Below are 72,089 nucleotides of genomic sequence, written 5' to 3' on the forward strand. Positions count from 1 at the left end.
AAGGTTATAACATTACAATATAGGACATTCATAAGATATGGTCCTCTGAAAAGCCTTTAGCACTGAGGAATTAAAGCTGAATGATGTTTCATGCTGCTGAGTTTCCATTATTTAATAAAAGGGAGGGTCCATTGCCGCAGGTCAATGGGCTGAGGAGGCCCAGTAGGATTGAGGCAAATCAGTCAAATGTGAAGGATTCATGACGTGCACTTTGCTGGCATTCTTCCAAGGAATACGAATTAGTCCAGTAGGATTGCAATTATATAAACTCTGTACCTGGGAGAAAAAAAAACGTAACACATATCTACCGGAACATGTGCAGGGAGCGGCGAGTGACATACATGCTCTCAACACTAATGTTTGCAAACATCAGTGGTCGAAGTGAGCGGGAGTGGTCCGGAGCGGTGCTCCTATACTTTTTTAAATTACCTTGTACAGCGTTCTGGAATGGTTTTGTTTTAAAATAAAAGTGTAGGAAGAAGTTGAAACCTTCACTTTCAGTGCACTGCCCTAAACATTACCTTAAACAGCAGGTGCAAGTGTTTGGGGGGTGTATTGTGTGTGTGAGGGGTTGTGGCAATGGGGTTTGTGGGCAGCAGGGGCAAGCTCGCAGGGAACATAGCTGCACTACTTCTTTTCGTACACTTCGACCACTGGCAAACATGCTGGCCAGCATGTGTGCTGCAGCACACCCCCCTGGAAATGTGCAGGCCACCTTTACGAGTAAGGTGACCTGCACATTTCTCAAAGCAATGGAAATACAAACACGCATCCTCTGTACATTTCTTTTATGTGCATTACATTGTGCGATTTGGAACTGTATATTTATAAAGATCACAACCATTGTCAGATGGTTTGTGTTAATATGACAGTGGTTCTTTTTTAAGCGTTTGTGCGTCCCCGTGCGAGGGGGGACCACCTTATTATTCGTTTTCTTTCACAATTGGAAAAGGCAACAGAAACACACAAATCGTGCACTCGCATGGGCTGTTGGCACTAATAGTGATTTTGTGGTGGTGTTACTTGATCTGGCGTCTACATCCACAGATGCCATTTTAGTAAATGGGCGTCTTTTCCATCTCCCAAGTTATTGTTGGGAAATGTATGGAGGTAGCTATCTAAATAGTTCCTTTTAAAATGCTATTTGATTCTTCATTGGATCTGACGTGAAAAGATGCCGGAGATGATCAAATAAAATTCCACTAGAGGGCAGCATATAACAATACTTACTGATTTCCTTAACCTTGTAGCTAGAGAATGTGCACAATTTAAATCCAATATTCTCATAGACACTCGCACACTATAAACATCCGTTTTCGCCTCGGGGTCAAAGCAAACGAGTGTCTTTGGGAATGTTTACTGAAAGACACACCATTTCCCCTGAAATCATCCTTCAAGGCTCTAATATTAAAAAGCAACAACACACGTGATTTTCAGGATTAATTTTAAGTGATTCCAGCTGTATATTTAGGGAAGTAAGTTTCCAAGTTAAATATGTTTAATCAAAGAGCAAATCAACGCTCCCTCAGTTACCTCCGTGGACCGTAACCAGGTAGCGGCATCCCCCTTACCCGCGGGGCAGTTTCTAGACAATATGGTGCCTTGTGTTTGCTTTTTACTCCCATGACGTAAACTTTGCACCTGCTGTGCAAGCACGCCCAATATGATGGTCAAGGTGTTCCCCTCTTGCCCCAGGTGCAAACATTGCAGAAGGTGGAGACTCCATTGCTACATGTCCAAAGACCTGGGGGCTGGAGTGACAAAAGCAATTGTGTATAGGGAGACGCACTAAATCACCAAGAACTGCAGTATATCCTTCACGACATCGTTCTGTTGGGATATGAGTGAGCCAGGGGAAAATTAAGCCTGTGTTGAGGATACTGTAGTCCGTTAAGCGCTGTAAGAGCGATGCTGTTTGTGTAGTTTATGTAGTTATTTATTTATTTAGTGTTCGTTTGTTAGGCACTTATACAGTAAGTCAATTCTGTTTCAAAGCGCCCACGGGGCAAAATGGAGGGCACGTGGGATTGAAACATTAAATACAGTGGGGGGAAAAAGTACGAACCTACTATGGCCTGTGTGTATTCAGAACATGCAAGTGAAGCAAGGAAGAGGTTGAGTGGGGCAGGTGCTGGGGTGTCCCTGCTCGTGGGTGAGCAACAGATGAAGGGAATGGTATGCTAAGTGCTAAATGGCCTGGAGCCGCCTTGGGTGGAAAAAGTGTGAGCCTGCAGGATGAAGGCTGGTGGGTGCCGAGCCAAGTGCTGAAAGGTAGACAGAAGCTGGGGCGATTGGGTGTGGAAGGTCAAGGACCCTGAGGATGCATAAGGGCCCTGGACACCAATCACAGCAACTTTGAGTTTAGCAGAAGAGGGAAGAAGGGAAGGATGAGGTAACGAGGAAAGTCTTGAGGAGCTTCCGGAATTTGACAAATTCCTGCTCAAGACGCAGAGGAAGGGGGAGGCTGTTCCAAATAAGAGAGCATGCTGAGGAAAGAGATCAGCCTCCTGCCCTCTGTTTAGTGAAACACTTTACACACAAAGAGTTGGATCCAGAGGAACATAGAGGTCTATAAGCAGATTATCTAGTAAGCGAGAGTTGCAGAAAGTGTGGTTCTCGGCCCCAGACAGCCTTGTGGATGATAGGGATTTGAATTTAATCTGTGCCGCAGCCGGGAGCCAGTGAAGACTTTTTAGAGCAGGAGATGCTGTACCTGGGTTTAAGGTCAAGGATAATCTCACTGCCCTATTCTGGATTAGCTGGAGGAGTGGAAGAGTGGAAGAAGGTAGATTCAGGAGAAGGCTATTGCAATAGTCAAGCCTAGAGAGAACCAGGGCTCCGGTGACATTGAGCTTCTGAGGTGAAAGTGAGAAACAGGAAAATTCGGTTGAGAAGATAGAGCTGAAAGTGGGACTTGTTGGCAATGTCCTGAATGTGAGGAAGGAAGGAGAGAGAGGAGTCCAAGATGACTCCAAGGTTTCTGGCTTCAGATGAAGGAGAAGGGGGAGAGCCCATAGAGGATAGTAAGAGTAAAGGGAAAAAAGAGGGAACAGGGCTCCCAATAGGAAGGATCTCAGTCTTACTGGCATTGAAGCAAAGGTAGTTGGAAGTGCACCAGGACTGGATGGCAGCTAGGCAGTCAGGGATGATGGAAGGTACAAGAGAGTCAGCAGGGAGTCTGAAAAAGAGGTGTGTGCCGTCTGCATAACACTGGAAGTTGGGGAGAAGGAGGAGATGAGGAGTGGCAGCCGGTGCAGGATGGCACATTGTGGGCTTGAGCATGTCCAGATATTTTTCAGGTGTTAAGTTACCAGATGCTTGTTGGCATAGATGAATTTAGTGTACTGTACAACGTGGGGGTGGGAGTTTGAGGGGGTGAACTGTTTGGACCAGAGAAGGAGCCGCGTGGATGGCCATGAGGGGTATATGACTAAAGCTTGCTTCAATTTATTTGGCTTCTGCTTCATATAACACTGTGATGCCTAAATGTGGGAGGAGTGTGGGGGGACATTACTATGGCCAGGTCGAAGCAGACCTCTATTGTATGCCTCAATGTGTGCCACTGATCTACTTCTAGTAATAATGTGGCTGGCTGGTGGGGTGTATGACCCTGCCTAAATTCCACTGAGCATGTCAGCATAGTGTGTGAGCTCAAATCTTCCGAGGTTGGTTGGAGGTGTGGGAGGGGGTACCCCCGAAGAACATTTTGGAAAGTAGGCTCAAATGGTGCATTAAATCGCACAATTTCCTGGAAATTGCAAACAAAATCCATATGATTATGACAGTATTTAAGGGCTGACACAACCCACTTAAGGAAAATGATTCTGGAATTTCAGGGGAGAAGGGAGAGTAGCCTGCACATATCTAATGACCACCACAGAGTCATTATTGAGTACCATTAAAATGGGTAATACTATTACTAGCGCTCTCAAGTTTCCCACGATCATGCACAAGAAGGCTATCTGGTCCTGTTTTGCACCTCAGATTCTGGTACTTATAGTTTTCTTTTCAATTTGAAATGTAGGAAAACAACATGTTTTTGAATTCCGAGCAAAGTCAGGACTGGAAGGTCTTCCTACGGCTGGCCACGGGAAACTTGAGAGCTCAATGTAAAGTTACACAGTTTGCTAAACTGCAAAAGGACAGGCTGAGTTAATGCTGCCAGGAGCCAATCATGTGACCTGCAGGTGGAACGCACATCACAGCAGTAAGGTCGTAACTCAGTCAACTCTCCGACCATTAAAATATTTTTTAAGCTGGTATTGGTGAGACTGTACCTGAGATATGCTCAAAGAAAGATAATAGACAAACAAAGCGCCCTTGTAAGGGATAATTGCCTGGTCTGCTATATATTTTGGCAAGAGGGAGTAGGAGCCTCATTGTTTCCCCTGTAGTTTCAAAATGAAAGTGTAAAGTCACATTGTTACATATAAATGTTGACAGAAGGCCCAATTCAAACACACTAGTTACATGAATTTCCATGACCATATTATTGCTGCATAACTAATATTTCGGCATCATTTTCAAAACTCACTTATCACAGCTAGTACAGAGCTCTCAACTTTCCCATGGCCATGTCTGAAAAGGACAGCCAGTCCTGTTTTGTTTGGAATTCTGGAACTTATAGTTTTCCTTAATTTGAAATGGGAGAAAACACTGCAGCTTTTGGCTTCATGACAGCAAGAACACACCATTAGCCAACTTCCCGCTTCTGAGTCCGCTCCCTCGTCCATTTAGCACATCTCCATCAATTTCCTTGCTCCACCCCCTCTTACTGTGCTCCTTAACTCCCATCCTTCTAGTTATCCTAAACTGTCAAACGCTCTGAGCGGATGTTCCTTGGCAACCTTAACGTCATCAATATGACGTTAGAAGGATCAGCAGGATCCAAAGAATGTTTTCTAAGAAGAGGAGCTACAGCATCAACTGTAAAGGAAGAAGAACAATAACAAGAAGATGAAGAAGGTTTAAATAGAGACTTTATAGCAAAGGCAGGGAGGATGGGTTAAATAAGAGGGCCAGGAAGCGGGTTGGAATGGGCAGCAGTAGGATGAGACCAAGGGTTAGAAGAAGCAACCTCATTCTCAGAGATAGGGCTAAAAGAAAAAAGGAAGACAATCAGACACGGAAGCAGTGATAGACTTAGGGAAATCCACACACTAAGCAGAAGGAACCTGGAGGGTTATAGAAAGTCTGTTATTTTAGTAAGAACAAAATTAGCAAAGTCATTAGAGGTAGCCAGGTAGGAGAAGAGAAGACCTGCGAGTCAGGATCAGGAGCGACGAGAAGTTTGCTTAAGGTAGAATGAAGACATTTAAGGATAATTACTCTGGGACCGAATACGCGCTTGGAGATATATAGCCATAGCTTGTTTAGGAAGAAGGGAGAATGAGCGAGACAGCACTGAAATGATTGATAATTTGCAGTGCTTCTAGATTTCAACCATGCCGCAACGGTCACCCCACACATTTAGGCAGCCGTGAAGCAACGTGGAACCGTGAACACAGCCACACAACCGTGAGCTCGAAGAATTCTAAGATGGCCGCTGAGGACACACACATATTTGAAGCGGTTGATCTGGCAGGTGGGAATAATAGAGGCACATTAGGATTTACCCAATATGAGAAGAGTAACTATAACCACATAAGGAGAATCGGAGAATTTAAGGAAAGGGGTACATTCAGAAAACCCAAGACAAATTGCCTGACAGACCGATCAATCCCAGGCTGGCTTACAAATACACCCACAGTCCCGGGTGTAGACCTAGAGCCTGAGAAGGTGAGTAAGGTGCACAAGCTGGGAGGATGCCGGCATGCTACTTTTTTCTCCATGGAAAAAGGGGGAGAACAATACATGGGTCGAATAGCCTCGCTGCTGCCAGTTATCCATCAGAAACTCTGCCAGACCTTTGTCAAAGTCCATATTACTGGACCCAGTGGTGTGCAGAGAGCACTGGCAGGAGGGTAATAATATTTGCCTCTTGATAAGGACCCTAATTGAGGGATGGGAAATACTCTGTGAATCTAGAGGAACCAAGTGTGTGGCGTGTGTGTGTGTGTGTATGTATGTGTTGGAAGGAAAGGAAGCCACCAGCCCAAAGACGAGGTGAAGGAATGAGTACCTTGGTCTAGGTAAAAAACAAGTGCTGAGTTTGTGTTTATTTTTACACTTACACTAGGGCTTAGGTTTGTGGATTGTATGTTAGCCAGGATTTGCAACATTACTTTAATAAGCTTACGTTTGGCAGGCTAAATGACCTAATAAGAGTAGATTGGACTTCTCTGATGGACATGACGTTTGGACTTTGATTTTTTGGTTAAGGTGTCCTTGGAAGTGCAGGGACTTACAGTTGAGGCTGGTATGCTTACTAAAAGTGGCAGTGCTTTCCCATTCTGGACACTGCGCTGCAGAGTTATTCCTTTTGTTTGCAGATTATCACCCTAATTACCCTAGACCTCTTGACAATCTGAACCATGACTTAGTGATCATTAATAAAACACTTTGAATCACAAATGCATTGTAGCTTGTATCATTGCTCGACCTGTCTAAAATAATCAAATTAGAGGTGAAAAGATGTCACATGGCTCAAAGACAAGGTGAAACATTGAAGTATGTTAGTTCATTGTATGTTCCTCGCTTCTGTATCTCTTGTGTTGAGTACATATGTAGCTCGTTACACATATAAAGGAAATTCAATTAATTAAGAAAGGGTACCGTTCATAGAAAACAATATCACCTTTACATGCATGTTCAGCAAGATATTATGAAAAAAGTGTCCCCAATGTTACAATGATAACATGCTTAAGTGTATGAAAGGCAAGATGCATTATTCCCAGTTTTATTACTAAACCCCATCCTTGTAAATAGAAACATAACATTATTTAAGGTGCTACGTCTAGTCTTCTATGACACATTTACCTGATTTAAGGCAGTTAATAGAGTCTATTCATAACACTCATTCCAATAAGTGGCAACCATCAAGTTTCATAGTAACAAGGAGTACAGACGTTGCATTCAGAAACATGCTCTTCTTTTAGAATAGTTCACAGCTTGTTTATGGAGTAAAATGTGGTACAAGCGGATAAACACAATGGGCCTCATTACAAGGTTGGCGGTCCGCTAATAATGATACTGGTAAGGCATTACCGGCATCGTTTACGGGACCGGCCCATCATGACCTGCAATGCCGGTCCTACCTGCATCAACAAGGACCCACTGTGACCGTGCACCACTGTATCGGCATGCCGTAAGGAAGAGGACATCATGAGTCGCATGGACATGCACATACCGGCATCCAGATGCCGGTAAGAAGGGCCACCATGATGCCGTCAATACCGGCATCACAGATCACTGGTTAATAGGAAACTGCTGTGTTCCCAACTGCCACAGGTACACACAATCAGCACAGGTGGAGGGAATGGAGCCAGGCCCTGTATAAAAGGAGCACACCCACATACCACACCCCTTCCAAGACCAAAATGATACCACTTGCACTCACCATACTGGAGCTGGAGGACATGCCTGCACTGCTATTCCTTGAGCAGGCAGTACACCAGGGATTACAGAGGAGATGCAGGAGGAGAAGGAGGGTGAGACTGGCCCAGCAAATCCCACCAGTGCAGGCAGTGGTTCCCTGCAGCCAGCCACCAATCCCACTTATAAGGGCCAATCCATTAAACTTAGCCCCAGCACAGATCCACACCCTGTACCGCCTGGACAGGGACACCATCACCACCATAGTGGAACTAATACATGAAGACTTGGTCAGCCTGATCAACACCCGCACTGCCATCCCCCCTCTGCTGAAGGTGGCATCTGTGCTCAACTTCCTGGCCACATGCACCTACCAGCACACAGTGGGCCATCTGCATTGCATCTCGCAACCATGTTTCTCTGGTGTGCTAAACCAAGTGCTGGATGCACTCCTAAAGCACGTGGAGTTGGTAGTCTCACATGCTGTGGAGGTGCTGTACCGCAATCGGAAGCTATTCCACTCCATCAATGTGCAGATGGCATGTGATGCCAGCAAGATAATAACACATTGCTGTGCCAGATACCCAGGATCCACGCATGATGCTATGGTGCTGCAGAACTCCTCGCTACCACGCTACATGGAAGGAGACATTGTACGACGTAGCTGGCTGCTGGGTGAGTCTGCCCTCTGGGCCATGGGAGAGTGTTTGGGGGGGTGTACATGCATACGCAAGCAGTCTGCCCTCTGGGCCATGGGAGTGCCCTCAATGGGGTGTTTGGACACTTTCCATGCTGTCAAAGACCGTGCCTATAATCAACCAAATAAGATGCATGACACATACAATGGAGGCTGATGCACTCTGGCCGCACACCAATGTGTAAATGTCACACCCACAATCAGCGCACACCCTTGAACATGTCCGCCGGACATCTCCTAACCATGCCTTCAGCACCACAACGCACCATCACATGTCCACTAAGCTGAAAACAAATGACCGCATTGAAGCACCTTGTAGCACAAGCATCCATGAGTGCGCAGTATCAATTCCACCTCAGGTAAATCCGCTGTCACTGCCCTCCCCGACAGCAACACTGCATAACACCATGGAAACATGTACAGATGAATACAAATGGTAGCACACATGCGACAAGGATGCATCAAATTGAATCCATCAAGTAGTGAGCAGCACCTACATGGATGCGATAGGCATGGGAATTGCCCACAGCACACTAGTACCAGCATGCAAGTCGACACCCTGCTTCATCTAAGGTACTCTACCCAACACTGGCGGACACTACCAACATTCACATTGTGCCATTTAATGTGACGAGTGTGTAGACGTCGAGGGTCACGTGCATGGTGTCTACAATAAACCATATGCATCATAGTCTGAACAAGCAATATCATGTAGTCCAGCAGCCTAATGCATCAAACATTGCCCAACATGCATTTGGAGTCACCCCCTGCTACACAGCCCTCACACGTGTGTACACCATGGACCTTGTCACTCCATCTGGGTGGCTGGTGGTTCCAATGTCAAGGCCCCTAAGTCGTGTACATCACCCAAGACCAGCACCATGGGTTGACAAGTAGTGCACAGGGCAGATAGTTGTGCAGATGTGAAGTCAATAGCTGCCATCGATGAAATACTGCATGTGAGCATGAACAATGTACAGGCCGGGCACAAATGGAAATAGAGTAGTACCCTTACACATACCTTCTTCTGCTCCCATGCAGGTGATGCTGGCTATCCCCTGAAGGCGTGGCTCCTCACCCCTGTCAGGAATCCGCAGAACAGGCATGAAGAGGACTTCAATAGTGCCCATACACGCACACGTGTGGTCATTGAGCAGCCCTTTGGCCTGTTGAAGGCACGGTTCCGCTGCCTCAGCAGGTTGGGTGGTGCCCTCATTTACGGGCCTGAGAAGGTGGGCATGTGCATCCGGCGGAACATACCTCTGCCACCTGACATTGACTAGCCACCACCAGGTGAAGTTGAAGAAGAGGAAGGAGTAGATGTTGGACATCGGCCAAGTTGCAATACACTTAAGGGACGTGTTGTGCGCCAATCGGCCAATCATTCTGATGCACTGGGATGCAGAGGGTGCTATGTATGTGGGACTCTGGGCACTGGGTGTGGGTGGGGGGATATGGTCACTGTGCACTGTAATGCAATACATTGACACACACAGAAGAAGCAATATCCACTCATTTGAGGTTTATTTACACAACAGGTGTATTGAACTGGTGGTTTTTACAATGTGAATGAACCCTCCACCCCCCCCACACACCCTCCCCCTCTCCTAACACCCCCCACACCACCACACACCCCCATCTCCCCTCCAACCTCCCCCTCCCCCAACACCCTCCACACACCCCCTCCCCCCTACAATCTCCCCCTCCCCTCAACACCCCCACACACCCCATCCCACCTCCAACCTCCCCCCAACACCCCCACACACCTCCTCCCCCTTCCACCCTCCCCCACCCCCCAATACCCCTTCACACCCCGAGCACCCTCCCCCTACCCCCCAACACCCCAAGACATCAATGGCACAACAGGTGTCCGGATGCACTGCAAGTCAACATTTGCAGGGTGCCCCTGCTACTGCTGACATCCCTTCGGAGGAGGGGGTTGAATCTCAGAGCGCTGCATGCTGTGCAGGGACCTGCGCACAGGGCTGGTCTGAGTGGAACTGGCAGGTGTGGTAGATGCTGAAGATGTTGATGGTTGTGGCTCGGAAGCCACTGTTTGCTGCTACTCCATAGTGTTGGCAATCCTGGTGAGGATCTGGCCCACAGCAGCGAATCCATCATGGATGCGCTTAGAGTTCCGGTTGATGGCCTTGATGACGGCTGTAGTGTTCTCACGCATTGCACGGCGTATTGCCTCACCTTCTGCGAGGTATTGTTTGACATATCCGTGCATCTCCTCCTGCCGGCCCTCCAACCTGGAAGACGTCCCTTGAGGTCCCGTATTGCAGTAGTGGAGGTGGATGGTAGGTGTGATGGTGTGTCTGTAGCCAATACAGGGCTGTCCTCTATTGGAGACCACTGTCCATGTCTGCCCTGTTCTACAGGATCCTGGTGAGGGGTGCCCTGTGGGGTGACCTGGGGGCTTGGGGTTTGACCAACATCCTCTGAGTAGAAGCCTCCTGCATTAGTGTCGTCATCATGGCCCTCTTCCTCATCGCCACTATGAGGTGCTGATGCAGCTGTCTCTCCTATCAAACTTGTGGTGGTGGACTGTGAGCCATCATGCTCAGTTTCCACATATGTGGCCTCACACTGTGTGGATTGTGTCTCCAGGGGTGCAGTGGCAGGTGTCGGCTGGTCCTGTTTAGGTGGCTGCGGGGCTGGTTGGGCACTGGCGGCTGACTTGCGTGGCACTTGGACCATCCTTGTTCCCCTCAAAGTGGATGGCCTGTGCCATCGTCCTGGCCCCTGGGCCTTTTGGCAGGTGTCGTGGCATGTGCACTTGCATCGCGTTCATCGCTGTCTGCATCCGTTCCTGTCGGGACAGAGAGAGGCAGGGCATCAGTGATGGTGGTGCTTACATCATGCATGCATTGGTCTTTGTGCAATTGGTGCCATGTGGATCTCTGCATGCTTGCTGTTGCGGCGGACTGGGTGTGTGCAAGGTTTGGGGGGGGTATTGCCATCCCTCAGGTGTTCACATGTTCACCATGTTGTCTGCTGTGGGGCCTACAGGTGTGTTGTGTCTTGCGTGCTGTGTGATACGTGCAGTTCATCTGTGTATCGCCCATGTATTGGCTCGCATCACAGTCACATTTGTTGGTCAACTGTGATCATTGGTTGTCAGGTGTTTGTAGGGACACTCACCTTCATCTGCCGATGATGGAACTCCGAACTCCGCTCTACCGACTCCTTCGATGGACTCGACATCTATTAATGTGCTGCAGGTCTCTTCCCACCTTGCCAATTTAATGGGTGAGTGGGTACCGCCGCCTGTTGCCTGCCCCTGGCTGCGATTGGCCGACAGGATATTCCTTACTCTTAGCCGCAGGCCATCCCACCGCTTTTTGCGTCCCTCACGGTGCGTGCAGTGGTGCCAACCGCACTCACTTTCCTTGCTACTTCCTCCCAGATCTCTTTCTTCCTGAGCTGTGCTGGTCGCCTCAGGTCAGCACAGAAGACCACGTCTGCATGCTCCACTAGCGTACCTGCTAACATGTTGAGCTCCTCGTTCTTGAATCTGGGTTTGCGAAAGCGAGCAGCACCTTTCTGGGTTGCTTTCGACATCTTCTCCAAGGATGTTAGGGGTTTAGCCTGAACAGGTCCAGTCTGTGGAGGATGGCAATGGATTGTGTTTTTAAAGATGGCCGCTGGTGCATTTCCAGTTCCGGTGCAATGACATTACTTCTGGGGCTGGTAATAACAGACCCGTTTATACCACTGTGTTAATACTGGTACCGCTATTTGGGGGATGCCAATGGCGGAGGAGTTATCTGCGCATTTCATGATGCCGCTATCTGGGGGTTTGAGGGTTGTTACCGGCATGCCGGTATGGGCGTTACCAGCATGCAGGTATGCACATACTCGTGATCAGCCGCTTTTTGCGGGATCAAGGCTACACGGACATGTTGTTACCGGCATGCCGGTAAAGACAGATTTTTTGCGCCAATCTCGTAATGGGGCCCAATATGTTAAGCATGATAAACATTAAAAAACAGTGCTTACTGTAATGTCACAGCCAAACCACCTACAACATGTTTTCTTCAACAAAAATTTTAAAAAAACATCTTGTTAACAACCAATGGATGCCTTTTCAAAAATGTCTCCCATTAAACTTATATGACTTGCTTTTTTGTATTGTCTTAAGAAAGTGAGAGTGCGTGTAATTGGATTAACTCAGATTTTAGTAAAAGTCTGAAAAATATGCTCAATCGTATGGTGGTAACATTTGCTAGTACTACTTTCATTGGACATGTTGTAAAAATGATTATGCAAAACTCTTTGCAATGCAAACAATATCAATAATTATAATTACAATTTTTACATGCTCAAATATGTTGCAGGACAACTTTGATACAAAAGATTAATAACACAGTAAAGCTATCATTATTAAAAACAATCTAGTCATAACTGCCTTTTCCTGTAACAAGTAAAAAAGTATGAACATTGACTAACTTCTTAACATATCCACCACTGTCAAGGAAGTATCAAAACATTTATTACTTCTTGTGAGGAATTGAATCTGCATGGAGGGCGTGCGCTTGCCTGGGCTTTTTGAAATGATTAATTACATGAAATAATGGTAGCCCAACCTCAGGAAAATGTGTGGGGCTAATCCACACACATTTTCATATGCTCACAATGCATCAAACACATAGTCCCATGTACCCTGGGTGGACACAGCCTACATGCACAGTCCGCCCTGACATATTTAGTTGGAAGGTGACAGCCAAGAGTACACTATGTCATCTCCAGGAATGGGGCAGACCAACCTGGCATGACTAGCCTGAATAACTAACAAAGGCTCCGTGAATCTGCCCTGCTCTTTTGTGAGGCCCTGCAGCTGGTGGCAGCGATTAACATATCAATAGAGGGTACTTCAAACAGGCCCACGTGGTGCCTGGCTGCAGAGTTTAGCAAAGGATACAGGAAACCCAACAAACTTTAATATGTAACTGTGTCAACCTGAAGGCAGGTCCTGCCCTCAGTATCAATGACAGTGAGCTGCTACATCTGGGACTGCTGTTTGCAGTAAGCCTCCCCACTAGGGGGACCCCATTCATAAGGTATGAGAATGAGGTTTGCAGGAGCCAGAGAATCTGGTCTCGTCGTGGCTTCAAGGGAGTCCTGCCACTTTAACAGGGACCACATAGAGAGAACCATTAACCATAGAGACTCTTTGAGCAACAGCAGACAGGAAAATGGGTGGGACTTAGAATCGCAAAGGGAGTGTGGCCGAAGATATTTCTGCTGAGGGAAGGTTTCTGCTATTTTAGTTCTGGGGCACACCTTGTTCCCGTTTTCACCCCCTTACCTTTCCTGTTGCAAAGCACTCTGCTTTTGACCTCACACATGCAGGAGATTAGTAGGGACCCCAGGATTGGTTCATTAAGGTAGGCTTAGCCTACACCAATCACTGTGGTCCACTTGGCTTTAAAAAAAGGCTGAGCCGCTCTTTGACAGATCATCTGAAGACTTTGAAAGAAGCAGCAAGAAGAACTCATCCTTGGACTCTGGCTGAAGGTACTGACTACCTTACATCATACTCCTATTAAGGAAGGCGAGGATGTCCAAAGAGGGAAGCAAGATCCCTCCCCCCAAAACATCTCCCAGGGAACAGATGGAGATATAGAACTCAAAGGACCCTCCAGCTGCTCCAGACCTACTGGTGCCAAGCTAGCACACAGCATGTCCTGCTAGGCTCTGCAGCAAGCTTCCTGGAAAGGAAGTGCCAGAAGGCCTCTGAACCTACAACCAAGGGCAAGACAGCTGCCCTTAACTCACTCCACAGCTGTGGGCCGTCTGCTTAAAGGATGACACAAGCCCATTGAAGAAGCTGGGAGATGTGCCTCAATGAGCATCTACCAACGCACACCTTAAAGGACGTTTTGGAGCCAGTTGTGTTCCTCGAGCTGCCACTGACTGCAACGCTGACCGTTGCCAAGCTGCAGTCACCTAACGACATCTGAGACATCTCGACCAGTGCTTCAGACCTGCTGAACAGCACTGAGACAACAATTGCTGACCCTCAGCCACTGTGTAGGCCAGCCTGCAGCCCTTCGTCCAGCCTTGCTCACCAAACTGTTGACTCCCATCTCAAACTCTGCCACAGAAGCCTGCAAAGCGCACTCAAGCTGACTCAACCCTGTCAAGCACCAAGAACACCTACAGCACAAAGTACATTGTGGTAATGCCCTCTGGTCCTTCCCAGAAGACCTCTAGAGACATATTAAGACCCATGTTCCCCTTTGTACTGAAGCCAAGCAAACATAAACTGTTATGGTTTTTAACCATCCCGACTACCCTCCTGTCAGTATCCAGAGTGCCTCCCTTTTTCCTTCTTTGAAACTGTCTGTCCTCTGCATTCCTTTATAGGGTGGGTTGTATTTCAAGATCTTGCTAGAACATTCTGTTGTGATGTAAATAAAGTAGATATTTGCATACAACCTTGTCTGGACAGTCCCTTTTATCATTGGGTAATGACTGTATTTTTGCTTTTTGCAACTTACCAATGATCTACAACCTTTTGTAGGTAAGTCTCCCGTTCCATCCATGTTACCGAAATTGGACAAGGAGATTTATAATTTGCTGGTTATTCCAAACTATTCAGATCTCTTCTGGTGTATTAGAGGTGTGGAGCTAATTGAAGTTTAGAAACAGATATTCAACCCTGGACCACTGGAACCCCGGAAGTTGATTTGTCACATTGGTGGGAGATTGTCAGATCTAGTTGGAGCCTTGCACACAGCTTAGTCACCCGACAATAAAAGTACTGCAAGCATAGTGAATGCTGGACTCATGGAGGAGGCCATCATTAGTGTGGGCCTCCTAGAGGAGGACTTCCTACTAGGCCAAGGAGTGACTTCATGTGGATTGGTTATACTGAGTAGGAACAGTATCGGGTCTCCAGAAGAGATCCCAGTTCCCAATAATACCCAATTGTTCTTAGAACAGCTGCATATCAATGGAAACAAAACTCCTGCGGTCAGAGACACCACGGCTACCATCACTGCTGTCACCCAGCAGTGGGTACAGCCAGGCCAGTATATTGAAGGGCCTGATTGTAGCGTCAGTGGGTTTGATGGAAAGACTAAGTGCCCCTTGGCGATAGTAGAGTTCAGCTGGTGAGGTGAAACGACCCAGCACCGCGTAGCGTGAAAGACTCAATCCCTGTCCCATGTCTGTTGGCCAATGGTCTTCCAGATCATAGGCCAAAGTGCCCACTTGATTGAAGGGTCTCAGTGCCTTAGGACCTGGAGTGATTCCAGAGGGCTTATTGTAGGGACAAGCATGGCCGGTTGCCCCTAGACCAGTCCCACACACTGATGAGTTGCATACTTCTGCAGAAGAGGGGCTAGTAGCTACTGAGGACCCTACTTTGGTAGCAGGGGGCTCAGTGACTTCAATATTGCCTGGCACAGGAACCTGAGGTGGAGGACCAGGTGAGTTCAGATCTGAAGGGCCTGCCCAAGCTGGATGAGTTTGCATCAGCTGGGGGCTCAGATCAGACTGACTTCTTCAAAGAGTATCCCACTCTGGTGGGCCTGGAGAAGCAGGCAGAGAGGCAGGCTAAGGGTGAAGCCCCTGGACTGTTCAAAGGGTACTGGGAGGATGGATTCCTGCACAGTGAGCCAGAAGACTCTCAGGGTGAGGACACCAGAAGGTTGGTGATTCCCCAATGCCACAGAAAGTTCCTTTTGGATTTGGCTCACCAATTTCCTTTAGCAGGTCACTCACTTGTGACAAAGACATCAAACCGATTGCGCACTTGTGCTGGCCGCAGTTTGGCATAAAGGTTAAGGAATTTGTCCGATCCTGCCCAACTTGTCAAGCTTCTGGCAAGTCAGGCGGTGACACAAAGGACTCCTTAATTCCACTACTCATGGTTGGGTGGCCTTTGGTTAGTATCGAGGCAGCAGCGAGAGAGGGAGAGTTTGAGAGATTGCCAGAGACAGTGATGTTGAAGCACAGGAGAAAGTAGTCAGAGAAAGAGAGGGAGGGCTCATTGGAAAGGACAGAGGAAGGTGAGGGAGGATGATCAGTCCAGAGGGTTGCCTCAGTTGTGTGTCAGGTGTGGTGAAAAGCCGGATAATGGATGGAGAGAATGAAGTTAAGTTCAAGGCAATTGGTATTTTTGATTTTAGCAAAGTTGAAGATATCTATGAGGGCAATGGGGTCTCAGTGGGCAAAGTGTCAAGAAGTGGGGACAGGTAAGGGGAGAAGGAGTTGAGGAGACCAAGAGGCCAATAGAGTAGGAGAACAGTCAAAGAAATGCGAGCGAGAAGTTGAATGACAGTGTGCTTCATGGAGCGAGCGATGAAGTCAAATAGTCGGATGGGGAAAACAGGCTAACCTTACTGTTCATTAGGATCTCCCCTCCAGCTCTCTTAGTTAATTGAGGAGAATATGAATAAGTGGGATATTGTCTGTGGAGAGCATTAAGCATGGTTGTGTCATGGGCACTGATCCGTTTCAGACACCATCATGACAGTGAGCTGGGATGTTAGAAGTCAAAATGGTCAGCAATTAGGACAGTTTTATTTGAAGAGTCTTTGAACATTTCATGAGTTTAAAATGAGTGAGAGTAATGGGGGAAGACTGAAGAGGGATCTAATAGAATTGTACCAAGATTGAGACAAGGATTTCAGATGAGGCTGGAGGGTGTGGGGCAGCCATGGTGCAGGCTTTGAGTGCTGTGAAGAACATCGATGATGCAGATACAAGGAGGAGGGGATATGTCATTATGTGCCCTATGTATAAGGTAGGGAGAGGGTTCTGAGGCAGAGTGTAAGGATTTACAGCAGCATGACATAGGCTAGGGAAGAACAGACGCAATCAGATAGTGCAGAGCACCTAAGTGTAGTAATCAGGCTAAGATGATGTCAAGATTCACATTGTGAATGGCACCAAATTCCCTGTTGGATGAAGTTGTTAAGGGTCTGGGGACAAAAAATACTTGTGTTCAGTCTGTGGCCAGGTGATCAATAGCCAGTAGCAGCTATGAGTGTCATAAAATAGGCCAGTAGTTACAACCAAACGTATATTTACGCTGGTAGCAACCAACCGTGTAAAACAATAGGCCAGTAGTGACCAGAAAAGGCAATTAAATATTAGCTGGCACGAGCTAACATTGTACTACAAGGTACCAGTAGTGATCAGAAAAATAAATATTAGTCAGAGATAGTTACCTATTATACTGAGAGCCACGAATCATTGGTATTGGTTTGTTGGGAGGCTGAGCAACCAAAGAGGGAGTGTGTGTGTAGGTCACAGGACTGCACAGGGTGGCTCGAAAATCAACTCTCCATCTGCTTTCCTCAAAAGGCTTGAAGGTTTTGAGGCCTGTGGGGGAGGAGCCTGATAGTCATGGTAGCCCATGACTGGGTTGTGGGAAACTGGAACTGCTGACGTTTGGTTGTATCTTTATCAGTTCTGTGACCAGCACTGTGGCAACGTCTCCGGTGTCTTTGCCCGGGTCCCAAGGAATGCACAGGAGATGGTCCAACATATACAGCAAATATAAATGGAGTGCATTGAGCAGCTATATAGCAAAAGAGACACTTTTCATGCTACTGGAAATATGTCCACAGAACCCAGGAAATCCGCTTTCAATCACTACACCGCTAGCCACTTTGTCAGCTGTTCATTTTCAGCAGAGTCATCTGTGATTCATTGTGACTCAGACTTGGACCGAGAAAAACAGAGTGGAATTTACAATACATCTGAGGCCATTAGCACCTCAAATTAAAGACAATAATTCCAGGGAAGGGGGTTGACTGATGACATCAATGGATTTGTTTATTATAACAGAAGTGCAAGAACAACATATAACATGTCTGTGACAGGACCTAGAAAAGCTACAGTTCTTGCTCTATGGTGGAGGATTCCCAGGCAAAGCAAGCTACAGATCAAACCTTCCAAACCATGTTGACTTAATCTGGAGGGATGAGATATGCAACTATGAAACAAATGGTATCCCAGATTTGAAAGCAAACTCTCACTCGGGTACTCCTAGGCCATGCACAACTCCATCATCTACCCTCCAGTTCCTTTCCCTTCATGCAAAACCTTATGTGCATATCCATGTCTACCCAATCAAGCCAATGTGAAGACTTATCAGCAATCAATTCACCAAAATGTCTACTCACTTGACCATCAAACTCCATTTGTAGTCAATCTTTGTAACCAGTGAAAATAGAGGTGGGAGGATATCCTCCAAGAAACACATATCCACCAAAGCCACCTAAAGAACAACCACATGAAGACATACACAGAAATGAAATTGCAGATGCCAAATCTAATATACAACAACACCTCAAATTTGATTGATGATAATGACAAATTATCATATACAATGGTGCAAAAAGCAATTGGAAAGAAAAGTGGGAGGACATTTTGGCATGCATGTCTAACTTGGCTCTGAAGTAAATTAGGCCCAGGGCTAGTAAGGGCTAAGGAATTGAAACTAGTCAGGAAAGGTTGCATCTAAGTATTGGACGGCAAGGGACTGGAAGAAGGCTATTGGGGAAACATGTAAAGGGGACATGGCAGAAGGCCGGGGCCAATGATCATGGCCGAACAGTAGTGTTTTAAAATCAACAGTGGGCATGGCCTAAGGTAAAAAAAACGATGGTATAGCAAAACCTTTTCAATTCTCTGAAAAAAAACATAGTTACGATGCAGTTAAGTTGTGCAGATTTAATGCAACAAAACCATTGACATTCAGCAGATGTGGGAAGTCATGACCAGCTTAACTTGGCATGTTCCCGTTGCAAAGCCCACAAACACATACATATTATTAGAGAAAGGATTCACAAATACATTATGGGGGACAAAGCATTACGGGGGACATCAATGGGAGCTTGATTTAAGCTGGTCATGACTTCCCCATCCGCTAAATGTCAATGGTTTTGTTGCGTTACATCTCTGCAACGTAAACGCACCATAACAAAGGTTTTTTTCAGTGAATATATATATATATATATAGTTGGGCTTACATTTTTGCCCCTCTTCTTCCTAAAGAATAGACTTTGATAAGTACATGCGCAAAATACGCTTGAAGAAATTCTTTGCCATCAATCCACTGAAGCCAAAGCAAGATGAATCTCTGAGTGGCTATGCTCCAGTAACGATAGAGGACACACACATACTACATGATCTCATCCACCTCGAATCGGATTGGCAAGACAATGAAGACATAAGTGACCCACAATGGGACCTTATGAACATACAAACTGATTGGCCCAGCAAAAGTAAACTCAAACTCAAGTCACGGTTCAATCCCATGTTCAATCCATGAGGGAATATTGAGGCCTTTCAAGATCTGGTTATTTGTGATCTGAAGAAATTCAGAAAAACGAAAATTGACACCGAAGACAATCTCACCCGCCGAGAGCAGGAGACCCTGTCCAACATATGTACATTGGATGACTATGTTATTAAACCATCGGATAAGGGAACCAACATAGTCATAATGAACCGGCAAGATTACATTAATGAAGCCAATAGACAACTTAAGGATATTGAATGCTACAAGCTATTGGCCACAGATCCCACAGCAGAGATGAATGATGCATAAACATTGGCACATATTAAAACAAGATGAACATCTAGGAAGCATTCTGGGAAACAATATCAATATCACCTTTAGACACTCTACCTCACTCCGGGTGTAACGCTCACCTTGTTTCCACGGGGATGCCCCTCGACTGGCCGGAACGCTTTCTGGGACACCGCGCCTTCACTGAAGTTCTTGCTGTCGAGGATCAGTTCTAGAAGACAGGAGGTGAAGTTTAGCTGCTATTCCTTCTCTTGCGACCCACCTCCCGGGTTCCCCTTGCGGTTCCCCTGGGGACATCTCTCACCTTGATTTCTATAAATATGCGCTCTCCATCCTGCCGCGCTGGGCAGGGGCACGTTGTCAATGGCACCGTTCCGCCGAGTTTCTTCACTGGCATGGGCCGGAGTCTAGACCGGCTGTGACTCCACTTTTCAGGTAAGTCTTTAAAATGAGAGCAATGTCTATATTGGTTAAGGCACCAAATAACCTTCTCCCCTTTTCTTGCAGATGTTGAAGGCTGAGAACGAATGCTGGAGCTGTGTTCGAGGAGGTAGGATGGATGCACCAAGCGGCGCTGCAAGCGTCCTTGCAATTGGCTAACCTGTGCTATTGATTGTCTTGCAGGTCACGAAAGAATCCAGGAAGGATGGGCCCACCGGAACCAACGCCGACGGACGATGTACTGGAGACGATGGCCTTCCAGGCGGACTGGTAAGTAGCTTACTCAATGTCTTGTTCACCCTCTGCTTTCCAAAGATGATGCCGGAGGAAGACAATGGATGTTGGACGACTTCGGTTGATGGAGGATGCCGCTGGGCAGGTAAGGATGGGGGTGGTTCTTGTTTTCTCTCGCCCATGCAGACCAGGATGCTGAGCAGGACCCAGTGAACGTCACGCTGCAAGAGCAGAATAACGTGAAGCACGTGCCTCAAATCGGGCATGGTTTAAATAGCCAGCAGGTATCCCAGGTGCCTTCGGGGCAGGCCCTGCCCTGGATGCCAGACCGCTAGTTGCGGTTCCCCATTAGTCCTCAAGGGTGCGGCCATGCTTGTCCATTGCCCATTGAAACCCCGTCCTAGCGTGTGCCTCCGATGCCAACAGCGCCAGGACTGGCTCCAAGGAATCCGAGGGGGGCCAAATAGAGTCTTTAGGGACCCGTTGCCATATGGTGGGGATAAGGTTGTGACAGCACTCCCCCCTAAGGCCCCTCTCAAGGTGGTTCTCCGGCCTGGCCCTGGTTTGGAGGGGAATTCTCGATTGAAACGCTGAAGCAAGTGTGGTGCATGGATGTGCTCGCTGGGCTCCCATGTCGTATCCTGTGGTCCATACCCTTTCCAATCCACTAGGTAGTAGAGTTTAGTTCTCACATACTTGGAGTCCAGAATGTCCTTTACCTCGTATTCGGGTTCCCCCCGAACGATGACAGGCTCAGTTGGGTTAGTTATTCGGGTACCTGGCTTGACTGGTTTCAAGAGAGATATATGGAATACTGGGTGTATTCGCATGTGGACTGGTAGTGTCAGCTTTACAGCCGCTGGATTAATTATGGCTTCTACTGGGTATGGTCCTAGGAACTGTGGGCAAAACATTTGCGTTCCTTTTATTGGTATATGCTTGGAAGCTAGCCACACCATATCCCCCACCTGGTAGACAGGGGCCTTGGTGCGATGCTGGTCCGCATACCTTTTCTGGTACGCCTTAGCTTGTTGCAAGTGTTCTTGAGCTCTTGTGAAAGCCTGAGTGATGGTCGTGTGCAGGGTCTTGACGGCCGGCATTTCCAGGGTTGTGGGGACGTCTAATTCAGAAGTGCGTGGGTGTCTTCCATACACTGTAACAAACACCATTTGCCCAGTACTGCTATGCAGAGAGTTATTATAGGCATACTGGCAATCCATAGAAGTTCTTTCCAATCCCCTTCTACCTTTTGAAGCATGCAGCGCAAGTACTGATCGAGAGTCTGATTCATTCTCTCCGTTTGACCGTTGGTCTGCGGATGATGACTAGTGGACAGGCGGATGTCTATCTGGGCCAATGAGCAGCATTTCTTCCAGAAGTTGGATACGAATTGGGTTCCTCGGTCTGATATTAGGACTGAAGGGAGTCCATACAGGCGCACTACGTGTTCTAGGAAGGTTTTGGCGAGGCCGTATGCAGTCGGCAGACCCTTGAACGGGAAGAAATGAGCCATTTTAGAAAATAGGTCCACGATTACTAGGATGGTGTTGTATCCTTGACATGGAGGAAGATTAGTAATAAAGTCTAAGGATAACGTGTGCCATGGGGCCGGTGGAATGTTCAAAGGCTGTAGGAGCCCAGCTGGTCTTTGTTTGGAGGACTTATTTTGGGCACAGATTCCACAAGAGCAAGTGAACTCAATCACATCCCTACGCCATGTTGGCCACCAGTAGCTTCTTTTTAACTTAGCCAAGGTTTTGGCAATTCCCAGGTGGCCTTAGATGAGGGAGTCATGGTATTCAGAGATAACCTGTTCTTGCAGTTCCTTCACTGGCACGAACAGCCAGTTCCTGTAATACGGCAGTTGGTTCTTACAGTAGTGCTCCCCTCTGGAACCCCACTTTTGTAGTTGCTCCTGGGTTAAAACCTGCTGGATTTCGTATAAGGGTTCGTCCTGGGTCATGGTGGTTGTGATACCTAGAATTCTATTCTCTGGAATGATGGCCACAGGATCCGGAGGTGTGTGTGCCATTTCATTGGTGCCCATGCGGGAGAGTGCGTCCGCCTTGCCGTTTCTAACTCTGGGTCGATACGTAATTACAAAGTCATACTCCACAAAGAAAAGGGCCCAGTGCAGCTGTTGCGACGATTAAGCCTTTGCCCCCTTTAGATACTGGAGGTTTTGGTGGTCCGTTATCACGGTGACGGTGTGCCTGTCCTCCAGCAGGTAGTGTCGCCAGGCCTTGAAGGCAGCTTTAATGGCCAATAACTCTTTGTCCGTGATGGCGTAATTGAGTTCTGCTGGTGTGAATTTCCGCGACCAAAAGGCCACTGGATGCAGTTGGCTTGTTTGTGGGTCTCTTTGGGACAGAACCGCCCCCATTGCCTTACTGGACGCATCTGTTTCTCAACGACGTAAGGGAGGTCTGGACACGGGTGTCGCAAGATAGGAGCGGTGGTAAACCTCGTATTAAGTTCCTGGAAGGCCTTCTCAGCTCCCTCAGTCCAATTAAATGCCTTTTTGCATTTCCTTAGCGTTGAAGTAATCGGGTGCACTATTTGGGAGAATCCGGGAATAAACCGGCGGTAGAAATTCACAAAACCCAACATACTCTGGACCCCTTTGATTGAATTTGGCGCTGGCCAATTGAGGACGGCATACACTTTGTGAGCGTCCATTCGTATGCCCTTGGGTGAGAGGATAAAACCCAGGAATTTCACCTCCGTAACATGGAACAAACACTTTTCCAGCTTGGTGTAAAGGTGGTGTTCTCAGCGTTTGGTCAGAACCACCCGTACATGCCTAATGTGTTCTTGCTCGGATGTTGAATACACCAGGATGTCATCGATGTATAGAAGAGTGCAGACATCAATGAGTTCTCTAAGGACATCGTTCATGAAATACTGGAACGCAGCGCCGGAGTTGCATAGGCCGAACGGCATCACTTGATATTGAAACAGGCATACTTGGTACGGAATGCCGTCTTTCACTCGTCCCCTTCTTTAATGCGCATGAGATGGTAGGCACCTCTCAGATCCAGCTTGGTATAAATCTGGGCTTCATTGACCTGGTCCAATAGCTCTGGGATCAAAGGCAGCGGATAGCGATTTTTGATGGTCACTTGGTTCAATGCACAATAGTCAATACAAGTTCTCAAGTCACCTTCTTTTTTCGGTATGAAGAATAACGGTGCCGCGGCCGATGACTGGGACGGGCGGATGAAACCATTGGCCAGGTACTGCTTCAGGTACATCTTCAGGTGTTGGTTTTCAGGCTCAGTGAGTGCGTAAATGCGCCCACATGGAATCCGGGCTCCAGGCAGCAGATCAATTTGGCAATCGTAGGGCCTGTGGGGTGGCAACGTATTTCCTTGTTCCTTTCGGAAAACATCTTGGAAGTCTTGGTAATGAATCGGCAGAGTAGCGACCCCTCTGAGGACATTGGCCATTCCCTCCCGAACAGGAGAGCGTGCGTGATTTGCTTTCCGACTTTTTGGGTAACAGGTGTGCGTGCAGCTGTGGGCAAAAACCTATTCGCAAGCTCGCCAGTTGATCCGTGAATTATGTGCAACCAGCTTTGGCATCCCGTAATATCAGCTGAAACTGCAGCGCTTTAATCAGATCGAAGGTGATGATTTCGCGGTGTCCATCTTCGCACAGGAGGGTGAGTTCAGTGGTGTATTCAGACACAGGGCCCGATGCAATCTCAGTGCCATCAACAGTGGTCACAGTCTCAGCGGTTGGCTTAGGGCAGAGAGTTAGCCCCATCTTTGCTGCAAGGTCTTGATCTATATAATTTCCCACCGCTCCGCTGTCGATACGGGCTTCCAAAGAGTGTATGTTAGACGGCTGCTGATGGGTGATTAAGATCACAGGTAGCGCAAAATGGGAGGTCTGTAGCTGGATTTCTTCACTCGACAATTGGACCCCTACAATTGCCGGGCTTGTTCGTTTCCCGACTCCTCATCAGGGTTTCCTTCTCTGTGGCTCCCACTGCCCTTCTGGGTGGCTTGACCGGATGCTCCTTTAGGAAATGACCGGCTCTTCCAGAATACAGGCACAACTGCAACTCCCTCCTTTTTTCTCATTCGGCTTTGGTCAGAGGAGGCCTCACTCCTCCTATCTGCATGGGTTCACTGGTTCCGTCGGGTCCCCGCGGGGTTTGATCTTTGGATCGCAACAATAAAGGGCATGAATCTGACTTACTAAGGTCGTTCGTTCTATCTTGCAGACGGCGATCCAACTGTACCACCAAACTGATGAACTCGGCGCAGTCCCGGGGTGGGTCCACTACTTGGGCCAAAACATCTTTTAGCTCCCCTCGAAGACCCTGGTGAAACAAGGTAGTTGTTTGTCCTTTGGCCAATCTGCCTCGACCACCAGTCTATTGAAAGTGCCGATGTACGCCAGCCGATCCTGGCTCCCTTGACGAAGGGACAAGAGCTCTTTATCTAAAGCCTGTCCATGGTGGCGAGCGAAGAGTTTTTCCAGCTCCTGCTGAAACCTGTCGAAGTTCTGCAACAGAGGATCATTTCGACTGATAAATGGTAGTGACCAATCTGCTGCACTCCCACTCAGGTAAGATAGCACGAAGGCCATACGTGATTGATCGGTGGGGAACGCCCCAGGACTGCACAAAAAATGGAGGCGACACAGGTTCATGAAGGTAGCATATCGTCAGGGGTCTCCCGATAATTGCTCCAGAGTACCCACAGGTACTGCCCCAGGGAGATTAATCTGGACCGGATTGCTTGCTGGAGCTGGTGTAGACTGACCGATTCCTGGCAACGGGGCTTGTCCTGCTTGTGACTGAAGGAGCTGCCTCCCGAGGTCGTCCGTCCTTTCCTTGGCCACAATTAGTTCTCTCCGCAAAGCATACATTTCCTGCCGCGCAGTGTGGACCTCAGCGCGCAACTGTCCAAACAACTGGGCCAACTGGTCTGTTTCTGAAGTTTCCATACTAGGCGCCCGGGTGGATTATTTAGTTTATGGCTTCGCGTTCTGTAACGCTCACTTTGTATCCACGGGGATGCCCCTCGACTGGTCGGAACGCTCTCTGGGACACCGCGCCTTCACTGAAGTTCATGCTGTCGAGGATCAATTCCAGAAGACAGGAGGTGAAGTTTAGCTGCTATTCCTTCCCTTGCGACCCACCTCCCGGGTTCCCCTTGCATTTCCCCTAGGGACGTCTCTCACCTTGATTTTTATAAAGATGCGCTCTCCATCCTGCCGCGCTGGGCAGGGGCGCGTTGTCAATGGCACCGTTCCGCCGAGTTTCTTCACTGGTGTGGGCCGGAGTCCAGACCGGCTGTGACTCCACTTTTCAGGTAAGTCTTTAAGATGAGAGCAATGTCTATATTGGTTAAGGCACCAAATAACCTTCTCCCCTTTTCTTGCAGATGTTGAAGGCTGAGAACGAATGCTGGAGCTGTGTTCGAGGAGGTAGGATGGATGCACCAAGCGGCGCTGCAAGCGTCCTTGCAATTGGCTAACCTGTGCTATTGATTGTCTTGCAGGTCACGAAAGAATCCAGGAAGGATGGGCCCACCGGAACCAACGCCGACGGACGATGTACTGGAGACGATGGCCTTCCAGGCGGACTGGTAAGTAGCTTACTCAATGTCTTGTTCACCCTCTGCTTTCCAAAGATGATGCCGGAGGAAGACAATGGATGTTGGACGACTTCGGTTGATGGAGGATGCCGCTGGGCAGGTAAGGATGGGGGTGGTTCTTGTTTTCTCTCGCCCATGCAGACCAGGATGCTGAGCAGGACCCAGTGAACGTCACGCTGCAAGAGCAGAATAACGTGAAGCACGTGCCTCAAATCGGGCATGGTTTAAATAGCCAGCAGGTATCCCAGGTGCCTTCGGGGCAGGCCCTGCCCTGGATGCCAGACCGCTAGTTGCGGTTCCCCATTAGTCCTCAAGGGTGCGGCCATGCTTGTCCATTGCCCATTGAAACCCCGTCCTAGCGTGTGCCTCCGATGCCAACAGCGCCAGGACTGGCTCCAAGGAATCCGAGGGGGGCCAAATAGAGTCTTTAGGGACCCGTTGCCATATGGTGGGGATAAGGTTGTGACAGCACTCCCCCCTAAGGCCCCTCTCAAGGTGGTTCTCCGGCCTGGCCCTGGTTTGGAGGGGAATTCTCGATTGAAACGCTGAAGCAAGTGTGGTGCATGGATGTGCTCGCTGGGCTCCCATGTCGTATCCTGTGGTCCATACCCTTTCCAATCCACTAGGTAGTAGAGTTTAGTTCTCACATACTTGGAGTCCAGAATGTCCTTTACCTCGTATTCGGGTTCCCCCCGAACGATGACAGGCTCAGTTGGGTTAGTTATTCGGGTACCTGGCTTGACTGGTTTCAAGAGAGATATATGGAATACTGGGTGTATTCGCATGTGGACTGGTAGTGTCAGCTTTACAGCCGCTGGATTAATTATGGCTTCTACTGGGTATGGTCCTAGGAACTGTGGGCAAAACATTTGCGTTCCTTTTATTGGTATATGCTTGGAAGCTAGCCACACCATATCCCCCACCTGGTAGACAGGGGCCTTGGTGCGATGCTGGTCCGCATACCTTTTCTGGTACGCCTTAGCTTGTTGCAAGTGTTCTTGAGCTCTTGTGAAAGCCTGAGTGATGGTCGTGTGCAGGGTCTTGACGGCCGGCATTTCCAGGGTTGTGGGGACGTCTAATTCAGAAGTGCGTGGGTGTCTTCCATACACTGTAACAAACACCATTTGCCCAGTACTGCTATGCAGAGAGTTATTATAGGCATACTGGCAATCCATAGAAGTTCTTTCCAATCCCCTTCTACCTTTTGAAGCATGCAGCGCAAGTACTGATCGAGAGTCTGATTCATTCTCTCCGTTTGACCGTTGGTCTGCGGGTGATGACTAGTGGACAGGCGGATGTCTATCTGGGCCAATGAGCAGCATTTCTTCCAGAAGTTGGATACGAATTGGGTTCCTCGGTCTGATATTAGGACTGAAGGGAGTCCATACAGGCGCACTACGTGTTCTAGGAAGGTTTTGGCGAGGCCGTATGCAGTCGGCAGACCCTTGAACGGGAAGAAATGAGCCATTTTAGAAAATAGGTCCACGATTACTAGGATGGTGTTGTATCCTTGACATGGAGGAAGATTAGTAATAAAGTCTAAGGATAACGTGTGCCATGGGGCCGGTGGAATGTTCAAAGGCTGTAGGAGCCCAGCTGGTCTTTGTTTGGAGGACTTATTTTGGGCACAGATTCCACAAGAGCAAGTGAACTCAATCACATCCCTACGCCATGTTGGCCACCAGTAGCTTCTTTTTAACTTAGCCAAGGTTTTGGCAATTCCCAGGTGGCCTTAGATGAGGGAGTCATGGTATTCAGAGATAACCTGTTCTTGCAGTTCCTTCACTGGCACGAACAGCCAGTTCCTGTAATATGGCAGTTGGTTCTTACAGTAGTGCTCCCCTCTGGAACCCCACTTTTGTAGTTGCTCCTGGGTTAAAACCTGCTGGATTTCGTATAAGGGTTCGTCCTGGGTCATGGTGGTTGTGATACCTAGAATTCTATTCTCTGGAATGATGGCCACAGGATCCGGAGGTGTGTGTGCCATTTCATTGGTGCCCATGCGGGAGAGTGCGTCCGCCTTGCCGTTTCTAACTCTGGGTCGATACGTAATTACAAAGTCATACTCCACAAAGAAAAGGGCCCAGTGCAGCTGTTGCGACGATTAAGCCTTTGCCCCCTTTAGATACTGGAGGTTTTGGTGGTCCGTTATCACGGTGACGGTGTGCCTGTCCTCCAGCAGGTAGTGTCGCCAGGCCTTGAAGGCAGCTTTAATGGCCAATAACTCTTTGTCCGTGATGGCGTAATTGAGTTCTGCTGGTGTGAATTTCCGCGACCAAAAGGCCACTGGATGCAGTTGGCTTGTTTGTGGGTCTCTTTGGGACAGAACCGCCCCCATTGCCTTACTGGACGCATCTGTTTCTCAACGACGTAAGGGAGGTCTGGACACGGGTGTCGCAAGATAGGAGCGGTGGTAAACCTCGTATTAAGTTCCTGGAAGGCCTTCTCAGCTCCCTCAGTCCAATTAAATGCCTTTTTGCATTTCCTTAGCGTTGAAGTAATCGGGTGCACTATTTGGGAGAATCCGGGAATAAACCGGCGGTAGAAATTCACAAAACCCAACATACTCTGGACCCCTTTGATTGAATTTGGCGCTGGCCAATTGAGGACGGCATACACTTTGTGAGCGTCCATTCGTATGCCCTTGGGTGAGAGGATAAAACCCAGGAATTTCACCTCCGTAACATGGAACAAACACTTTTCCAGCTTGGTGTAAAGGTGGTGTTCTCAGCGTTTGGTCAGAACCACCCGTACATGCCTAATGTGTTCTTGCTCGGATGTTGAATACACCAGGATGTCATCGATGTATAGAAGAGTGCAGACATCAATGAGTTCTCTAAGGACATCGTTCATGAAATACTGGAACGCAGCGCCGGAGTTGCATAGGCCGAACGGCATCACTTGATATTGAAACAGGCATACTTGGTACGGAATGCCGTCTTTCACTCGTCCCCTTCTTTAATGCGCATGAGATGGTAGGCACCTCTCAGATCCAGCTTGGTATAAATCTGGGCTTCATTGACCTGGTCCAATAGCTCTGGGATCAAAGGCAGCGGATAGCGATTTTTGATGGTCACTTGGTTCAATGCACAATAGTCAATACAAGTTCTCAAGTCACCTTCTTTTTTCGGTATGAAGAATAACGGTGCCGCGGCCGATGACTGGGACGGGCGGATGAAACCATTGGCCAGGTACTGCTTCAGGTACATCTTCAGGTGTTGGTTTTCAGGCTCAGTGAGTGCGTAAATGCGCCCACATGGAATCCGGGCTCCAGGTAGCAGATCAATTTGGCAATCGTAGGGCCTGTGGGGTGGCAACGTATTTCCTTGTTCCTTTCGGAAAACATCTTGGAAGTCTTGGTAATGAATCGGCAGAGTAGCGACCCCTCTGAGGACATTGGCCATTCCCTCCCGAACAGGAGAGCGTGCGTGATTTGCTTTCCGACTTTTTGGGTAACAGGTGTGCGTGCAGCTGTGGGCAAAAACCTATTCGCAAGCTCGCCAGTTGATCCGTGAATTATGTGCAACCAGCTTTGGCATCCCGTAATATCAGCTGAAACTGCAGCGCTTTAATCAGATCGAAGGTGATGATTTCGCGGTGTCCATCTTCGCACAGGAGGGTGAGTTCAGTGGTGTATTCAGACACAGGGCCCGATGCAATCTCAGTGCCATCAACAGTGGTCACAGTCTCAGCGGTTGGCTTAGGGCAGAGAGTTAGCCCCATCTTTGCTGCAAGGTCTTGATCTATATAATTTCCCACCGCTCCGCTGTCGATACGGGCTTCCAAAGAGTGTATGTTAGACGGCTGCTGATGGGTGATTAAGATCACAGGTAGCGCAAAATGGGAGGTCTGTAGCTGGATTTCTTCACTCGACAATTGGACCCCTACAATTGCCGGGCTTGTTCGTTTCCCGACTCCTCATCAGGGTTTCCTTCTCTGTGGCTCCCACTGCCCTTCTGGGTGGCTTGACCGGATGCTCCTTTAGGAAATGACCGGCTCTTCCAGAATACAGGCACAACTGCAACTCACTCCTTTTTTCTCATTCGGCTTTGGTCAGAGGAGGCCTCACTCCTCCTATCTGCATGGGTTCACTGGTTCCGTCGGGTCCCCGCGGGGTTTGATCTTTGGATCGCAACAATAAAGGGCATGAATCTGACTTACTAAGGTCGTTCGTTCTATCTTGCAGACGGCGATCCAACTGTACCACCAAACTGATGAACTCGGCGCAGTCCCGGGGTGGGTCCACTACTTGGGCCAAAACATCTTTTAGCTCCCCTCGAAGACCCTGGTGAAACAAGGTAGTTGTTTGTCCTTTGGCCAATCTGCCTCGACCACCAGTCTATTGAAAGTGCCGATGTACGCCAGCCGATCCTGGCTCCCTTGACGAAGGGACAAGAGCTCTTTATCTAAAGCCTGTCCATGGTGGCGAGCGAAGAGTTTTTCCAGCTCCTGCTGAAACCTGTCGAAGTTCTGCAACAGAGGATCATTTCGACTGATAAATGGTAGTGACCAATCTGCTGCACTCCCACTCAGGTAAGATAGCACGAAGGCCATACGTGATTGATCGGTGGGGAACGCCCCAGGACTGCACAAAAAATGGAGGCGACACAGGTTCATGAAGGTAGCATATCGTCAGGGGTCTCCCGATAATTGCTCCAGAGTACCCACAGGTACTGCCCCAGGGAGATTAATCTGGACCGGATTGCTTGCTGGAGCTGGTGTAGACTGACCGATTCCTGGCAACGGGGCTTGTCCTGCTTGTGACTGAAGGAGCTGCCTCCCGAGGTCGTCCGTCCTTTCCTTGGCCACAATTAGTTCTCTCCGCAAAGCATACATTTCCTGCCGCGCAGAGTGGACCTCAGCGCGCAACTGTCCAAACAACTGGGCCAACTGGTCTGTTTCTGAAGTTTCCATACTAGGCGCCCGGGTGGATTATTTAGTTTATGGCTTCGCGTTCTGTAACGCTCACCTTGTATCCACGGGGATGCCCCTCGACTGGTCGGAACGCTCTCTGGGACACCGCGCCTTCACTGAAGTTCATGCTGTCGAGGATCAATTCCAGAAGACAGGAGGTGAAGTTTAGCTGCTATTCCTTCCCTTGCGACCCACCTCCCGGGTTCCCCTTGCATTTCCCCTAGGGACGTCTCTCACCTTGATTTTTATAAAGATGCGCTCTCCATCCTGCCGCGCTGGGCAGGGGCGCGTTGTCAATGGCACCGTTCCGCCGAGTTTCTTCACTGGTGTGGGCCGGAGTCCAGACCGGCTGTGACTCCACTTTTCAGGTAAGTCTTTAAGATGAGAGCAATGTCTATATTGGTTAAGGCACCAAATAACCTTCTCCCCTTTTCTTGCAGATGTTGAAGGCTGAGAACGAATGCTGGAGCTGTGTTCGAGGAGGTAGGGTGGATGCACCAAGCGGCGCTGCGAGCATCCTTGCAATTGGCTAACCTGTGCTATTGTTTGTCTTGCAGGTCATGAAAGAATTCAGGAAGGATGGGCCCACCAGAACCAACGCCGACGGACGATGTACTGGAGACGATGGCCTTCAATGCGGACTGGTAAGTAGCTTACTCGATGTCTTGTTCACCCTCTGCTTTCCAAAGATGATGCCGGAGGAAGACAATGGATGTTGGACGACTTTGGTTGATGGAGGATGCCGCTGGGCAGGTAAGGATTGGGGTGGTTCTTGTTTTCTCTCGCCCGTGCAGACCAGGATGCTGAGCACGACCCGGTGAACGTCACGCTGCAAGAGCAGAATAACGCGAAGCACGTGCATCAAATCGGTCGTGGTTTAAATAGCCAGAAGGTATCCCAGGTGCCTTTGGGGCAGGCCCTGCCCTGGATGCTAGACTGCTAGTTGTGGTTCCCCATTAGTCCTCAAGTGGACGGCCATGCTTGTCCATTGCCCATTGAAACCCCGTCCTAGCCTCTGCCTCCGATGCCAACAGCGCCAGGACTGGCTCCAAGGAATCCGAGGGGGGCCAAATAGAGTCTTTAGGAACACGTTGCCAAACGGTGGGGATAAGGTCGTGACACCGGGATAACGTTGTATCCAGTTACATGAGCCCCAAGATTATTCCAGCAGGTCAAGGTTGGCTGAGTGTTACATTACTACCTCCATCCAATATTACACAAAAACATGACTATAAAATCCAGGATCACATTTGAAAGTGAGTATGTTGTGTATGTACTCACCTGTCCGTGTGAAAATGGTATGTGGGTAGTACTATTGGAAAACTGAAACTCAGGATACTCCAACACATGAGAGCCATCAAAAATACCGATCCCACATACCCGATGGCCTTACATTTTCAGGAAAAGCATGGAGGTAAATTAGAAGGTTTTGCCTATTTTGGGATACACACAGTTTGGAAAGCACCCAAAGGAGGCAATCGGGAGCTCCTCCTCAGACAATCCGAGACCAAGTATATTTTGGATTTGGAAACAAAGAATCCACAGAGCCACAATCTGGACGAGGAACTTTATACTTTTCTAGGCACTTGAGCAAAATGACTGTATTTGTATCTGGAAATTGTAGTGAGTGTATTATACATACAGTTTAGATTTTATCACTATCACCTTTCTTCTATTTGTACAATTCTCTGGTAAGCTTAAACACAATTGATAGTAATATTAGCATATCTCACACAGATGGGTTTTCTTCGTAATTTATAATGAAATTGACTGATATAGGTTTATATTACGTTGATACAGGTAAATATTTTTCACATTAGCTTTTAAGGACAGAGAAACTATCAATTCAATATTTTACTGACAATAGAGACATTGATTGAATTTTAGACTCTCTCCATTTTAGCTATCTAATTTTGAATCTTCTTACTTTCTTAAGGGTGAACAATGCTTTTGCTTTGTTATTTGGGAACTCAAGTTAACAGTCAGGTCTGTAACTCAACGTGCATTATTTTACATGTCTTTTCTCTACCGTGCATATGGTCAGCAAATAATAGTGTGTCTTACAATATATTTAGGTTTTATCATAGTGGTTTTACCTTTTTAGCTATGCATTTTAATTGTATTATTACTTATTTGGCAATGCGAGTTATTTCTATTCAATGTTTAGGTATTGCATGCACTAAGCACTTTATATATCCCAACATAGGGAATATTAATGGCTGCTAGTACTGCATATTGCACTCTATCCACAAAGGATTGACAATTGCATATTTGCACTAATAAGCAATTGCACTTTATGCATCCTTACCTAGGGAATACTAATATTGCTGTTATAAATGCACTTTGCACCTTACCAACTATAGCAATACCTACTAACTTCAAAAGCTTGATATGACATTGCCACAAGCACTATGCACTTTAGTAACATCACCATTTTACCTTGAGAAACGTTTTACTCTTGATAGACACATGCTGTATTTTTTTAGCTCACTGGCCATTTTAAATAGATATATGCAGTTTACATCCGTGCGGGATCGTTACAAATATTTTAAAAAGACATGGACCCCGTTAGAAAATTGAGGTCACTAGGGCGGATTCATATGTTCATAGCATTAATTTGCTTATAACAATATAAGGTTACACGTATGTCTTTCAGATCCACATTGAAAACGGCAATTATAAAGCTTGTACGAAGAGGCAGCTAAATAAATGTAATTCTCTGTAGGCTGTAAATACTAATGCATATCATCTATATTGTAAATATCAAATCACTACTGCGCATGTTTTAACATTGTTGAGATAAGAGTAACACCAACAGTTTATTTGATGCTTTTTTGAATGTATTCCAGTGTATTTAACACGACCTATTATGGTCTGTAACACGTTAAAATATGGCAGATTTTGTAAATATGTATGTGCACATTGCTCGATACACCAGTACCATAGAGAGCACGACTGTTTATAAATCCTTCTTTTATGTTTGCACCCGAAACGTGATCAAGCGGTCAGTTTTCCGCGAAACGCGTCATTTTCATGTTCATCTTTCTTCTGTCCATGGCATTTACTTTATTAAAGAATAAACTTTGATGCTTGCAGAAAATTGGTTTCTGGACTCTATGTTCAGTGTGGATCAGTCTCACTGTACTGCTTTTCGGAGTGCACTCCACCAAGTTTATATATATATAAAGCAACTTTATATATATATATATATATATATATATATATGTATATATATATATATATATATATATATATGACAAAAACTTGGTTAAGATATAGTTAAGGTGATCAGATTTAATGCAACAAACCCCCTGAAATTCCGCAATCGTATTTTGAGTAGGTCCACTTTAACTATGCGCCCCCTGCTGCGCACCGTATGACCACACTGGGAACATCACAAACTACATCACACATGACATCACAGGTGAGATCAATAATAACATCAAATGTGACATTACTGATCAAATAAGTTAGAATATTTTTGTTGACCTCTTTTGATGGTTTATAGTAATAGTTTCAACAGTCATAGTTTCGAATGCCAATAGTTCTTACACAAAAGTGCCGGAAAGAAAAGATTTTATTTTTTATTTATTTTTATTTTTTTATTTTGGGGGGTTCTCCCCCTATTTGTTTTTTAAAAAGACTTCTTTTACAATACGAAATAAAAAAAAACTTTAACATAAAAAAAAATTCCAAACTTTTTTTTGCCACTTTTGTGTTGAAACTTTTGGCATTCAAAACTATTGTTTCGAAACTTTGACTGGACACCCTTTTGATACATATTTTACTACAGTTAACAATAATACACAATTACACTTAGAGTAAGAACAACATGACCTGGAACAATACACTGATACAGTAGATTGCTATGATTACATGTGGAGCATTCATTTGTAGTTCTTATCAATTTATAAAGTGTGAAATAGAAACATGTAACGTTTTACAAATGGATTGAATTTCATATATTGGTAAACAATTCCAATACTTCATTGCAAGGCAAGTACTTTATTCTGGTAAATCTATTTCAGTTATTAGAAACATAATATAGCAAGTGTATGTAGCAGTAAACATAATCAGAAGACATATAGAAGTAGAAACATGTTTAATAGTAAGTAATATTAAAATAGTCAACGTTCACATTTAAATTTACAATTCTCATTACTGTAGTGATTGAACATGAACACATTCCTTTCTAAATGACAAGTTTTATAAAAAATAATAAGTTACACAAAAAGAACGTGCCCTTGTGCATTGTGAGAATATATAAGTTGAGAATTCAAAGATTGGCTAATATGCAAAAAGAAATCAGTTACTTATTACATAATTGCATTTATAGGAAGAAAATGAAGATTAGTAAGCAAATATTTAGTTATAGACATAGCAATAGTATTCTAATATTTTGAGTCATTTCTTTTGCAAATAAATTGTGAATGTGTATTCCAATATTACAGATTACCTTCCAAAGTACATAAATGCTTATATAGTATTCTTTTTTGTAATACTGTCTGTATATACATACAATTGTGTAACACGCGTTACATCTGAAGAACAAATGCAGAGTACATTGTACTGTGTAAGTATGAACTATGTACATATACCTTATGTTAAAAAACAGAGTTGCCATATTTCAAAATGTAATTCATCAAACCAGTGACATCAGTGATGTCATGTATGATGTAAATAGTGCTGACACCAGTTATGTCCTCAGTGATATTAGTGATATCATCTGTGATGTCATTATTGTGGTCATATACTGCGCAACAGGGGGCACATAGTTATGATGGACTTGCTCGATATACAGGGGTTTTGTTGCGTGATCACCTTAACTCTCTCTTAAACAAGGTTTATTCACTGAATTTCAAAGGTTTGGATATACTATAGTTTCTTTGGCGCCCACTAATAGGTTTCTTTGGAGCCCACTAGCCATCGCCTTCGGCCATGGACACTGTGCGTGTTGCACCAATAATGGACGAGCACTCTAGTCAAGGCCTTTGGCCATGACCACTGTACCTGTTACACCAATAGGTTTCTTTGGGGTCCACTAGGCCTGCCATTGGGCACATAGATCTATTACCCCATGCCTATGAGAATTGATCACTGCAGGTGTAAAAATTACGTTTTTTTCACTTTCTCCCCATTCCTGCGGGATTCCCCGATATTCCCCCGATAAGGGCAATGAACTACACATGCAGCGGCATTGAACTACCCATGGGTGCGAGATTTCCCTAGTATTCCCCTGATAATGCTCAAAAATCCAAACCACTTCCCTGTCCTCACAGGCACTCACCAAGTCCCCCCTCTCCGCTTGACATGGGCCCCCACCCTCCCCAATTGCTTTTTCCCCCATGGCCCTCTCATGGCCATTACCCCTATCACTGTTCCATTACTTATCTGAGGTGAACTGGATTGAAATGCGAGTGCTGCATTTATGGGGTTTTGCTGCATTAAATCTGATCACCTTAATGCTCTCGTAACAAATGTTTTTTCACTGAATTTCAAGGGTTTGGAAACCTTAGTTTCTTCCGGGCCCACTAGCCATGGCCTTCTGCTGTAGCCACTGTGCATGTTGTACCAATAGTTTTCTTTTGGGTCCACTAGCCACGGCTTTCTGCTGTAGCCACTGTGCATGTTGTACCGATAGTTTTCTTTTGGGCCCACTAGCCATGGCCTTCAGCCATGCCCAGTGGCCAATGGCAGAACATGTTGCATAGTTTGTTGAGATCTCACTATCAATGGCCTACAGCCACGGCCTCTGTTAGTGTTGCACCAATATCTTTCTTTTGGGCCCACTAGCCAATTCAAACCATTAATTTGCTATCAAACACACATTTTGGAATATTATTATTATTATTATTATTATTATTATTATTATTATTATTATTATTATCATTATTATTATTATCCCCCCCGCTTAGTAGATGCAGCACTGCAGATGTTAAACTTTTTATTTTCGGACCCCTTTTTCCTGCAATAATTTCAAATTAAATCATTTTCAATAACAGAAATTCCTGTGGTAGAATATCGGTTTGCCGATTCATGCAATAACAGGAACAATTGCTTAGAATTAAATAGTCTTACATTTCGTCACAGGCACTCAACATGTGTCCCCCTTCTTTTGTCCAGGAACCATCATTCCACTCAATTGCTCGTCTTGTGGCATTGAGGAAATGTTCCACCCGTAACTGGCTCCCAACCCACCACCAAATCCCCAACTTCCCATGGTGTCTTCTTTTCCACCCCGACCTCTAGCTTGATGTCATTGCTGTTGCTATTGCTATTTATATAGTGCCTACGGCCAGGCCATCTAAGTGCTGTGGTTCAAAACAATCAGTGTTCCCATCAGAGCAACTACGTAAACAGAAGAGTTTTCAGTCTCTTTCTGAAGTCGAGAATATTATGCCAGGTCATGGTGGAGTTCCTTCCAAATAGAGTTTTGAGTTATTTCATTTGCAGCTTCTCATGGTAATATCCCAGGAGTCACTTGCATCGAACAAAAAAAAGAAAAGGCTGTTTTTCGTTTCTGAAAAGCCACTCAGCCTCTCTGCTGCAAAGCCCCAAGGACAATATATATAAAGGTTTTAAGGAACAGGGGGCACTCGCATTTCTCTTTCGAACATTTTAAAAATAACTGGATGAATTTACCCCAAACTAGTCAAGAAAGTCTACTCAATGCTTTGTGCCCAAACTGTCAATTATTTGGTTGAAATCTGCCCAGCAGTTTTTGTGCTACGGCTATTTAAACAATGCACTTTTGTCTCTATGGTAAAATTAATAGTGGTAGGCTAAAACCAGTGTTTTTATGTTTTCATAATAACTTTTAAATTTTTTAACAAATTGTTCTGAACATTTCCAGTTTGGGGGGTAGGTGGAGCTTGACAAACCTTTAGTTTAGAAAAATCCATCCAAATCCATCCAGCAAGTCAAATGTTATTAGCCTCTCTCAGCCTCTCTGCTGTAAAGCACCAAGACCGATATGATATGGCATTTATAACTCGCCTATACACAAGTGTATAAAGGTTTTAAGGCACAGGGGGCACCCTGTTCTCTGTAGAATATAAAAACTACTAGATGGATTTACCCTAAACCAGTTAAGGAAATTAAGTCAATGTTTTGTGCCCAAATTGTGGCTTATTTTTTGGGAAATCTGGCAAGCATTTTTCATGCTGCAGCTGTTCAAAAACTGCACCTTTTCTCTAACGGAAAATCAATATGAGTAGGCCGAAAACAGGGTTTTAATGTTTTCTTAATGATTCTTTCATTTTCTAACTAATTGTTCCCAAAATGTCCAATTTAGCAGGGCTCGTGACAAAGCCTTGGTTTAGAAAATGTCATCCAAATCAATCCCACAAATCAAAAGTTATTAGCCTCTCTCAGCCTCTCTGCTGCATAGCATCAAGACCGATATGAAGGTTGCAATGAGCAGGGGGCACGCCCTTCTCTGTCAGATATTTAAAAATTGACTTGATGGATTTACCCCGAATCAGTCAGGTAGTTTAGATCAATGCTTTATTCCCAAGTTGTTTCTTATTTGGTCCAAATCTCTCGAGCGGTTTCCACGTTAAAGCTGTTCAAACACTGCACTTTTTCTATAGGGGAAAAGGAACGGGCTGAAAACTGAAACTGTGGTGTGTTGTTTTCTAAATAACTTTTTCACTGTATAGCCTATTGTTCCCAAAATGTGCAATTCGGGGGGGGGGGGGGAGGGGGGGGCTTGTCAAACAATGTGTTTGGAAAATCTCATCCAAATCCATCCAGCAAGTCAAATGTTATTAGCAATAGAATTTTGGGGGAGAAAAAGCTGATTTTTCATTTCTGAAAAGCCTCTCAGCACGAGAGAGAGAAACATATTGAGGGAGATAGAATGCATGCAGAACACTTTTTTGTCTTAAAAGATAAAAGGCAGAGAATTTTGAGGCTGAACAGTACTTGTCAAGTGCAAAGGTGAGCACCTTTTACTTCACTGAGACATATGCGGGCAATAGGATGGTGAAGTCTTTGGGGCAGTTCGGGTCAGGTCCCCTTATTGCTTCAGAGCTAGGAGTGACTTTCTGAACTCTGAGTGATGAAACCTGAGATCCCCTGGCAGGGCAAAAGGAGGACAATTCTTGCTTACATGGTTGGCCAATAGGCTAATACCGAGAGCAACAGGAAGAATAACAAATATGTATTTGCTGGTGGGATAGAAAACAGTTCTGCAGTGGTACATGAGCTTAACTACCCCCTCTCGATGGGAAGGATGTTATGCTAGGGGTCTGTACGGAATTGCAGCCTACCCTGCCCCACAAGGCCATCTAATTGGTATGATTTATTGGGATTGTTTGGTGATTCGACAAAACTCCATCACCCAAAATCTCGATTGAGGTCATCCCAGATGTGTATATGCAGACAAGTCTATTCACTTGTGCCTGAAGCATTAATGAGGTTGTTGTGGTTGTCATCCTATTATCCCTAAAGAGAATAGCAACAAGGTTGCAGGGTGTTTTTACAGCATCCTTTGTGTGGCATATTGGTCATAGGTGGAATGCCCCAGCACCATAGCTAGCATAGCCCCTGGTGAGCTTTGGGCACTAATGGTCAGTGACTGACATTATTGACTGACAGAGGACAGCACCGTTATCATATGGAGAATTTGTAATTTCTGTGACAGGCTCACTAAAGCCTAAAATAGAGTGGTTTTAGCGAGCTCTCAGTAAACAAAGGAGGTTTCATTTGAAGAGCTTAATGTTTACCAATAAACTCACTGACGTTTCAGTGTGTCTCTTTGCTTTTAAGTTGAAAGTTCTGGCTAAAATATGTGTTATGTTTGCCATTATTGTAATTGTAATTGTTTATTTATACAGTGCTTATACACAGGTGGAGTGCTTCAAAGAGCTTCAAGGCGGGAAGGCAACAAGGGAATGCAGTAATCATTGTTCGGCCTTGAAGTTTCCGATTGATTTAACAGAAAGAAACTGGCATGCTAGGCCTGGCAGCATTTCTCCTAGTGCAAGCGCATGAAGTGTTACAGTTGCAACCAAGCTAGGAAGGGGGGACAAAAGTAAAAAGGGAGGGGGGACAGGACAGACAAACTTACTAATCCTAGTACATTTAGGTCATGCATGCGTAAAGACGGAGGTGTGAGGACACCTGAAGCCTTGATAACTTCTGGCAGGTGGAGACACCATATATGTAAGATAAGTTCAATTCATGAAATGCACTAGTTGTAGGTTGTCTAAGCAACCATGACATGTGCCTCCACCATGCACTGCTCCTCCCAACACACACATGGCATCACAGATTTCACCATGCATGACATCACTGATGAGATCACTACTTACTGAGTAAGCATAGTAAGACTCAGTTCTTATTAAATACCATAGAAATATTGGTGTAGGACAGTTGGTTCAGCTTAAACAAATCAGAAATGTATCTTTTTTTTACTAGGGAGTTAATCACTTAAAAGCAAATATAAAAATATTTGCCACAATATTTTTATTTCTTAGTTTAAAATGGATACTGTGTACCATGTGATATCTCTGCAAATAGTTCTTGACTGCTCATTACCCGTGTCCTTGTGAGCCAATTAGCTCCGGAAGCTACTAATGTAATGTTATTATGTCAGTTGGTTCCTTTTTTTATCAGAGTCAAGCTTTGACACCATAGCACGGACAAGTATTGGGGCTAAGCTTGACTATTCACGCTTTTTTATTTCGAAGTGCTAATCAGTCTCTGTTAAGCCGTTTACAAGTTTTGCAAAATTGTGCCACTAGAACTGTAGCCAACTCCTCTCGACAGGCTTATGCCTCATTCATTTGAAAAAGATTGAATTTGTTGCCGACTAGAGATTGGATCATCTTTAAGGCCCTTAGAAGGGCACACATGGCCCTTAATGGGACTTCTCTGGACAACCGCTAAGATAAGATAAGGTGAAATGGTATAGCTCGAGAATTACCTTCTCCCTAAAAACAAAAGGTTAATCTCAGTCCTCTGGCTGAAATGAACCAAGGCATTGGGTCAATCCTTCCAAGTGCAAATTGTTAAACTCTGGAATGCGTTATCAGAAATATACAACGTATCGATCCCCTCCTCACATTTCGAGAGCACATGAAAACAATATTATTCCAGAAAGAGCCTTCTGCTTCTCTTCCAGTTACAGCTTTAATGATTGCTAGTGCTGGCAAACCTACAGATAAGGGGTGTATCAGCCACTTTTACTCCCTCAAAATAGGCAAATACTCCCAAAAAATAAAAACAGGGAGTGAAAATACGCACAACAGAAAATAGGAAACCAACAGATAGAAGCCTGGCCCTCTGCTTTCCTCCATGCAGTTCCATGAAGATGTTTGTATCCGTAGTACATGTAGTGACACCAGAAGAAATTCTACTGTTATTATTGTCTGATCTGAAGAGATACAAATGTATCCTTAAATGTGCATGAATAATTATGTGCAAAGAAATGTTTATTACAAAAACCTTTCTGTTGTGCAGTGAAAATATACTTTTACTCGCTTATAACATACTACCATTGTGTGTTGGGCTTAATTATTGACCTGAAAAGTCATTTTACTCCCACTTCAAAATCTTATCTGGAGCACTGAGTGCTGTGATACCCCGTTGGGTCATATTGTGCTCTATAAAAGATCAAATCAAATACTGACAGTAACCACATGACTAATATGTCATGTATGCTTCGACATTGACTCCTTATTGATAGTACACACAGGGGTGGGCATATATCTACAATGCCTGGGTGCATTGTATCAGGCATGTGCTATTTCATTATTCCATGCTGTACTTATGGTATATGAAAAAGCGTTACATGGTTGTTATATTGTACCAGAATGCATCTCAACTGTTTCTCTTACAATAAGTACATTTTGTAAAGCATGACCTATATTTAAAAAAAACTATGGGCCTCATTACGACCCTGGCGGTAGCTGTGCCCTTAAGGGCATGGCTGCCGCCGGTAATGATTTTTTACCGGGTCCTAGAAAAGGGCAATAACCGGGATATGCCGACCTTGGCGGACCCAGTAATTGCCCTTTTCTTGGACCCGGTAAAAATCAATCCCCATTCCCATTCGAGCCCCATAGGGCTCAAAGGGAATGGGGAGAATGCTAACAACGGGCCCGAAAATGACGGGCCCATTGTTAGCATCCTGGCCTGCTAGCGGGTCCCTCTTTTCACATCTGGTCAGACCAGACGTGAAAAGCTGGGACCCGCTAGCAGGCCTCGTAATAGGGCATCCCGTATTGAACAATGCTCATTAATGGGTACACTATCTAGTACAGATAGATGTCGCAGGGCAGGCAATCTGTTGCCAGGTCAGCTACCCATACCTAGTTTCATGCTACACATTCACGTTTGGGACCCTATAGAGAACTGGCAGTAAACAGGATGTGTACAGATTGGTGATGTCATATGTGATGTCATCAGTGATTTCATTTCGTTAGAAAATACCATAAAATCAAACAGCAATATACATACAAGATAAAACACATGATACATCATCATAAAATAACCAAGTCCCACATTAATTCCATGCACATTTCAGGACTTATCGTTATAACTAGTTATTAACAATGAAGCACAGATTAACCAGTGTTTTGTAAAGTGCCACAGAATAAAGTAAGGTGATCATTAAACACTTTTTCCTGATAGCTAGCGCAGTTCTCAGCTATGAAAGTAATGTCCATGAAATCATAGGACTGTCAGCTAAGAGGATAAAGTGCATTGCAGGTCTACAGTGGTTACAACTAAGATTACGTAGTAATGGAATTAAAGTGCGTTTGCGGACATGATCATATGCGGCACACAAAAAAGAGAAAAGTTAACAGATCTCCCAGGGCATCATTACAGGGGTCCCCAAAAATAATACCTGGAGGAAATGAAGCCCACTTGCCGTATCAGCCTTCAAAGGAAGTACATTAAAACAGGCTCTACTAATCAGACAGCTTTTATTGAAACATTTTGAAAATACTAAATATTTTTTAAGACAGTTCTAATTTAATAACATATGCTGTTGATTCGCACTTTTTGCATGAGCAGATGGTTCCCTATGTGCAGTCATAATCTCACAGAGTCTATTGTTATATATTTTTATCAACCTCCTATTAACAGGAGCAGGATTAGTAAACAAACATGTCTGAACCAAGAGATAGACACAATATTCTTTCCAGACTATAATTTGTTGAGAGAAGTTTGCCTTTCAATTTCCCCAAATTTGTAGCCATAAAATGAACGGCAGTAATGTGAGCTTGTCTTTCAAATAAGAAAATCCCAGCTACGATGAACCACAAAAAATCCCAGCTCCTGATTAACTGCAAAAACCCTAGCTCCTGATGAACCGCAAAAAGCCCAGCTACTGATGAACCGCAAAATCCCCAGCTCCTGATGAACAGCAAAAAGCCCAGCTCCTGATGAACCGCAAAAAGCCCAGCTACTGATGAACCGCAAAAATCCCCAGCTCCTGATGAACAGCAAAAATCCCAGCTCCTGATGAACCGCAAAAAGCCCAGCTACTGATGAACCGCAAAAATCCCCAGCTCCTGATGAACAGCAAAAAGCCCAGCTCCTGATGAACCGCAAAAAGCCCAGCTACTGATGAACCGCAAAAATCCCCAGCTCCTGATGAACAGCAAAAAGCCCAGCTCCTGATGAACCGCAAAAAGCCCAGCTACTGATGAACCGCAAAAATCCCCAGCTCCTGATGAACAGCAAAAATCCCAGCTCCTGATGAACAGCAAAAAGCCCAGCTCCTGATGAACCGCAAAAAGCCCAGCTACTGATGAACCGCAAAATCCCCAGCTCCTGATGAACAGCAAAAAGCCCAGCTCCTGATGAACCGCAAAAAGCCCAGCTACTGATGAACCGCAAAATCCCCAGCTCCTGATGAACAGCAAAAAGCCCAGCTCCTGATGAACCGCAAAAAGCCCAGCTACTGATGAACCGCAAAATCCCCAGCTCCTGATGAACAGCAAAAAGCCCAGCTCCTGATGAACCGCAAAAAGCCCAGCTCCTGATGAACTGCAACATTTGCGGAAGACAAAGGTAAAGCCAACAACTATTGAAAAAATACATTTTTGTGCACCTGCAACTGAGCCATATTTCCATGGCCCAGGAGGCCCATTCCCTATTCAGGAGTAGCAGTGGCTTTTACAGTGTATATTTTTAACATTAGTTCAATACGTGAAAATCTATACTTTTTAGCAATGCGAAAAACACCAATTCTAGATAATTATACAAACCAACTTGATTTAGTTTGATACCCTTGACAAAGAAAGAAGGGAAAAATCCAGCTCGACTTTTTAGACGAATTATCACAGCTGATTTACTGACATTAATTTCAAGCTCCAGGCCTAATGCGAAGCATCATACTGCTCATGTAGTCTACAACCTGCTTTATTAAGATACAGCATAACAAGCCCCACCACTGGACCAACACCTCCAATGCACTGGGCTCAACCGGCAACTGTAGAATCTAGCGCTTAGTTTAACCTCCAACATTCCACATAACATTCCAGTGATGATACCCTTCACATTCCACACCAGGACATTATAACACACCTCCCTTTCTTTTTAACACCTCCACTTCCTTACTACCGCAATTCTGTTGTCATTTTATACTTGACCCCCGCCAACCCTCACTGCACCGTCAATGACCTTTTCCACATGCACCGGGTCAGAGTACAAAAAAGTTTCATTCTTCTTTTTCACATAACCCTTTTTAACATGCACCCAATCACCACACTTCAACTCCACAATCCTCCCACTCCTGTTCTCATTGACCTCTTTCAACCACCTGTCCTTATCCCGATCTAGTTTCCTTTTTACCATCTCCACCACACAATTAGTTTCCTTGGCTCTTCCTAACCAAGGTGGAATCACCTTGGTATTAGCCTTGCATTCTCTCATCATTTCAAAAGCACTACTCCTGTCACAGCGTTGGGAGACATTTGCAATGCATACATCCTCTCACGAACCGCTACCTTCTTGTCCTTCTTGTGCTTCCATGATGCATCTAGTCACTCTTTCCACTCTTCTGTTACTCTCTGGATGATACAACGCCGTTCTTTTGTGCAAAATACCACACAAGTCGAAAGATGGCTGATACATGAACTCTGATACATGATGTCTGATACTTGAACTCCTGTGCTACCTGAGAACCTAGCTTCAAGTCAGGCGACATTTACATATATATGTGAACCTGACCATAACTATTATAACCATGGCATCGTTCTCATGCCACTACCATTAGTACTGCCTCTCATTCATGATCTGGGCCAGTCCATGACTATTGTATCTTGCACCTAGCTGCCCAGCCATTTGATTGCCTTTGTTCATTGTATTCTGCACCTAGCTGTCCTTTCATTTGACTTTCGCTTCTGCCATTTGTTCATTGTATTTTGCACCTAGCTTCCCTTTCATTTGACTATCGCATTTTGCCATTTGTTCATTGTATTTTGCACCTAGCTGCCCTCTCATTTGACTTTTCGCGTTTTGCCATTTGTTCATTGTATTTTGCACCTAGCTGCCCTTTCATTTGACTATCGCATTTTGCCATTTGTTCATTGTATTTTGCACCTAGCTGCCCTCTCATTTGACTTTCGCATTTTGCCATTTGTTCATTGTATTTTGCACCTAGCTGCCCTCTCATTTCACTTTTGCATTTTGCCATTTCTTCATTTTGCCTTACCCATATGCAGCTCATTTCATTACCGCCATAGGATTGTTTCACCTGTAATTGTAGTGCATCCTGCATAGCCTATGCACTAGGCCTCTTCAGGCTGTCCCTCCTTGCCTACAGCGGCACCTTCCATGCCATACTATATTGTATCCTACTGCATTCACCTGGTCACCGTACTGACCCCTGATCAGGTTGATTGCTCCCAATCTATTGCCTTGTCACTCCACCTCGGACTCAGACTCTAAAATACGTTATACTCCCGGTAGCTACCCTCACTACTCCTCCTCATTTGTTAGTATATTAAAGCACGCATACCTATCTAGTCTACTTTCCGCCACCTACTTTCTGCTCGCCATTCAAGCCCTAACTTCATCTCCGCTCTTCCAAACCACCGACCAGCACCACATCTCGCCCTCTCCCACAACCTACACAACATTCCCACACCATCTATCTCTCGCCTTCCTCACGACAGGCACCAATCTTTATCTAAACGCGCCGGCGCTGTGGTTACATCACTTCGCCACCAAACCTACACCTAATCAACCATGCCCCACCCTCATTAGAAACTCTAGGTTCGCCTCGCGCCTGCGCCACCAACCACCCCGCCATTCGACTACACTCAACAACAAAGCTACGCCAGACAGACACTATACTGTGCCCATTGCTGCGAGCTCCCGCTCATCTCCAACTCTGTCTCACGCTGCTGCTACTAGTCACCCACCACCACACGGCACCATACCTACATCACCAAACCTATCTAGTCTACCATGTATCACCAGTCAGAAACCAAAGATTAGCCTCCAGATGCCAACACTTGTACAACCCCACTATTGACAGAACTTGCAAGGCTAGCAATAACAAAACCCCTGCCCTACCAGCACCAAAAATTGACTCTGCCCTTCTCACCCACAACACCAGCACAGCCACCAAGCTCAAAGGGGCGTTCATCAACGCACGTTCCGTCCCTGCGCATGCCCTAGATATTGCAAACCTCATCGTCACAGAAAACCTTGACTTTCTCGCTATTACGGAAACTTGGTTGCATGCGACCTCTGGCCCTGCCTTGACCTTGGCCATTCCAGACAAGTACTCCATTATCAGGTGTGACAGGGACACCAATTAAAAGAAGGGAGGAGTCCTGTCAACAGCTTGCAGCTGCCCTCAGCGGAACTACTATCCATCGAACTACCAATATCACTGAATCACACTGCCACAGTACATCTCATCTACAGGCCCCCTGCCCCACCTCCTCATTCGTGGAAGACATTTCATCTATCCTTGCTTCGAGTACCAAGCCCAACTCGCAAATCATCATATTGGGTGACCTCCCTCTGGGTTACCTAGACCCAAATGATGCCAAATCCACAGACTTAGGGAGTGTTCTGGCCGACCTTGGCCTCACCCAACATATTAGTGAGCCTACCCACATCAAGGGTCACACTCTTGACTGGGTTGCAGACATGAATTGTGCGCTTAACGTAACCTCTGTGTCTCCATGCACCTGGTCTGATCATCACAAAATATTATTCTCCTTTAACTCTAGTCCACCCTCAGATAAACCTAACCTCGCACCCCCCACCTACACACACAACAAGAAGGATATTACGTCTGAGAAATTACTCCTACTTATCCTCCCTTTGTTGAACATGGCGTCCTCCACCTACGCGGACCCCACTGTTCTAGTAGATACCTTCAACCGTGCTATGCTTAAAGCTCTCAACACCATTGCTCCTCTCAAACTGCGCAAACAAAAACCTTGCAACCACCTTAACTCCTGGGTCACCCCTCTCTTATGCGACCTGCGTAAGGTTAAAAGAAAAGCTGAAGCTCACTGGAAAAGGTTAATGTCCCTAGTTAATAAAAATAACCTCACCTTAGCCTCCCTTACTTACAAAGATGTTATCCTAGCGGCCAAAAAGGAAGTGTACAACAAAAGGATCATACAAGCCCAATCAAATACCAAGGAACTCTTCAAGATCCTCAAGGAACTAGAGTCTTCTGTTGCCCCGCGCGTTACTTGCACACAAGACACTGAGTGGTGCTCCAACATTCAAAAGGCACTACTAGATAAAATTGCCCTGCTCCAAGCCTAAATTAATACTAAAAAAAGCCACCTTTCTGATGCAACAGGTAACCCCCTATCCTACAAAACCCCCTCACCAATACACTCCTTCAAACCTTTTAGCTTCACACCCCTTACCATTAAGGAAGTTGCAAATATTATCATGAAGCTTAAACCTTCCAATTGCCAAGATGACGCCTGCCCGGCATCGGTCATACAGGAAGCTGCACATGATCTCGCCCCATTCATTACATCATTCATTAACTCCTCTTTCAAATTGGGCACGGTAACTGACAACCTCAAGGATGCCTGGGTCATCCCTTTAATCAAAAAACTGAATCTCGACCCCAGCAACCCCACCAACTACAGGCCCATTACCACAGTGCTATACCTTCTCAAAATGTTGGACCGTGCAGCATATCTTCAAATCCAGGACTACCTCGAAACCAATAATCTACTAAGGCTTAGACAATCCGGTTTCCGTCCCAGACATGGCACTGAGACAGCCTTAATTGATTTGAAACCCAAATCAAGGACCTGAAAGACAAGGGTAAACAGGCGCTCCTGCTCCTCCTTGATCTTTCTGCTGCCTTCGATCTGGTGGATTACCAAATCCTCTGCCACCACCTCAAGATTGCTGCTCACTTCTCCGATGCTGCCACATCTTGGATCAGCTCTTTCCTGCCGAACAGAACCATGAGGGTCTTCTCTTCCTTAGCCGCAGCTGATCCAGGACATGTCCCGTGCGGAGTCCCACAAGGATCCTGTGAATCCCCCACACTTTACAGCGTGTTTACTAAACCGCTCTTCGGCATACTTGACTATCTGTGTGTCTCATATACCAATTATGCGGACGACACCCAGATTCTCAGCCCTATCACGGGCGACTATGTAACCGATGCCAAAGCACTCAATGCAGTTTATACAGTCATCCAGGCCTGGATGGCACATCATGGGCTCTGCCTCAATGATGAAAAAACTGAGCTACTCATCCAAGGCTCTCACGTCAAACTCACTAAACTTGAACTCAAATACAAATCCTTTATTATCGACGGGAATGACATCAAAGTCTCCAATGTCACTAAAACACTTGGAATCTACTTAGATTCGACTCTGTCCCTCAATAGACAAACTAATGCTGTAGTCTCAGCATCTACCTATACCTGTAAACTGATCACAGCGTGCCGCCCTTCCTGACTCCGGATAACTGCCTGATCCTTGCCAGTACCCTCATCATGTCCGAAATTGACTATTGCAATGCCCTCTACCTTGGTACTAGTCAAAGAAACCTCGATAAATTCCTCCAGGTCACCCAGAATAAGGCCATAAGGGCAGCCCTCAACATACCCAGGCGTTCTCACATCTCTAACACTAGACACAACCGGCATTGGCTTCCCGTCTCTCAGCGCAATTCTCTCAAAGCACTCGTTCTAACTCACAAGGCCCAGTACAATGCAGCCCCTGCCTACTTATCCACGCACTTTACTCAACACACAGCAATCAGACCACTGAGATCGGCTCAGGTTCACACACTGACTATTCCTAGTTTCAAGCTGCAAACAGCCAGAGGCTCGAGCTTCCCAGTCCTTGCGGTTAAGCTTTGGAACACCTTACTCAATGCTCTCAGAAATGTCCCTCACATCCACTCCTTCAAAACGAAAACCAAACTGTGGCTTTGTGAACTGGAGGCCCCGGCTCTTGCGCCATAAGCCTCACTGTTGCCCTTACACAATATAAACTGTTCATTATGTATACTCAGGCCACTCGCCTCCTCACTATATTATGTGCCCTGCTTGTAAATATGTAAAAAAGTTTAAAAAAATGTTTGTTTTGTTAAAAACTGTAATTATGTATCTATTGCTGTAACCTTTAACTGCCTGCAAAACATGCGCCCAGATGCCCCGGAGCAAGGTGTGCACTATAAATAAATAAATAAATAAATACATAAATAAATAAATAAATACAAATACAAAAATACAAATACATGCCACCCACAAATTGAGTACCATTAAACTGTGCAGTATCCCTTCTCTCGCAAACATTTCTTGCAAAAACTCAACACCAGCCTTACCTGTTGCTCCTCTCACCACCTTGTATTCCAAGGATCTTGACAGCTGGTCCACCTAGACCAACACAAATTTGAGACAGCCCGTTCCCAAATCAACCAGGCCCAGGACATCCATTGCCACTTCATCCCACGTACCTTTGGGAATATCCACCTTCACCAAAGGGGCTGTTCCTTAGAAGACTCACCTTTTCCAGAGCTACTACGCTCTGCACAATCACTCAATCTCCTCCTCCTGCTCAAAACCAGACCACCAATACTTACCCCTCCACACTGTCTGGTGCGTGACACCCACAGGTGTACCACAGGTGCGAGATCAACAATTCCCTTCTGCAAAGCCTCTGGAACAACCACCCGTTCCCAACGATATAACATTCCTCCCACTAGGCTCACCTCTTCTCGAACCTCCCAGAAACCTCTCTTACTGAGACAAACTCATTTTGCTGGGCCAGTCCAACTGCACGAAATCCTTTGCATGACCCATTACTTCATCATCATCCATAGCTTGTATCCATTCCTCCTTTCTAATAATTCCATCCCGATTCACAAAAAACAAATCAGTGAATAACCTCCTCAACACCTTCTTCTGCCCGACCACCCAATCTTGATAGGTGGTCTGCCATGATGTTTTCCCGGCCAGATATCACTTCCATCTTGAACCTATGACTTTTCATCCTGGTGGCCCAACAAGCCACTCTCCGTGATACCTTACATTAACATTTATTTTCAAAAATGCTTTTCAACAGCTTATGATCTAACATAATAATACACTCTGCACTCCACACAAAGTTGGCAAACTTCTCCCCTGTCCAATAACATGCTAGCTCTTCCTTCCCAACACTGAATAATTCTCTCAGCCCCCAGATCACACACATTCCCACCCAACTCACATTCGAACACATCTCTAGACATAACAGAAATATTGGTTTCCGAAACTGCCATCATCGACACAGGAACACCATTCACACCCACTACTTCATAAACATCTTCCTCTGAAGTTCTTCAAACAACCTGCAAAATGGCCCCTCCTCTTACAGCTGGTACAAATAATATTCCTCCCCGAACCCACAGGGGATGCTGCAAAATGCGAGTTATTGGAAAAATGAAAGCACAGTTTATTCTGGCCCTTCCTTTCCTTAAAACGCTGGGACTTATTGTCACTTCCATGTTTCTCCTTGCCCTTCTGGACTTTCTTCTTCAACATATTCTCTGATACCTTCAATACCTTCCACCTTAGACCTTTTATTCTCAGCTTTGAAGAGCCACACATGCCAAGGAGTGTACCACATTACAGGCAATCTCCAGAACTTCATCAAGACTTGGTTCATCCTTCAACCATGGCTTCTCTCGAATCCTAATTTTGCAACAACGAGTCATGAATTGGTCTCTTATGGGTCCATCAAAGCTGGAGCCAAACTTGCACGACAAAGCCAATTATCGCAGAGCTGTGACATACTCCTCTACAGACTCGCCCTCTTCCTGAACCTGAACGCTAACGTGGGCATCCAATTTATATAGAGCCAAGTCCAATTAAGTTGTGACGTCACTGCCACTAACATTGTCCCCTACATCAGGAAGTGTATCATATACCCTTTGTCCTCCATACCCCAAGAAATGCATAATGAGCAACACTTCTCTCTGATTGGGGAATGAGGGTCCAGATGCTGCCCTTAAATAATGCAGAAAACATTTTTTCCATTGTGCCCTTTTTATTTGAGGAGATCCAGGGGTAGGCACGAATATAAGAAGGCCTGGAACACCAGGCATGGCCATGATGACTGGTAATTAAGTGACGAATACACTTGCACCATGTTACCTGCACTTGCTTTCTCAAGGTTATGGCCCCAGGGCACTTTTGCTTAGCTTCTGCCACTTCCTTGTCTCACACTGTCCCTTAGGATTCTCCATTATAGACACATCACTGGAACACGTACCATCCACTGCATCTCCTCGCCTTCAGCTGCTCTTGTTTCACTGCGCGTACAGTAATTGTTGGTCGCATTGCTAGGACACAGAATGCCACACCTGAAGCTAATCCCAATATGGCTGCACAGATGACACGCTAATGCCAATCTTACTAGAAGCGAAATGAAAGATGGATGCATGCGCTAGGGTTCTCTTTTCGGATGCGTGGCTACGCTTGCGCCCCTGATCAACAAAAGTCAGACCTCTCAGCTCGGCCTCCATTTGTCTACAATTGTAGAGTGGCGGTTTTCCCACGGCGGAGTGGAACACTCTCTGTTCTTGACCTGAATCACCCTTCACAAGCCAACATTTTCAGGACATGGGAAGCTGTGCACGACACCAGCGTTGCAGCATAAATGTGTGGGTCGCTAACAGATTTGTCACCAGTTAAGTGAAGCATCAAACTGCTTAGATGGTCTAAAACTTGCTTTATTAAGATGCAGCATAACAAGCCCCCACTGGAGCAACACCTCCAATGCACTGGGCTAAACCGACAACTGTAGCATCCAGAGTTCAGTCTATCCTCCAACATTCCACATAACAATCCAGTGATGACACCCTTCGGATTCCACACCAGGACATTACAACACAGCCATTCACTAACCCTGTGTACATATTTCTGAGCTCTTGTAGAGCACACACGGTCCTGGATATTAAAACAGTATCATCAGCATAAGCCAGAATGAGGACTAATAAACTGCTGAAAGGTCTGCATTACAAGCCTCAAGTCTAGGCATACGCCACCTGACGTAATGGAAGACAGGGTCAGGGCCATGATGCAACCCTGTCTCACACCAGTTTCCACAGGGAACTAATCCGTACAGTGCCCAGTCCTACCACTGTTAACACAGGCTCTAAGATTGTAAGGGATTGGGATCAATATTTTGACAAGGTCCTCCGAACATCAATGGTGCTATTTGTGATTTCATCTCTGATGTGTTAACACAAGCAGTGCATGGTGGGAGTGCGTGTTATGGTTGCGAAGCTAACCACGACTGGGGAATTCAAAACATTTGTAGGTTTTTTACCAGCAATGGTAACACCCCTCCAACCAATGTTTTTATATTTCATTTCAAAGGTTTTATAATGCAAGTGCTTCGTTAATTTTACTTATCATATGTAACTTTCTAAATTTGTATTGAAATAGAACGTGTTTGTAAACTGAGCGATTCTATTTGAATTTTTCGAATTTCTTTCATCGCAGTAGAAATCATTGTATTTTTTTCTTTTTTTACTGGAAGATTTGGCCGCAAATATATGAGGGAGAGACCCCCTGCGGTCCCACCCCTTTACATTAAATATTCACCGAAACCCACCCCAAAATGTATTTGCTGCAAAATCCATTGTAAAAAAATTAAGTGATTTCTTCCTCGATGAAATCTACTGCAGCAAAAAAAAACTTTCCCAACTGAATTTATCACACATAATTGTGTAAATCTTTTACATGACATACCTTTATTATTATTAAATATAAGTAAAAGAAAACCAAACACCTTAAGTTGCTGTTCCCTAAAAACTCTAAATACACATTCATACAAACATCCTTTTATTAAACTGTACCTTAAAACAAAGTATGTAGATTAAATTACGTTCACATATTTTAATCAATAAATAGTTTACTTGCTTTCGTCGCTTGGACCATAGTGAATAAAACACAGGATGTTGGAGGAATATGGATTTCACCTCCACGTTGGGGGACTGACATGGGCGGTAACGGCCTGCCAGCCCCAGACTAGGTAGGCCTGTGCAAACCGAGGGCCCTGGTGAGAACTGGCGGTCATTACTGGCATGTCCCCCCCACCACGGGTAGAAGCAAAACACGGGGTGTGAATAGTTTCTTTTTGCCCCCGGGAGATTGGCTGTGCTTCTGGTGATGCCAATCTCCCGAGGGGAAAAAAAAAGATAGCCACCACCATAGGGAAAAGGGACTAAGCATCTTTCTATGGTGGTGGCTGGGAGCGGGAGGTGCACCAGGACAGCAGCACAAAGCTCCGGTCCAGCAGGTAAGTGGGGAGGCAGATGAGGGGTTGGGGAATGGGCTTGTTTTGTTTTGTTTTGTTTTGGGGGCTGGGGAGGTGAGGAGAGGCTCCATGTTGCCTCCCCACATTAAAATAAAAAAAGATGGCGCCACCCAGCGAAGGGCCTCGGGTGGCTGGAAATAGCAGGAGGAGAATGTGCATACTTGCCGCTTATTGCAGCCACCTTATTGGCTGAGCACCCTTCCCCGGGGGTGAATGATACCCACACTCCAGGAGATGCAGCATAATTGTTTTCACTTTATTTACTAAATATACATCTCTTTTTCTTCATCCATAACCAATTAGCTGAACATACTGCAACAACTTTCTTCAAGGATGAAAGCAAATAACTTTTTTCAGGAGCCACAGCCCTGCCATATAAGCGTACACATTGTAACTGAACACCTTTGATGAGCAAGATCTCAAATAATCCCTGTCTAAGGAGCTTTTAAAAGAGAAATGTAATCCTGAACCGTGTGTACATGGTACATCATCATCAGACATCTGCACAGGCAGACCATAGTTACTCAGGCACATGGATTTTTATTACAAATCATACATTTGAGCAATCTGTATACATTGCTAACAGCGTTCAAATTACATATTACAGAAGCAGCTTTACTATAAAGTATTTGAAAGTAATATAGGTTCAGTGGTTCTTTTATACAATTGTGGAAGCAATGTATATATTATCTTTGATTGAGTACCCCTGGAATAAAAAGTAGAAAGATACATTTTAGTGCAATGCATTCACAGTGAACATATGGATACCTGTTAAGAGGAATGGATCAGTTTAAAACAAGTGGTATTGTGCATTTATGATTCGTCTCAATGTCAAGCGCCCAATCATTCAAAAGGTATGTTACTAAAAGGACGTCCTATGTTTACCAGATAGAGACTTGTTTCAGAATTCAATTAAGAGTTGAAGGCAGTCATATCATCATGTTAATGTGCTTAAAATAATGCATTTGTTGTTGTCACTGATGGATTCAATAACTCCCAAACTCTGAAGTATAGTTCAAGGGTATTTATTTTAAAAATGGTAAAAATTGCTGATTTTATTCTGGTGTGGGTGGGGGCAGGGTACTCCAATGGGTTTCCCTGTATCAACCTCTAGTGTGCTCTTTCCACCTTAACCTAAACGGCACTAACGCCTAGGTTGACCAGCTATCGATCCATAATACTTACTATCTAATGTTATCTGTAGATCAGGGCCTAAAGGCAAAAAGCCTTATCCTTTTGTCTCCCTTTGAGGATTTTCTAGAGGTGCCCTAAGATAATACTCCCCAGCTTTCTCAACAGCGAATGATTTTTTTAAGGTGCAATATCAGGCACTCAGGTTTACTCTGTCCCTCAGTTACTTTACAAAAATTGTATTGTGAATTTGTTTTTTAAAATAAATCTTACACATATTGATAAAAAAATTCTAGAGTGAGAAAGGAAAACGAAAACCACATAAATATTGACATCCTTATACATACATCTTACAAACACATATAAAATCCCATACACTACAGCAGCACGTCCAACAACAGTAACAATCATACTGTACTCTTTGGACCAACAGTAGAGCTTCATTAAGTAGATCTATATATAATATTATGCTACAAATTCCCCTCACTGACAAATAGCTAAACATAGCAAATCACTTCTAAATTAAGCTCCAGTTACTCTCTTTCTCTCCTCTCGCTGATCTTACTACTCCCATGAATGCCCCTCCTAACTCCCAGGAACATGATAGGACATCGAGCCAGGAATGCTCAAAGTCATCCATCTTATTTCGAACGAATCCCAAGTGCACCGTTTGCTGACACTTACATGGAAAGGTATCCCCTCAATCAACCATAGAGACCCAATCCAGTGCATGTTCTTACAGGTATAGGGGGGACCACAGAGATTGTGTATCGGAATTTCCTGATGAACAGTCTTGATTGAGCACCAGGAAGCCATGATGCTGACGTCATTAGTGACACCACGACATAGTAGCGTTAGTCATGAAGCACATTCGCAGCCCTGCACCGCATTACATAAACACACATTCACATACATGAAGAACATTCTTACATAGTTCTATAGATAGAGGACAGATACATATAAATACTGTCAATGCTTTTATTATTTTCTCTCATTAGCCAAATGCAGTAACTCAGAAATGCAAGGCAACAAGAGATCCTGAGCACGCTTGCAGATGCTTATGCAATATAATCCTGTGGAACTACAGGAGTATATATGGAGCCTGGTCTGACCATGAGTGACTAACGTATTGGTCAATTAGTATAACACAAGCATGTAGAAATCATATTATAAGTCTAGGGAACATTACAGAAGGCCTCAAGCCACAGAGCATGAGACAACAAGAGCTTATTCAGACTGCACAGAGTGCAAAGCAGGCTTTCAGCCAAGGTCAGAGATACACGGTTGCATTCCAAACTCTAAACAACAAGGGACCTGCTGCAGACAAATTGAATAAATCCTCATAAAAGCAGGCTTAAGAGCTCAATTTTGTGCATTCACCCGTGGTGGGAAAGCTAAGCTGATACCAGCAAACCAGACGAGGAATGAAACAAGTGTTGCAAATGTTGAGCGCACTTTCATAGGCAAAGGTGGTACACTACCAGATGCAATACAGACACATAGATGTTCACATCACCTTTAAGAGGTACACAGAGAGCTGAGAACCTAATCAAGTCCAAGTTCTGGGGAGCTCAGCTCTAACCAATCAAAGAATAGAAAATCTGGGGTGGATGGCAAGGGGCAAGAACTAATAGCAAGCCCATTACTCTGCAACAATGTAATAGATAGTACCTTGGGGACGGGACAGTCTAGCCAGCTGACATGCGAGGACCAGTAGAATAACCCCTATAGGGTACTCCTCTATGGGATTCCACTTTCAGCACCCAATCATTTGTGGTGATAGGTTTTTTGGGGAAGGGCCCAGTGATGATGTCATCTGTCCACAAAATTCCAATGCATGCCATGGAGAGCTGAGTAGTACTGGAGAATCTTGATTGCCTTGTATGACCCCTGTTGGTAGTTTGTAATAAACAGCAGTTCTAACTTGCCATTAGCTGAGTCCTCTGTTTATTCTGGGGAAGGCTGTTGGGCCCTTAAGAATCGGGCAGATCCCCAGATGACCTCTGGTATACCTGGGAAAACTACACCTACACCGTCTATTCTACTCTTTCTCTCTCACTCCTCTTCTCACAATCTGTCTCCCTCCCTCCCATCCTCTTCCAACTCTCCTTCTTCTGTCCCTCCAATAACCACACTCACTCACCCTTCTCGTCTCCTATCTTTTTCCCACTCTATACTCCTCTCCCTCTTCTCCTCTCCTCTCTACTATTCACTTCTCTCTCTCTACTCTCCTCTTCTCTGTCGGTCTGCCTCCACTCCACCATACCTCATCCGAACGACACTCACTCATTTTTTCTCTTTCAGGTTGTTGGGTGTCCTGACCCACGTTTGAGCTATCATGCTGCAACATTTGGTGCTGTGGGCTTAGAAAATCCAAGATGGCCAAAAAGCCCACAAGTGCGCCAGAATCCAGGAGAACCACGCAGTTTGTGCGCACACCAAAATGGTTACCTCACTTGCCACCCACCAGTTTAAAGAAAGATCTTTGTTAACAAAATCCACTGTTATTGATGTCAAAAAGTTGCTGAAATCAAAGCTCACCGGACCACTTTAAAGATTAAACCCTTTTGTGGGGTTCCACATAACCATTTTACTGTAAGGAGCCCCATCAAAACAATGTTAAGCAAGGATTTACTACCATGTAAGAACCATTCCTGTTTGGAATGCATTAATCCAAGAAAAATCCCCAAAATGGTTGCATTACCAGTACTCACCACTATCAGAAAGCCGGCGTTTTAAAACCACCAGACATTTGTGTAAACTGAATAAATGAACCCAAAGCAGGCCAAAGAAAGACTTACTGAGAGGTGGATACAATGTAAAGTTATATTCTGAAGTGACTTGAAGGTTTATAACAAGACTGGCTGAGCTGTGGATTTCAGCAGTTTAAGTAAATTTGGACTGAAAGACACTAAAAATCTAAATGTTTAAAAGAAATGAGTGACCTACTTTGAGTGTCACATAGGTTGCAATTGTTTAAATGTCATAGTTTTAAACTTAGAATCAGCATTCTAGCTGCATATGTAAAAATTGTTAGTTTTATTTGAATGCAGAAAACTAGGTAACTAAAAGTGACATTAGCTGGGGCCTGGCTTAAGGAACTGAATTCTGCCCACCAGCTACCCCCGACAGGAGTTGAGACTCCCAATCAAGAGGAAGAGGATGAAGTGGCCAATGACAAGTGGAGAGGGGTAGGGTCTAGAGAGCTAGCCTCTCCACCCACTTTCAAAACACATAAAAGCAGACAGTCAGGACAGATAGGGACATGCTATTCCATCTGCTGCGGGACGCTCTGCCGGGAAAATCCATACTTTACCTCCATCAACCTCCAGAGAGCCAACATAGAGACTTCAATCTATCCACCTTCAGAGACCAAGACTTTACTTCAGAATTTGTAGCAGAGAGGTCAACTACAAGCTAAATCCCTCTTTAGCAGGCCTCAAATCATTGCCATTATCACAGCCAGGCGAGCTGTTTGAATTCTTTGCAAGAACTCTTGCCATTTGCCAGAGAGCAGTGTTGTATCCAGAGAGAGACCAGCTGAACCGGAGACCACTGTATCCGGACCCACAGACCTGATCAGAACCAGAGACCCAGACCAGACCAGCAGAGTAGAGCTGACCCCGACGCTGTGCGCAGAAACCGTCCGTGGCGAGGCCTATTTTAAAATATATTGTGAGTACCTAGCAGAACTGTGCAGAACCAATCTCTTAGTTAAAATAATATAATTCAATCTATTTTAATCTAACCAGAACTGTCTCCTAACTGTCACCTGTCATTTGCAAAGCTGTCACCTGTCATTTCTAGTTGCTAGCTGTAACTTGTCACTTTGAACTTTTAAAATTTAAAATCTGAAAAACGACCTTTACCATATCGCTCATATCTCCGTTTGTCTTAGAGACTTGCAGTAACTTTCCTCTGAAAGCTGGGAATCTTGGCTTTTTGCAGCAATCGCGAAAAACGCACTCGCGAATTTTACCGCGATTTGCAAATTTCTCCACGTGTGAAAACAGCAGCTTCCTTGCTTTAATTTGCCAAAAATTCGTTTAACCTGCCAATCATTCCTAGAACATTGCTAAAGTAAGCCTGAACAAATTTAAACCAACTAATCCTCAACCTGAACCTCCAGAGGGAATTAAAATCATTTTAGCACATTTTCCAATATATTGCTATCACATTTTAAAACATTTTGAGCCTGTGTAAAACTCATATCTATTCTCCTCTAAGCTTGCTGGGAAACTGGAACTCTGTATTACATTGTGATTGGATACCTGAACTGTGTGCTCTTCTTTCCATCTCTTTACATTGTATAGGGGGGGTGAATTGCCACAAAGGGAAAGTGATTACCTTGTCTTTTGTGAAACCATATCAGTTTTTCTTCTATACTGCATTTCATTCATTCAACCTTGCATTTCCTTGAACCCTATAAAGCATTCTCTACCACATTATTCTTCTGTCCCTATTTACCAGTGTGCTACCTTATCCATTTCATGTCAACTCCTTAGTGATTATAAGTGTGATATTCAATTATTAATTTATTATAAAGTGTGATATATATATATATATATATATATTGTTTAAATTCTCAAATAAACCTTTTAACTTGCAAAACAGAACTACTTCTTGGCTCAGTGGGGTCAGGGGGATTCCAAGAGAGGGGTGTTATATAGGGGTAGTCATCCAGAATGCATGAACTGGACATAAAGGTATATCAATAAGGGTTTCCATTCAGTATCCCAGACTAGGCATTGACTTAGCTGTCGTGTTGAATTGAATCCTCTTACAAATTGGGGGCTCGTAGCCGGGGATTCCGGATTAGATCTATCACTTGTGCAGATTAATACACATATCCGGTCGGATCACCACGCTGTGTTACACTGTAAAGCACTCCTCAAAGGAACGCTCTAAGGAAAAGGTCTGTTTTGCAAAAATAAAATACAAACTTCTGTAAGTCAGGAAGGAAATCAAATTCCAGAATGACGACCTTGGTAGATATGAAAATAGCCAGAGAGCACTTCTTACATAAGCTATTTGTGAGAGGTGAGTGGACTCATCAGGACCAGACGGTCTGGTTGCAAGCAATCGCACCCCAGATCACGGAAACAGGGTCAGATATATGGAGAGACCAGGGTCCCTTACATGTGGCCCTGAGTGAACTATATATGTCCTCTAAGGCCAAGGATGAGCACAACAAGATTGCCAGGGTAGCGGCATATTTATATTTACATATGGGAGCCATGCAGGACAAATGTGCTGAAGGCCAAGATCTGGCGAGTAGGCAACTGCTGGCATTACAGAAGGTCCAATCTGACCTGGTCTCTTCTGAGCAGAGGCTGCAGGGGAGCCAGGAGTCAGAAAATGAGAGTAGACAGCACATCATTAAAATAAAGAAGGATATGGATATCCTGCAACAGGAAAAGGCTGACCAGGATACCAGATTTCTGGCCTTGCAGAAGGAGTACCAAGAAGGTTTGGACTCCCTACTGCAGAGCCAGAAAAAGCTGGAGCAACAGTTAGACTTCAATAGGGTATGTGCTGAGCAGGTAGTCACCCTGCAAAGCCACCTAGATAGGGAGAAGGCAGAGAGCAATAAACTGATTCTGAAAGACCTGGATACCCAGGCAGAGTTTGATCAGGAGCGCCAGAAAGCTAGTGCCTTCCAAAGGCAAAGGGACGACCTGGCTGCACAGATGCAGGCTCTTAGTCAGGAAAGGGATACCTTAGGCCAGGAAGTCTGCCACTTAAAAAGGAAAATGGAAGAAAATCACCTGGCCCTCCAGGGACTGGGTGACCTCCAAAAAGAACACCATAACTTGTTAGAGCACACCAGGAAGGTGGAGGATGCTCTGGCAAGAGAGGAGCAGGCCAATAGGGACACAGCTCAGGAGGTAACCCTCCTGCAGCAAAGACTGGCAAAGTGCTCCAGGACCAATCAGGAAACGCAGAGAGAGAATGAGGCTCTCTGCCAGCACATTGATAGGCTCTAACAACAGGTAGCGATGCAGGGGAGACTGATAGAGTCTAGTAAGGCCTTAACTGAGGAACTGAAGGCACAGGCTCTTGCATTGCAACAGGGAGCAGGGGCGGATAGAGACCAGGTTCGCTGGGAAAGGGAAACTCCTGAGCATAACCTCAGGAGCCCTAGTACCAGAGGCCTTTATCTCTCTCAGTCCCTGGACTCTGCCACCCCCATGTCCCCTGGCGCACATGAGCACCGGGCCACAGGGATGGCAGATTACTATCCAGCCAGAAGCATGGGGCTCATAGGCCAGTACCTCCCAGGAATGGATGGGCGGGCATCCGGGTATGGGCACCCAAGCACAGAGCAAGTTAGTGGGGAACCCCAGGAGAGTAGGCCCATTAAGGGCATACTGAAAACCTCTGCCCAGTTAGGTCAGTGGGGGGGGTACCCATCAAATCCTGGCAGCAAAGAGGAATCTGAAGACTCCTCTGAACGGTACAGGACACAGGAGACCAGGTCCCCACATTCTGCCAGCCATTCCCAGGCTCGCAGAATCCGGGAAAACCTGGAAGATCAGACAGGAACCTCTGGGAGCAGTGCCTCTGAGTCAGAGGATGAATGGACCAGGGTTACCCGGACCAAAAAGGCCAATAAGGCAAAAAGGGCCTTGCTTAAGGACCCATTGAAGCAGATTAAGGCAATCAGGAGCGTCATCACGCCTTATCATAAGAACGCCAAGTATTCTGTTTGGGAGCACTTAGAGTTGTTTGAGCAAATGATGGAGACTTTCCATTTGAAGGACAGCCAAAGCTGTATTCAATATGTAAAGTGGACCTTCTCCCCGGAATACTCCAGTTTCTTTGCGGGGCTGGAGGACCAAAATCATTTAAGATGGTCCACCTATAAGGCGGCCATCTTGAAACATTTTTCTACTCATAGAAATCCTCAAGAGGCTCGCAAGGCAGCCTACAATTTACAATGTGGGGAGGATCAGTCCCCACAAGAATTCGTGCAAGAACTGAAACGGGCCTTTGCGCAGACCACCAGAAGGGTGCGCACAGACAGCAGAGAATTTGTCAATACATTTTTCCATGCCTTGCCCAAATATATAATGACCCAGCTCGTGAGAGATTTTCATGAGAAAAGATCTTTAGACTGGGTCATTGAACAGGCTACCCGGATCTATGAGGTGCAGAAGCCCATAGAAAATAAAAACAATGCGCCCAAAAACCCCAAAACCAACAGCACCCCTGCTGCTGCCAAGGTGGCAGAGGTAAAGGTTGCCCCCGTTTTAGACTTGGAGATGGGGGGGCCTAAAAACCTACCTGCACCTAATAATGCTAGGCCCAGAAGATCCTCGGGCCAGTCACAGACAGGGAGCCAAGGAGGCAGCCCGACAAATGGGGTCCCTCGCTCCCCTGATTATGTAAGTCCCCGTTACAAGGGAAATCGACTCATCCTGGGTTATGTGTGTACTCCTCCAGCCCAAGGGGGGAGATCCAGCCAAGAACCTAACCCAGGGAGCTTTCCTCCTAACTTTCCACCGGAGGGCAGAAATTCTCCGAATCCTGGGCAGAACTTTTTCCCCAGGTATCCACCCAATTTCCAACCCCAAAATCATCCATCCTTCTTTCCCCAATTCCCTGAGCCCAGACAACCTAATCCGGGAGAGGGGAGGCCAAGGGTGGAGGGGTACCCAAATCTTCCCAACCCGGGTACTACCAGAGAAGGGATAGCTACCCTTCCCGGGATCAGCCCAGGGGAGAAAACAGGGCCCCGTATCAGCCTGAGCAGGTTTCCCAGTTAGAGCGCCAGGTTCAGAACATGGCACAGGAGCTGGGTCGCGTGCTAAGGGCTCAGCAGAACCCTCAGATGGGCATTCCGGCACAGAATGCCCCAAACTCTGGACCTGGTGCTCCAGAACAATGACGGGGGCAGCACCCCGATAACACACCGGTTCCCAGGGAGGAGGCACAAGGGGAAGGGGGGTGTAAAGCCTTGGAGGAAGCTTCCTTCCCAACTTGTAAACAGCCCCTGGAAAACCAGGAGCCGGAAACAAAATACCCTGCCCCTGAAAGTCTGCCTCCAAAGGAGCAGAGGGGGGGTAGGAGAAACAAAGTACCCAAACAGACCCGTTTTGTGGAAGAAATACAGGTCTTCCAATTTGAGGGAGAAGGATCCTCAGAGGATCCTGGGAAAAGGATCTTCTCCTTCAGAGATGGGGGAACTCCTCCCAAAGAAAAATGGGTCCCAAAGGATTCCAATCCAGACTGGGGAGATATGGAGACTGAGCTACCGCCGCCCATCATCTCATCCCAGAACCAACAGCAAAAAAATCCCCTGGTTCAAACCCATCCTGATGACTGCCTCTAAAAAGGGGGGGGCGGCCCAGAACCGGAACCAGGGGAACCCACAAGGGCTCTGATCTCCAGTTGCCAACTTTTTCTTTCAGATTCCCAAGGCTCTTCACAGAATTCTGCCCAAATTTCTTCTCTTGCAATGTCCAAAACCAGAAAGTTAGCCCACCAGTTGTCCAAAAATGTGCATTATCTGTGCCCCCTTGAGGAGAAGGAGGGAACATATTATGCCCCGGTACAAGTACAGGGGCAGGGTACGATTTCAGCGCTGGTGGACACGGGATCTCAAGCTACCCTTCTGTCCAGAAGGGCCTTTAATGAACTGAATGCAGGAAGGGGAGGGAATTACCAAATTCCTCTCACCTCACTTCCTGGACAACTCCAGAACTTTGACGGGCAGGAAATTCCCGTCGAGGGGACTGCAGACTTGGACATTAAAATTGGGCGACACAAGTTGAAACACCCGGTCATAGTTGTGACTCCAGAGGGCACCCCTTGTTTACTAGGGAATGACCTGCTGAGAAGGTTGTCACCCCTAATAGATTGCGTAAACAAGGTCCTCTGGACCCAGACTAGCCGACCCATAAAATTAAAACAGAGTGTCAACCATGTTAGTTTAAACGGCACCTGCCACATGGTTGAACAAAAATCTGACCAAGTAGAATTTCACTTCCAGAACAACCAGATTCCAGACGTGACAGTAATAGCAGTAGGACAACAGACTGGTGATGGGGGGTCCTCTCTATTTCTGAAAATCAACCTTCCTTCTAGTTTAAGGTGGTATTCCGCACTGGAAGGAAACACCCTGAAATTCTTTACTAATCCACAATCAGAAACTCCCACTCCTATAGTCCAGAAAGATGTGAAATCAGCTCAGAGCATGGCTGACATTCAGCAAATTGGAGAGCAGTTGTTCATCCCTGTTCAGTTAAATGATGGGAAGGACTCTGTTCTCGCTCAAGTGTGCGTGAACAACGGTAAGAGCTCCATCAGCGAATCCATGTTCCGCCAACTCCCAAAAGATCCAGCCATCACCACATTCAAACTGATAGACAAATGGGAAATGGACCTGGAAGCACCCAATTCCAAACATCTCCTGCCAAGCAGGTGTATGATCAAAATCTCCATTGGCAACAAGAGCATAGTCCATAATTGTTGGGTCGTGCGAGACGTCACTGCCGCCTTTTACTTAGGCAGTGACATTCTCAATCGCTTTGCCATTAGTTTGGACCTAATAAACTTCAAAGCTTGGTCCCGATTTGCGGATAATCCCATGGGCTTTGATGATCCAGAAAAAGCATTTAGGTCAGCTCAATTGCTACCTTATGCAGTTGAAATTCAGATCAAAGAGGAAGTCACCATCCCAGAAAGGACCCGACAATTCTCCCTGGAAGTGAAAGCTAAAAGAGGACAACATTTGAAAAACCCTGATGCTTACATACATCTAAACGCTTCTCTCCAACAGCAAGGGTTGGGGGTAAACCCAACTCCATTAGTCAACATAGAACATGACACCATTCTAATAGAGGTGGATAACAGCGACTTAAAGAGTATTACTCTAGCCGCAGGCACCATTATTGGAATGGCGGTTGATGACCGACATTTTTCCATTGATTTAGGTAATGAACTGTTAGGGCCAATCCCCAAGGACTGCTTTGACAGTGACAGTGATGACAATACAACACCAGACAGGATTTTTACCCGGCATGGGGGGAACTTCCTGGTGTACACTTCTTGCCCTTATGGTAAGGAAGATGTGACTTGTGACTTCAGGAGGGATGAGGTGATGTTCCAGGTCCATGAGGGCTGCCTTTCCCACCTGAAGCCTCCAGCCCAAATCAGCACTCTGACCAGGGACTTCTCCACCCAGCTGGAGGAGGCCGCTGAGATAGCCAAACCAGAAGTCTTTCCAGGCTTCAGGCAGATGGTGGAAGAGAGAGTCAACCTAGCTGATGCCTGTGTGACTCTGGAACAAAAGCAAAAGTTGAAACAAGTTTTCTTGGATTTCCAAGATCTCTTTGTGGTAGACTCATATGACTGTGGCTGCACCGACATCCACACAACAACAATCCCCACGGACCCTGGCATGACGCCAGTGTTTGTGAAGCAATATCGTTTGCCTCTCGCATCCATGGAGTCCCTTACTGAAATAATTAAGAACCTTGAGTCCCGGGGAATAATCCGTCCAGTTCACAGCACCTTCAATAATCCGGTGCTGGGAATATTGAAGCCAAACGGCCAGTGGAGACTCTGCGCCGACCTCAGGGAGCTCAACAAATGGGTCCATACTTCCCGATGGCCTCTGCCCTACATTGACCAAGGGCTGGCCCAGATCCAGGGGTCACAGGTATTCACTGCAATAGACCTGACCAATGGATACTGGACTGTGCCTGTCAGTAGGGAGGACCAATACAAGCTGGCTTTTACCTTTGGGGGCCAGCAGTACACATGGACCCGGACTCCCTTCGGATACCTCAACTCCGGCAATGAATTCAACATTTTCCTACACAAGGCTATGCCCGACCTGGGTGCAAGGAGTAACCTGGCTTATGTAGATGATGTCCTCATCAAAAGTTCATCTGTGGAGGAACACATAGCGGAGATCCGTTATGTTCTGACCCAGTTGAGGGCTGCCGGAGCAAAACTTTCCTTTCAGAAAGCACAGTGGTGTAGAACCCGTGTTAATTTCTTGGGGCATGAGATTACTCCTCAGGGTCTCTGTCCCCAGGAAAAGAAAGTGGAAGCACTTCAGAAACTGAAAGACCCCACAACTCTGCGGGAACTAAGGAGCCTCCTTGGACTGACTAATTACAGCAGAAAGTTCATTGAGCGCTACGCAGAGATCACCAGACCCCTGATTCATCTCCTGAAGGGGGGGGGGTCAAGTGGGAATGGGGTCCAGAACAAGCCCAGGCGGTAAAACAACTCAAGAGAAGCCTCTCACAAGCGCCTTGCCTAGCTTACCCTGTCAGAAACAAGGAGTTCTTCCTGGAGACGGGGTTCTCTAATACGTGCTTGACGGCAGTATTATACCAAAAGCATGACAAGGTCAATAAAGTAATCTCCTATGCGAGCAAAACTTTATCCTCTGTGGAGGAAAAATTCAACGATTGTGAGAAGGCACTCCTGGCAATGGTGTGGGCATTGAAGAATTACCGCCCGTTTATCCATGGGGAACACATCATAGTGGAGACTCCACACCAGCCTCTGCAATACCTCCAAAGTGACAGAATCCGGGCCGGAAATGTGAGTAATTCCCGAATTACTTCCTGGATTCTGTCAATGCAAGGCTTTCCTGTGGAGGTCCGATATGGCCAAAACAAGAAGAGTCCCCTCGCGCAAGGTCTGGCTGACTTGCATGATTGTGCCAGAGAAAACTGTCTCGAGGACGAGAGTCTTAAAATCAAGGACAACACGGAGGCATACCTTAATTCCCCACACAAAGTCTTTGAAGAAGACAAGTGTGAGGGAATGCCCACTGCCTATGTGGATGGATGCTCTTACCATGTTGACAACGACGGGGAGAAAGAACTGGTGGCTGGCATAGGGAATGCATGGGTGAAGGAGTTTCCAGAACCCTCCGCTGGATACAAAATTGGTCCCCGAAGTAGTCAGGTGGCAGAATTGATGGCTATGCATCAAGCCATCCTCACTGCTGTCCAACATCAACTCCACGAACTGGTCATAATCACAGATTCTGATTATGTACGGAACGGGTTCGTGGAGCACCTGGTTAATTGGAAAACCAGAGGCATGTTATGTGCTAACAACAAACCCTTGAAACATGGGAAGTTGATCCAAAACATTGACGATCTGGTCACCTCAAATGAGATGACCATCTATTGGAAAAAGATCAAGGGTCATTCCAAAGTAGAGGGACCAGACAAAACTGGAAATGACTTAGCTGATCAGCTGGCCAAAACCGGGGCCATCCAAGGGGATCTAATTGAGATTGAGTCCCTGTTGGGGGAAATCCAGGTCACTGCTATCACTAGGTCCCAGACAAATGCTCACGATGATCTTTCAATTGCACAATGGAGTAAGGAGACCCCTGATGCTGATTTAATTACAGCTCAGAAGGGGGATCCAATAATTGGTCATTTTTACCAACACCTTGAGGACCCTGAGAACTTTCCCCTGACGGATACCCATTACATTGGGAAAGAGGACCTAAGAGTGCTGATGAAATGTCCAAAAATGTTCCGAATCCAAGACGGTTTGTTGGTAAGGAAATCGAAAGCTGGCCACGATCAGTGGGTGGTTCCTACCTCATTCCGAAGCCTGATGTTAAGTCACGCCCATGATGCGGCCACCGCCGGTCATAGGGTGTTTCACACAACACTGGAAATCTTAAGAGAGGTTGCATACTGGCCACACATGGGCCAGGACCTCAACCAATACTTGAAGGGGTGTCTTGTGTGTGCACAATTTCAGCCAACATCCCTCACACACCGGGCGCCTCTCCAAAAGAGGGGGATGACACTGCCATGGTCAGATTTACAAATCGACTTCGTAGGCCCCGTGATTCGCTCTGCTAGGGGGAATAAGTACTTGTTGACTGTGACATGCTTGTTTACCAAGTGGGTGGAATATCTCCCAGCCCCAAACTGCAAGGCAGAAACGGCAGCTGCCTTGATGATTAACCACATCTTTTCCCGTTTTGGTCTACCTCAAAGGATTGAGTCGGATAGAGGTAGCCACTTCACCAGTGAAGTGATGACAAAGATGTGGGAGATACTGGGGGTCAAAAGGAAGTTGCATATTGCTTACCGGCCAGCTTCTTCTGGGGCAGTAGAGCGATATAACCGAACCATTGTGAGCATATTAAAGAAGTTTGTGGCAGATTCTGGGCCAAGTTGGGATATCCGATTACCTCTGGTCCTAATGGCCATCAGATCTACCCCTTCATCTGCAACCAAAATGTCACCATTTGAGTTGATGACTGGGTGCAAGATGGTGCTTCCTCAGCATTTTCTCTATAGGACCCAAGAGCAGACATTGATAAATGCCTCCACAACTCATGAGTATGTGGAGAATTTAAGGAAACACCTTCAACATGCTTTTGCCTATGCTCAGCGGAATCTAGAAAGATCAGCTGAGAGTATGAAGACCCACTATGACCTGAAAACTTCCAGGAAGGAATATCAGGTGGGGGACCGGGTCTATCTATACAATTTCCAAAGAAACCAGGCAAAACAGCGAAAATTCTTGCCTACATGGAAGGGACCCTATGAGATTATAGACAAAATCTCCCCTGTGGCCTACAAGATCCGCATCCCCAAAGGCGGTTTGGCAGAGGGGGAAGACAAGTGGGTGCACATTAACCAGTTGAAGTGTTGCCATCCCAGGCACACTCTGCAACAACTGGAGGAATCCTCTGGAATCCTAGAGGGTACTGTCTCAGATTAATTCAGTTCTAACTTAAAAGATCCTACATATAAGCCTATCAAATTCTGTGTTTCTCAAGTTTATGTGTTCCTGTCTCTTAATTTAAAAAAATGTGCATGTGCATATCTGTTGAGTTCTAAAATTCATATGCCACCCCACTATATTAATGGTGGGGGAAAAATGTCTATGAATAGGTATTGCCACTCTTCCTTTGTCGTCCTAGGAGAAAGAAAACCTCGAGACTGGCCAAGGAGGACGATCCGGAGACCGGGAGCAGAGACGCAAGGGGCCCGGGGTACCGGCCAATCTTCCCATCAGGACCGGTGAGGAGAACCGATCGATCAGTACCGGATGGAGGAAAAGATGCTGAACTGTGCCATTTGCAGAATTGGAAGAAGATTATGCGGACAGACCAGTGCGTGGGTCAAAACCCTTGTGCACCCGACTCCCCATCGACTCAAATTCAAAGGGCAGTCACGTGGGGGGATTTGTTGGGTGTCCTGACCCACGTTTGAGCTATCATGCTGCAACATTTGGTGCTGTGGGCTTAGAAAATCCAAGATGGCCAAAAAGCCCACAAGTGCGCCAGAATCCAGGAGAACCACGCAGTTTGTGCGCACACCAAAATGGTTACCTCACTTGCCACCCACCAGTGTAAAGAAAGATCTTTGTTAACAAAATCCACTGTTATTGATGTCAAAAAGTTGCTGAAATCGTGGCTCACCGGACCACTTTAAAGATTCAACCCTTTTGTGGGGTTCCACATAACCATTTTACTGTAAGGAGCCCCATCAAAACAATGTTAAGCAAGGATTTACTACCAGGTAAGAACCATTCCTGTTTGGAATGCATTAATCCAAGAAAAATCCCCAAAATGGTTGCATTACCAGTACTCACCACTATCAGAAAGCCGGCGTTTTAAAACCACCAGACATTTGTGTAAACTGAATAAATGAACCCAAAGCAGGCCAAAGAAAGACTTACTGAGAGGTGGATACAATGTAAAGTTATATTCTGAAGTGACTTGAAGGTTTATAACAAGACTGGCTGAGCTGTGGATTTCAGCAGTTTAAGAAAATTTGGACTGAAAGACACTAAAAATCTAAATGTTTAAAAGAAATGAGTGACCTACTTTGAGTGCCACATAGGTTGCAATTGTTTAAATGTCATAGTTTTAAACTTAGAATCAGCATTCTAGCTGCATATGTAAAAATTGTTAGTTTTATTTGAATGCAGAAAACTAGGGAACTAAAAGTGACATTAGCTGGGGCCTGGCTTAAGGAACCACCAGCTACCCCCGACAGGAGTTGAGACTTGCACAACAGCTGTGTTCCCAGGCCTAGCTGCCTTTTGCTGTTCCCACCAAAAGGGAATGACACTTCTCTGATTGAATTACCAAGGGACTGCTAGAGACTAAACATAGGACCCAGGCAGAGGGTTTATTGGGGGAGGCCATAAATGGCTTCCTCTTGAACAATGGGCCTTCCAGGACCCAGGCAGATGCTTTATTGGGGGGACCGTAAAACAGCTTCCTCTTGGCAGAAGCTGGGAGGGGAAGGGTCTCTGAGCTTGGCAGAACTGGAAAAACCAGAAATTCAACCTTGTGCTGGGGGGAAACCACACCCCTTTGGGGCCAGAACATAACTCTAAAAAGATGGATCATTCATAGTGCGGACTTGTGAAAATTTTATAAATGATACCATAATTCTTGTGATTTTTCTGCCCACAGTTTAAGAGGTTTTTAGAACCGGTGGTATGATCTGGGGGCAAGCTAGCAGTTAAGAGGGTATTACTTAAAATGTATGCATGTTAAAAATCTGACACTTCATCAATTAATGTCCATACTCCTTGCGCACATGTGTGTACATTTGGGTTAATGTCGGATATTGCAAAACCAGTTAAAAAGTGAAAAATGTTGCCATTTCTCAATGCAAGCTCTCAGGAAGAGCAGATTTGGACAGGGTATACCTCCTGTGATATGTGATTGGTGCATGTAGTTTTAAACAAATGTGTACCAGTGCAAATATGTCTTTTGGGTCGAAATATAGATTGTGTGTAATTTGACAGGGGTGGGTTCTCTGTATCATAAACAGACCTCATCATGATGACACTTCATTTCATTCCCCCAATCAAGGGGAAGAGGATGAAGTGGCCAATGACAAGTGGAGAGGGGTAGGGTCTAGAGAGATAGCCTCTCCACCCACTTTCAAAACACATAAAAGCAGACAGTCAGGACAGATAGGGACATGCTATTCCATCTGCTGCGGGACGCTCTGCCGGGAAAATCCATACTTTACCTCCATCAACCTCCAGAGAGCCAACATAGAGACTTCAATCTATCCACCTTCAGAGACCAAGACTTTACTTCAGAATTTGTAGCAGAGAGGTCAACTACAAGCTAAATCCCTCTTTAGCAGGCCTCAAATCATTGCCATTATCACAGCCAGGCGAGCTGTTTGAATTCTTTGCAAGAACTCTTGCCATTTGCCAGAGAGCAGTGTTGTATCCAGAGAGAGACCAGCTGAACCGGAGACCGCTGTATCCGGACCCACAGACCTGATCAGAACCAGAGACCCAGACCAGACCAGCAGAGTAGAGCTGACCCCGACGCTGTGCGCAGAAACCGTCCGTGGCGAGGCCTATTTTAAAATATATTGTGAATACCTAGCAGAACTGTGCAGAACCAATCTCTTAGTTAAAATAATATAATTCAATCTATTTTAATCTAACCAGAACTGTCTCCTAACTGTCACCTGTCATTTGCAAAGCTGTCACCTGTCATTTCTAGTTGCTAGCTGTAACTTGTCACTTTGAACTTTTAAAATTTCAAATCTGAAAAACGACCTTTACCATATCGCTCATATCTCTGTGACCGTTTATCTTAGAGACTTGCAGTAACTTTCCTCTGAAAGCTGGGAATCTTGGCTTTTCAACGAACCTAGAACCGCATTCCTTTTCCCTATAATTTTGCCGCAATCACGAAAAACGCACTCGTGAATTTTACCGCGATTTGCAAATTTCTCCACGTGTGAAAACAGCAGCTTCCTTGCTTTCATTTGCCAAAAATTCGTTTAACCTGCCAATCATTCCTAGAACATTGCTAAAGTAAGCCTGAACAAATTTAAACCAACTAATCCTCAACCTGAACCTCCAGAGGGAATTAAAATCATTTTAGCACATTTTCCAATATATTGCTATCACATTTTAAAGCATTTTGAGCCTGTGTAAAACTCATATCTATTCTCCTCTAAGCTTGCTGGGAAACTGGAACTCTGTATTACATTGTGATTGGATACCTGAACTGTGTGCTCTTCCTTCCATCTCCTTACATTGTATAGGGGGGGTGAATTGCCACAAAGAGAAAGTGATTACCTTGTCTTTTGTGAAACCATATCAGTTTATCTTCTATACTGCATTTCATTCATTCAACCTTGCATTTCCTTGAACCCTATAAAGCATTCTCTACCACATTATTCTTCTGTCCCTATTTACCAGTGTGCTACCTTATCCATTTCATGTCAACCCCTTAGTGATTATAAAGA

This window comes from Ambystoma mexicanum, chromosome 5q (genome assembly GCF_040938575.1).
Source record: "Ambystoma mexicanum isolate Mex_15411 chromosome 5q, UKY_AmexF1_1, whole genome shotgun sequence".
In the NCBI taxonomy this organism is placed as follows: Eukaryota; Metazoa; Chordata; class Amphibia; order Caudata; family Ambystomatidae; genus Ambystoma; species Ambystoma mexicanum.